The sequence below is a fragment of the Brassica napus genome, chromosome C2, assembly GCF_020379485.1.
Source record: "Brassica napus cultivar Da-Ae chromosome C2, Da-Ae, whole genome shotgun sequence".
Classification (NCBI taxonomy): Eukaryota; Viridiplantae; Streptophyta; class Magnoliopsida; order Brassicales; family Brassicaceae; genus Brassica; species Brassica napus.
The window spans coordinates 18,614,527-18,686,615 of NC_063445.1; the positions used below are offsets into that span (position 1 = coordinate 18,614,527).

The 72,089-nt window shown below is 34.2% G+C and overlaps 5 protein-coding genes, 1 long non-coding RNA gene and 1 pseudogene across 6 annotated transcripts; 3 read left to right on the top strand and 4 right to left on the bottom strand.

Moving 5' to 3' along the window:
- Positions 1-7,706: 7,706 nt before the first annotated feature.
- Positions 7,707-8,884, bottom strand: LOC106354939. The gene is made up of 2 exons (XM_013794975.2): positions 8,719-8,884; positions 7,707-8,485 (listed from the first exon to the last, which is right to left on the bottom strand). Exons 1-2 carry the CDS (start codon positions 8,882-8,884, stop codon positions 7,707-7,709), a joined length of 945 nt encoding a protein of 314 aa, XP_013650429.2.
- A 17,341-nt stretch (positions 8,885-26,225) lies between these two features.
- On the top strand, positions 26,226-27,191 carry LOC106356125 (nudix hydrolase 1). Its single transcript, XM_013795949.3, has 2 exons — positions 26,226-26,460; positions 26,532-27,191. The coding sequence occupies exons 1-2, from the start codon at positions 26,241-26,243 to the stop codon at positions 26,825-26,827; spliced, it is 516 nt and encodes a 171-aa protein (XP_013651403.1). The 5' UTR covers positions 26,226-26,240; the 3' UTR covers positions 26,828-27,191.
- A 632-nt stretch (positions 27,192-27,823) lies between these two features.
- On the bottom strand, positions 27,824-30,333 carry LOC106356124 (protein IDA). Its single transcript, XM_048746358.1, has one exon. It carries the CDS (start codon positions 28,332-28,334, stop codon positions 28,008-28,010), a length of 327 nt encoding a protein of 108 aa, XP_048602315.1. The 5' UTR covers positions 28,335-30,333; the 3' UTR covers positions 27,824-28,007.
- Positions 30,334-39,443: 9,110 nt separating this feature from the next.
- On the bottom strand, positions 39,444-43,817 carry LOC106357605 (protein CROWDED NUCLEI 3). Its single transcript, XM_013797279.2, has 8 exons — positions 43,209-43,817; positions 42,914-43,123; positions 42,587-42,840; positions 42,237-42,507; positions 42,078-42,161; positions 40,218-41,695; positions 39,956-40,142; positions 39,444-39,850 (listed from the first exon to the last, which is right to left on the bottom strand). The coding sequence occupies exons 1-8, from the start codon at positions 43,434-43,436 to the stop codon at positions 39,611-39,613; spliced, it is 2,952 nt and encodes a 983-aa protein (XP_013652733.1). The 5' UTR covers positions 43,437-43,817; the 3' UTR covers positions 39,444-39,610.
- Positions 43,818-47,719: 3,902 nt separating this feature from the next.
- On the top strand, positions 47,720-51,361 carry LOC106356123. Its single transcript, XR_002655458.2, has 5 exons — positions 47,720-49,933; positions 50,019-50,120; positions 50,212-50,287; positions 50,377-50,647; positions 50,979-51,361. It is a non-coding gene; the product is annotated as an uncharacterized LOC106356123 (long non-coding RNA).
- A 5,316-nt stretch (positions 51,362-56,677) lies between these two features.
- Positions 56,678-58,908, top strand: LOC106357604 (annotated as a pseudogene).
- An 8,940-nt stretch (positions 58,909-67,848) lies between these two features.
- Positions 67,849-68,541, bottom strand: LOC106356122 (CLAVATA3/ESR (CLE)-related protein 12-like; the record flags this gene model as incomplete). The annotated part of the gene is made up of 1 exon (XM_013795946.3): positions 67,849-68,541. A coding segment is annotated over one exon (426 nt), but the record flags the coding sequence as incomplete, so codon positions are not given.
- Positions 68,542-72,089: the final 3,548 nt, after the last annotated feature.

Genomic DNA, 72,089 nt, shown 5'->3' on the forward strand with positions numbered 1-72,089 from the left:
ATCTTTGTTGGAGACCCAGATGGCGGCTCAACAGGCGGGCTATGAGGCACAGAGGAGGCTGAACCAGCAAATGATGGAGATGATGCAGAGGATGTACCCGAACGAGGTGTTCCCGGACGTGCCAGACCCGTAGTTTTTTTTTCCCAATCTCGGAATGTTTTCTTTTTATTTGTGAAACTTTGAATATTAATTAATATGATTTCAATTTTACTTTTAATTTCATATTTTCGAATTTAAATTTCAGAAATTTTATTTTTTCAAAAAAATTAATATTTTTTACATTCCGAGGAAATTAATTATATTTTTCACTAGATCGATCGATGCGTTTTTGAACAAAAACGCATCGATCGATCCGTTTTTTTTTAAATATAGCGAGGGACATTTCCCTCGGAATTTTCCGAGGGACAACTCCCTCGGAAAATTCCGAGGAACGGATCCCTCGGAATATACCGAGGGAACAGTTCCTCGGAATAAACCGAGGAAAAAGTCTGTCGGTATACTCCTATCGATTGATGTATATATGTCCAAACACGCATCGATCGATGAACTTCCGAGGAATTATCCCGACGAAGTTCTACCTCGGTATATTCCGAGGACTTTTCCGACAAACACGGGATCCTCGGAATTTCCTCGGAAATTTATTTCCTCGGAATTCCGTCAGAAAATTCCGAGGGATTTCAGAAGAAAAAATAAATTCCGAGGAATTATTTCCGACGGCGTGTTTCGTCGGAATTTCATCGGAATAACGATATTCCGACGAAATTCCGACGATTTTTTCCCTCAGAATCCTTGATGTTTTCTTGTAGTGTTAGGGTTTATTTATTCATATGAAACCAGCCTACTTCAACCCTTCATAACATACATACGATATATGTCACATAGAATAGTAATGCGCATTATACTTGTGGACTTCACCTGCTGGGATGTGTATTAAAAATTTCTTCCTTAGTATACTACCTTTAATGCAGACCAGTCCGTCGTTATAGTTCAACTATTTTTCTTATAGGATTTGGGTTTACTTTTTTCCATCGTTAGGGTTTAGTTTTACTAACTCCTACACGATGTAGCACGCCATATACATCGTTTTGGACTACTTGTATATCATAACAGTATACTATACTATATGTGTTAAATAGTATACTGTGTTAGAAAGGACTTTTGTTACCTGGAGAGACGCGGGTTAACTATTTCCCTACTTATTATGTGGTATATGTGGGTTCACATATCCATATTAGGGATTAGTTATCCTTCATTAGGGTTTAGTTTTTCATATTAGGGTTTAGTATGGTATATGTGGGTTCACATATCCATATTAGGGTGATACTAATATATGTGGGTTCACATATCCATATTATGGTTTGGTTATCAATATTAGGGTTTAGTTTTCCCTAATAGGGTTTTATTCATATTAAAGTTTGGTGAGTGACTCTATTTTTTCTTCTATGTTGTGGGTTAACTATTTCCATAGTTATTATGTGGTTTATGTGGGTTGACATATCCATATTAGGGTTTAGTTATCCATATTCGGGTTTATTTATCCATATGACACCAGACTACTTCAACCCTTCATAACATAAGTACTATATATGTCACATAGAATAGTAATGCGCGATATACTTGTGGACTTCACCCGGTGGGATATGTATTAAAAAATTCTTCCTTAGTATACTAACTTTAATGCAGACTAGTCCGTCGTTATAGTTCAACTATTTTTCTTATTGGATTTGGGTTTACTTTTCCCATCGTTAGGGTTTAGTTTTACTAACTCCTACACGATGTAGATGTAGCACGCCATCTACATCGTTTTAGACTATTTGTATATCATAACAGTATAAAATACTATATGTGTGAAATAGTATACTGTGTTAGAAAGAACTTTTGTTTCCTGGAGAGATGCGGGTTAACTATTTCCTTACTTATTATGTGGTGTATGTGGGTTCACATATCCATATTAGGGATTAGTTATCCTTTATTAGGGTTTAGTTTTTCATATTAGGGTTTAGTATGGTATCTGTGGGTTCACATATCCATATTAGGGTGATACTAACCTATATGTGGGTTCACATATCCATATTAGGGTTTTGTTATCCATATTAGAGTCTAGTTTTCCCTATTAGGGTTTTATTCATATTAAGGTTTGGTGAAGGACTCTAGTTTTTCTTCTATGATGTGGGTTAACTATTTCCAAAGTTATTACGCCATTAATCTGGGTTGACATGTCCATAATAGGGTTTAGTTTTCCATAATATAGGGTTTATTTATCCACATGAAACCAGCCTACTTCAACCCTTCATAACATACATACTATATATGTCACATAGAATAGTAATGCACAATATACTTGTGGACTTCACCACCTGGGATGTGTATTTAAAATTACTTCCTTAGTATACTACCTTTAATGCAGACCAGTCCGTCGTTATAGTTCAACTATTTTTTTTATAGGATTTGGGTTTACTTTTATCATCATTAGGGTTTAGTTTTACTAACTCCTACACGATGTAGCACGCCATCTACATCGTTTTAAACTACTTGTATATCATAACAGTATACTATACTATGTGTGAAATAGTATACTGTGTTAGAAAAGACTTTTGTTTTTTGGAGAGACGCGGGTTAACTATTTCCCTACTTATTCTGTGGTGTATGTGGGTTCACATATCCATATTAGGGATTAGTTATCCTTCATTAGGGTTTAGTTTTTCATATTAGGGTTTAGTATGGTATATGTGGGTTCACATTTCCATATTAGGGTGATACTAACCTATATATAGGTTCACATATCCATATTAGGATTTGGTTATCCATATTAGGGTTTAGTTTTCCCTAATAGGGTTTTATTCATATAAAAGTTTGTTTAGTGACTCTAGTTTTTCTTCTATGTTGTGGGTTAACTATTTCCATAGTTATTATGTGGTTTATGTGGGTTGACATATCCATATTAGGGTTTAGTTATCCATATTAAGTTTTATTTATCCCTATGAAACCAGCCTACGTCAACCCTTCATAACATAAATACTATATATGTCACATAGAATAGTAATGCGCAATATACTTGTGGACTTCACCTGCTGGGATGTGTATTAAAAAATTCTTAATTAGTATACTGCCTTAAATGTATACCAGTCCGTCGTTATGGTTCAACTATTTTTCTTATAGGATTTGGGTTTACTTTTCCCATCGTTAGGGTTTAGTTTTACTAACTCCTACCCGATGTAGCATGCCATCTACATCGTTTTAGACTATTTGTATATCATAACAATATACTATACTATATGTGTGAAATAGTGTATTGTGTTAGAAAAGACTTTTGTTTCCTGGAGAGACGCGGGTTAACTATTTCTCTACTTGTTATGTGGTGTATGTGGGTTCACATATCCATATTAGGGATTAGTTATCCTTCATTAGGGTTTAGTTTGTCATATTAGGATTTAGTATGGTATATGTTGGTTCACATATCCATATTAGGGTGATACTAACCTATATGTGGGATCACATATCCATATTAGGGTTTGATTATCCATATTAGGGTCTAGTTTTCCCTATTAGGGTTGTATTCATATTAAGGTTTGGTGAGACACTCTAGTTTTTCTTCTATGATGTGGGTTAACTATTTCCAAAGTAATTACGCCATTAATCTGGGTTGACATGTCCATATTAGGGTTTAGTTTTCCATATTATGGTTTATTTATCCATATGAAACTAGCATATTTCAACCCTTCATAACATACATACTATATATGTCACATAGAATAGTAATGCACAATATACTTGTAGACTTCACCAGCTAGGATGTGTATTTAAAATTCTTCCTTAATATACTACTTTTAATGCAGACAAGTCCGTCGTTGTGGTTCAACTATTTTTCTTATAGGATTTGTGTTTACTTTTTTCTATCGTTAGGGTTTAGTTTTACTAACTCCTACACGATGTAACACGCCATCTACATCGTTTTAGACTATTTGTATATCATAACGGTATACTATACAACATATGTGAAATAGTATAGTGTGCTATAAATGACATTTGTTCCCTGGAGAGACGTGGGTTAACTATTTCCCTACTTATTATGTCGTGTATGTGGGTTCACATATCCATATTAGGGTTTAGTTATCCTTCATTAGGGGTTAGTATGGTATATGTGGGTTCACATATCCATATTAGGGTGGGTATATATTGGTTCACATATCCATATTAGGGTTTAGTTTTCCCTAATTGGGTTTTATTCATATTATAGTTTGGTGAGTCACTCTAGTTTTTCTTCTATGTTGTGGGTTAACTATTTCCATAGTTATTATGTGGTTTATGTAGGTTGACATATCCATATTAGGGTTTAGTTATCCATATTAGGGTTTATTTATCCATATGAAACCAGCCAACTTCAACCCTTCATAACATACATACTATATATGTCACATAGAATAGTAATGCGCAATATACTTGTAGACTTTACCTGCTGGGATGTGTATTAAAAATTTCTTCCTTAGTATACTACCTTTAATGCAAACCAGTCCGTCGTTATAGTTCAACTATTTTTCTTATAGGATTTGGGTTTACTTTTCCCATCGTTAGGGTTTAGTTTTGCTAACTCCTACACGATGTAGCACACCATCTACATCGTTTTAGACTACTTGTATATCATAACAGTATACTATACTATATGTGTGAAATAGTATATTGTGTTAGAAAGGACTTTTGTTTCCTGGAGAGACGCGGGTTAACTATTTCCCTACTTATTATGTGGTGTATGTGAGTTCACATATCCATATTAGGGATTAGTTATCCTTCATTAGGGTTTATTTTTTCATATTAGGATTTAGTTTCTCATACTAGGGTTTAGTATGGTATACGTGGGTTCACATATCCATATTAGGGTGATTATGTGGTATATGTGGGTTCACATATCCATATTAGGATTTGGTTATCCATATTAGAGTTTAGTTTTCCCTAATAGGGTTTTATTCATTTTAAATTTTGGTGAGTGACTCTAGTTTTTCTTCTATGTTGTGGGTTAACTATTTCCATAGTTATTATGTGGTTTATGTGGGTTGACATATCCATATTAGGGTTTAGTTATCCATATTAGGGTTTATTTATCCATATGAAACCAACATACTTCAACCCTTCATAACATACATACTATATATGTCACATAGAATAGTAATGCGCAATATACTTGTGGACTTCACCTGCTAGGATGTGTATTAAAAAATTCTTAATTAGTATACTGCCTTTAATGTATACCAGTCCGTCGTTATGTTTCAACTATTTTTCTTATAGGATTTGAGTTTACTTTTCCCAACGTTAGGGTTTAGTTTTACTAACTCCTACACGATGTAGCATGCCATCTACATCGTCTTATACTATTTGTATATCATAACAGTAAACTATACTATATAGGGGAGTAGTATAGGGTGTTAGAAAGGACATTGGTTTCCTGCAGAGACGTGGGTTAACTATTTCTCTACTTATTATGTGGTGTATGTGGGTTCACATATCCATATTAGAGTTTAGTTATCCATATTAGGGTTTAAGTATCCATATTAAGGTTTGATGAGGGTCTCTCGTTTTTCATCTAGGGTGTGGGTTAACTATTTCCATAGTTATTATGTGGGGTATGTGGGTTCACATATACATATTAGGGTTTAGTTATCCATATTAGGGTTTAGTTATCCATATGAAGCCCACTTATTTCAACCCTTCTTAACATACGTACTATATAAGTCACATAGAATAGTAATGTACAACATACTTGTGGACTTTACCAGCTAGGTTGTGTATTAATAAATCCTTTTGGGGTTTCTGAGTTAACTAGACTTCTAGGGTTTAATTTGTGATTTTGGAAGAGGTTGCGCCTACCTACCGTACTTCTAACATTTAAAATTACCATACTTTCTCTGGCACATGGTATAGTACAACATTATATACTTGCGGCCTTCACCCAGGTTGCCTCTACAATGTTTTCATTTCAAAATATTTAGTGGAGAAAGGCATCATTATATTCACATCAAAAGGTCTGCGGGTGTTCCGTACAACTTGCACATACTTTGTGCTTCACATAGGGTTTATATAGCATACTATTTACATACTAAATACATTGATATATGACAGCTATGCATATATTCGTGTATTTAGTTAAAATTTGCTTCACTTCCCTATCATACTTCAATTAGAGGGCCAGTCCGTAGACGGCAAAGGATTTCGATTATTCACCCAGTTCCCAAAAAGAAGCTTCGAACTGCCTTCAGATGCCTTCTCTATAGTCTTAGCTTTTTATATAGGGTTACGGCAGGACACCTTGTTGTGACCTGAACGGCCACAACGTTTGCATTTCCTAGAGGATGAGTTCCCTCCTTTCTGCAACATTAGGAAAATACTTATGTCATTGAGAAAGGAACATCATAAATACAAATTTAATATACCATGCCATATCAACCCACGTATATTCTAGTTACATGAACTATACTATATATGTCATATACCATCAACTGGTCGCTAATGTATGTTGTATACTCTATTCACTATCATCATCATCTATCCTAGTTTGTCTCCCCTGACTCTTATGTGTTCAACTACCTGTCTATAAGTCGAATTGATCAGAAGGAAAGATGTACCTTATACTCCCCGCGGGAGAGGATGCGGACTTTCCTTGGACGGCCAGGTGGGCGGCGCACCGCCGGTGGGAGAAGGTCGTTTGGAGTACCAACCCCTATTTCTACCCCTCCGACTGATGAGACCGGGTAAATTTTTCCAGCAAATCCTTGTCTCCAAGTTGTCACATAGTATGGTGGCGCAACCAACGCATCAGAAGGGAAGCCAATCTTTGTTGCAGCAGCTAGAGCATGAGTACATGGAATGCCCATCTCGTCGTATTCCATACAACTGCAGCTGCCAGGTCCTAATAAAATGGTGAAGCACTCTCCCGCATTGTCCTGCACTTGAAATTCCAACTCCCCAATATCACGTACTAACAAACCTGTTGAGAGTTCGTAGTTCTCCTCAACCAGTTTTCGGACATTTGGTGTGAGGGTTCCTTGCTCTCGGTTTGCTTTTGCTCTACGCAATGCTAGCCAGCCCATAACGGTTGTGCGTATGTATTCAAACATAATGATAAGGGGATATTATCTTGCTTCCTTAATGACACCATTCCAAGATTCGGCAATGTTCGAGTCCATCAGGTTGTACCGGCTTCATTTGAAATGAGCTCTAGTCCAGTGTTCAAATCCTGAAAATTAGATAGTATGGTATGAGGTATTCTATTTTAGAAAGTAAACTTATTTATTGACACAGTGTACATACCTATGTCAACCAAATATGCAGCGCATTGAGGGTTTATTTTCTGGATCTCAATAAATTTCTGATTAAACTCGGTCAGAGTGAATGCCCGTGCAGCAGCAGACATAAGGTTTGCGAGCCTGCTTTTCTTAAATATTTCCTTTATATTACGCCAAAGATGGACTACACATGCAACGTGCTGAGCGTGATTATAAACTTGTACGTGGAAAATATTTAATTAAAATTATTACCATCAGGTATGAAATAGCTTTGGTAGTACGTGGACTAGTAATTGCATATAGTATAGTCGCATTATAAAGAATAGTATACAATTTTACCTTTCTAAGCCCACTGTAAATGCTTGCATGTCGATCTGAGATGAAAACTAAGCCTGGGACATCGTAAACAAATGTTTGTAATTTCTGGAAAAATCATTCCCAAGCATCGTCGTTTTCACTATCGACCACCGCAAAAGCTAGAGGAAATACTTGGAAATTTCCGTCTTGTGCAGACGCTGAAAGTAGGCAGCCCCCAAACTTTCCTTTCAATGACGTCCCATCAACAACAACCACTTTCCGCATCGACGGATACCCTGAGATTGACGCCCCATATGCAACAAAACAATACTTAAATCTTCTTCCTCCATCTTCGGCATCTGTACTCTCCAAGAAGCAGGTCATTCCTTCATTTGATGACTGAAGAAGAGCTAAATATGCAGGTATAAGTGAGTAGCTTCCTACCATTGTACCCATTGCATGGTCCATTGCAAGCTCTCTAGCTCTCCACGCTTTCCAATAGGAGACGTTCACATGAAACTCATCCAACATTATTTTCCTAATTGCTGTTGCGGTTGGGCCACGCTTGATTCCAACAAACCTTGATTGCATTATCTCGCCTATAACCTGAGTGGTTGCCAGTTTGTGGTAGTTGCGGCGCTCATGAACGGTGCATGAGTGAATGAGATTTGCTTGGCGAACTTGGAATTTCCCACTAGCATCCAGTAGAACCGCATACACGCGCCATGGGCAACCATTACCAACGCATTGGGCAAGTAGCATTGCCGGACTCGAGCGGGGAGTTCTGAAATGGAACTTCCTATTCATGGCATGAATTGCTAGTTTGATTTTGCAGTCAGTTTTGGATTTGAAGACACGTCCGACGTAAATTTCGTCCTCCTCGTACTGTATGTCAGCAAGGGCAGTATCCACACCTACAAAATTAAATTATGTCAATATCAAGTAGTAACTATCTGATATAGTACAGTAGATGTTGTTGTATACTTAATTCTTTAATACTATACTATGTGTTGTCACATTGTATCTGTTATACCTTTTCCCCGGCGACTGTTAAATACCGGTGGGGTATCCTTTCCAAATAGAGCTGGAGTGTATGGATCGCTTAGCATCTCGTGGAGTGCTTCATCAAATTTTCCCTAGTGTTGACCAAATTCGTCAGCTACCTCAGGTAGAGCCTCTGTACTCGAACTAGAACTACCAGCTCCCTCCTGTGTGTTGGGAATTCCAGGTATTCCGAACACCAGCCGGCGCGCTACAGGCCTAGCTGCATTTGCTGTCTCGGGAATACTTGCATGAAGCACAGGGACGACCATTGCATCGTCGGAGTCAGTGTCTGAATCAGTTTCATACTCCAAGGGGCGTTTGTTCTTTCCCTTCTGTCTCGCTTCTGTCTCCGGCGCAGAAAGTCAAACAGTCTCGACTGGCTCTCTAATGACTATTCCACGTTGTCCATGTGGAATAGTCGTTCGAGAAGTTGTACTATTCCGGCGCTATCGTTCAGAACATTCTGGCACCTCCTGGTCTTTCCCACCTACATCCTTCTGTGTTGGTGGAAGAGTCAATGGAGTTTCTGAGAGTGCAAAAGCATGCCAGTCTTCCTCATCCATACAGTTGTCACCTCCATCCTCTCCCCCTTTACGCATATTACGTGACAGTTGGCGTGGTAGATTGTCTTCTTTCCCACCAGGTGAATGTCGGACGATAGAGACATAAAGATCAACTTCTTCAATGGCGCGTCTCATCCGGATGAATACACCCACATCGGTATCGTCTGTAATGTACTGAGGTGTATCCAACTCTCCATCACCCATTGCAACCCACTCCGTGTATTGATATGACAGTTTGACAGAGATATCTTTCGATTTTATGTCTAGACATTCTTTTACTGCAGCTACTAACTCAGTCATTGTCATCTCCATTTTGAGTTCGATGAAGTGCTCTGCTGCACACACTATGTAAGGCTCAAATATCCATCGATTATCTGCATCACGGACCCACGTCCCATGTACAAGCAACACTTTATCTAGCTCATTCATCTGCAACAATTACCACAGTAAACAGAATACTATTTCAGCGTGAGAACGGTAATATCATTCCATCTACATTATGTATATCACAGTGTATAATAAATGCACAACCGAGGTATTAAGAGCAGTTAACCGAAGGTTACCTTATCGAAAGTCAGAGCATTAACTCTGCATCTGCATTCACCTTCTTCTCTGGATTTTCTTACTTCTTACCCAAATGGACAGACGGTAAGAAAATAAAGGACTACACCATATATCAAGATGTCGTTGTCCTATTATCTTAGCCTACGTGTTCTTACCTTCTCTCTGTTACCGTCTACCTGTTTGATAGAGGGTTATAACCGGATGAAATGGAACACATTTGTTAGTCTCTTAATTATGTCAAAATCATTGACCTGCACCTAATTAATTCATCAAACTTAGATATCTCTCAAATTCTCCCTTAAAAAAAATATATAAATCCTTTGTATATTATAACGTACGAAAGTATCACGAATATGAATATATAATTTTTTGAGTTTTGGCATTGTATCTTGTTTAATTTATTTAATTTAGAAATACTAGGAGAAGGTTTTCTCAAAAAAAAAAACTAGGAGAAGGTTATGCCTTATATTTTTAGTATAATGCCGAGGATAATTCTGCTGTAAATCTTTTTGCATATTAATTTCATTCTTATATTTGTGACATCAAAAATCATGCTATCCACATACTGTGAATGCATTTGCCTCCAATCACATACATCAATATTTTTTTAAAAATTCTAATCCATTCTTTAAAAACGTTGATCTTTTTAACAAAATCTAATTTAATAAGACATCAAAATGTTTTGGTGTATACTTTATTTTTGCTTAATGTTTTGGTGTATATGATAATACTATATAATTGTATTCTTTGTAATTATAGTAAATGTAAAGTTACACACCGTTTAATTTTATTTTGCAATCCATATTACAAATTCTCATCACAAATTATTAATAAATCTATTTATTTTATTTGAATAATTATGGATATATGAATATGATTGAATAATGTGTATATGATAATATTATGTAGTTTTACTATTCTTTATTTATAGTAATATAAATTACATAGTATTTTATTTTATTTTAAAATTTATATTACACATTCTCTTCACGAATTATTAATAAATCTATGAATTTATTTGAATAATTATGTCACAAATTTGTTCAAAATGAAGGATGATAAAATTATTCGGTAAATATGTGATAAATGTAATACTCCTTCTGTTTCATACATAATGTCATTTTAGCTATATATTTTGTTTCAAAATAAGTGTCATTCTACATTTTCAATGCAAGTTTTCACATTAAATCATTTTTTACCTTTTTAAATGACCAATAGATATTTAGTTAAATTATTTTTTCTTTAAATAGTTGTATAATAAATAAGAATAGATTAGTATGTTTTGTTAGTTTTTTAATATACATGAAATGTGTCTAAGTGACACTTATTAAAATGTGTCTAAGTGACACTTATTATAAAATGAAGGGAGTATATGTTTTCATGGCCACTGACACAGGCCTTTATTTGATGCTAAATCATTTAATAAAAAAAAAAATTTGACTGAAACATTTAATAAATTTTGGTCTCGTGAAATCACAGTTTTTAACCTGCAGTGAATAACCATAATTTTATTTTTGTTTGATTATAACCTGCAATAAACAACCATAATTTATGTAATTTTGACGTGTAAGTCGAAGCTAATTGTAAAAGTTCTTCTCGTATATTTTCAAGTTTTAAATCATTTTAACAAATGACTTATTTCAAATGCAAAAACATATGACAATACATAATCGAGTAAAAGCAAAAAAAAAGTTTGGCATTTATTACAGATTTTTCACCAATAAATCGAATTTAGATAAAATATAAAGAATACAAAGAAATCAAATGTGTATCGTTAAACGGGGAAACGGATAACATACTTTAAACCTTTAGTATCCTAATTACATAAATATTACCATTTATCAAGTGATATGGTATCTTGGAAGCTGGATCAAACTAATGAAAAACTTAAAACTTGTATGTTATAAAAAAATTATATGAGGTACCAAAACATATATTTTTATTTACACCTGAACTTGCAAGATTATTCTTAACATGTCAGCATTGGCTGTGCCTTTTAAGAGTTTTCAATTTAATTTGTTACGTAATGTTGTCCTTTGTGCTTTGGGAAACCTTTCTTGATGTACAACAACAATAGGCTGTAACTTCGGGTAAGTCAGATCAGATTTTTGTCTTTTGGTTTTCGAGATTCTACCAAAATGAAATGAAAATTGGTTTTCGAAATTCTACCATAATGAAATGGAATATGATTAGATTGATCTGGTTACTAATTAATTTAGGTTTTATGTTATAAAACCAAAAATTTGTGGTTTAAAATTCTAATTAATTTATGATTAGATTAAGTTAACTTTTTGTTATTTGAGTTAAGGGATTCTTCCAAAAATGACTTAAATTTTGTGGTAGAATACAAAACTAGCATTTTTGTAATTTTTGTTTCGCTCTATTCACCGTAAAAATTAAACTTATTCACGAAAATGTTATTACTTATCTATTTTTGAAATATGTTAATTTTACCTATATCCTCATCTTCACCAATTATTTACGAAAATGCAATTGTCTTCACTATCATCTACCACCGTTAACAACAAAAATCAAGCTTTAAATGCACTAGAAATCATTTATACATCTTATATCATTTCTCACGGACACAAATCATTTATCTTGAATATCCTCTCTTATTTCATCTTTTAAGTTTCAAAATTATGGATTTCAAGATTACATTTACAGTAAAGTTACTGATTCTTGATCAGTAATGAGTCAATATCTTTCATTAAGAAGTTTTGGGTGAAACATTTAATAAATTTTGGTCTCGTGAAATCACAGTTTTTTGACTGAAACATTTAATAAATTTTGGTCTCGTGAAATCACAGTTTTTAACCTGCAGTGAATAACCATAATTTTATTTTTGTTTGATTATAACCTGCAATAAACAACCATAATTTATGTAATTTTGACGTGTAAGTCGAACTGTCATAGGATATATGGTCAAAATTTTCAGATCTCACATAAGAAAAATTCTTCATAAGTCTTTTGATCAACAGATATGTTAGTTTTTTATATAACTATTTTTTTATAAAAAAATTTCATAGAAGATTTCTAGAAAAGTCTACAAATTTTTATTTTTAATAAAAAAAGTTGAGTTGACTTATTGTGAAGTCTTTGTAAAAACGAGGTTAGTTTGTAACTGACCGAAATTTTGCAGAAATTTAATTTTTCATAAAAGACTTCTAAAAAAGTCTACCGTGAGAAAACTTTCAGAAAAATCTACCGTGAAGAGACTTCTTGATAAGATCCTGGTCAGCTCCAGAATCATAACACTTCTCGAGAAGTTTTTTCTATTTTTTTGTTTGAGATTTTGGTCGATCCCTTTATTTTGAAAGCAGACGTCTTAGAAAGTCTTCTCCAAAAGACTGTTTTTAAAAGGTTAAACATGGTCAATCCAAAAACTTCTTACGATAATAAAAAGATTTTTTTAGAAATCTATTCATATCAGAATTCTCTAGAAGTGTTCTATGTAAAAGTCAAATTTATGCATGTGTTCACGAAAGAAAGTTAGTAAAAGAATAAAATAAAGAAATATTAGTTTAATTTAGATCCATTGGATTTAATTCTATCAATGGTGCAAAATGATGATCCTTGTTTTATCCTAATGACTAATGAGCGACAATTTTACTAATTAACACTTAAAATTTAATGTTTTTAATTATTTCTGTATTTTAGTCTTATAAATGAAGTGTAAATTTAAAGAAATTAATGTTATGGTTACAAAAGTTAGAAATTTAAAATTTAGAGTTTATTTTAATGATTAATTGTAGGGCTTTTTGCAAAAGTGACTCAAAACTTGGAGTCAAACAGAAAACTAACCTTTTCTTTTGACTCCTTTTTTTTTGAGATTTTAACCCCACACCTGCATTTTATCTACGAAAATGCCATTAACATTTTTTTTTTTTTTTTTTCAAAAATGGCTTCTTTACTGTCTCAACCTCATCTTCTTCAAGTATTTACAATATTGCCACTGCAATGAATAGTGGCAACAACCTTGTACGAACTGTTTGGAGCTTTTATTGCCCTTTAATGCACGTAAATCTCTTTACACTCTCTCTGTTTCAATTGTTATGAACTAAAAACAACATTTCTTTCACTTTCTCTCTATATTCATCCAAAAAACTCAAGCTTTTGATTCAAAATATGGGCTATGGTTGACAGAGCCATATTTCTTTCGTTTTGACTTACGGTTGCTTTCGTTTGAGGTTCTGGGTGGTTGGAGAAGACCCTGTGTGCAAACGAAGTCATCTCACCTAGTTTAAGGTACGAATTTGAATTTTTTTTCAAGATCTGTTCGCGTAGAAGACTTACTAGTAAGTCATCTGTATGTAGAAGACTTACTGATGAGTCTTCTGGTCAAACGGACGACTTAAATTAAGTCGTCCAGCTTTGTTTGTTAAAAAAAAACACTCCAGACGACTTATATATACGTCGTCTACGAGAAACGGGCTAGTTTTGCATTTGACCGAATCGTGTCAGATCTTTGACTATTTCTGGACGACTTATAATTCAGTCGTCTCTGGGAAAGTTAAAATTTCAATATTTTATGAAAACTTGACGACTTACGTGTAAGTCGTCCTAGGTTAGTTTTGTAATTGAAAAATAAAACTTCATAATTTAACTTTAACCAGACGACTTAATATAAAGTCGTCCCTCCAGAAGACTTAATTTAAAGTCGTCCGGGGAAAGCAAAGTCGTCCAGAATTTTTCCCAATTTTCTGGTCAAACCTTGCTTATCCCGGACGACCTTAAATTAAGTCGTTTAGCTGGACGACTTTCATCTAAGTCGTCTGGAGAAAGTTAAATTTCAAGTTTTATTTTTCAATTACAAAACTAACCTAGGACGACTTACACGTAAGTCGTCAAGTTTTCATAAAATATTGAAATTTTAACTTTCCCAGAGACGACTGAATTATAAGTCGTCCAGAAATAGTCAAAGATCTGACACGATTCGGTCAAATGCAAAACTAGCCCGTTTCTCGTAGACGACTTATATATAAGTCGTCTGAAGTTTTTTTTTTAACAAACAAAGCCGGACGACTTAGAATTAAGTCGTCCCTTTTAATTTTCAATTGCAAAAGTGACCTCTTTAGACGACTTACCTTTAAGTCTTCTGGACGACTTAATGCTAAGTCGTCTGCGGCAATGTTTATTGAACTTCTTCATTTTCTCTATGTTTACTAATGTGTTTTATTTTGAATATTTGCAGATGATTTTTCAGTTACATGCAGTGTATGGAGAATGGTTGTTGAGAGATTTCCGTTGGGATTTTGTGGTTGATGATCTCAAAGGAGCAAGATTGTTTTTATTGAATGAAGATTCAACACATGCTGAACTTGTTGCAATGGCTCAAGAAGATTATAACCTGGACATGAGAACAGTGAGTGTGGAGATTAGCTACTCATTACCAGCAGAAATGATGATGGCTCCAGGCAGTCTTCCCATTCATGTTACAAGTGATAGACAAGTTCGAAACTTGCTGGAGATACTCAAAACCCATAGAGTATGTCTTTGTGTATCAAGCCGCAGCAAGGTCGAAACGGTTTCAGAGAAAAGGGATATTGATGAAGCTGGTGAATGGGAAAAAGATGTTGGTGATAATGATGAAGCTGGTGAATGGGAAGAAGATGTTGGTGATGATGATGAAGCTGGTGAATGGGAAGAAGATGTTGGTGATGATGATGAAGCTGATGAATGTTTTGAAGATGTTGGTGATAATGAGGTTGTTGGTGAAACGGATCAGAATGGTGGGGATTACAGTCTTTATGGAAAGGTTCCAGATGAGGACGAGGAAGATGATGATAATATTTGTTTTGAAGAAATCCAAAAGACATATGCTAAGACAAATGCTATTGAAGGAGGAAAATCGAATGGTACCAGTATCTATGTCAACCAGAGTTTTGTTAGCAAGGGTGCACTGCTTTCAGAGCTGCGGTTGGCAGCAGTGAGGGGTAAGTTTTCTTTCAGATTATACAAATCAACGAAAACTCTCGTTGTGGCAACATGTCCGGTTAGCTATTGTGGATGGAAGGTCAGAGCGAGTGTCAAACATGGGACAAACACGTTTTGGGTAACAAAGTATGTGGAAAAACATTTATGCTCAGCGGGAGACCGAATCGCTCAGCGGAGACACTGTACTCCGAAGTATGTAGGTAGTCTTTTCATTGATCGTGTTGGAATCATTGATGGGATAACTCCGCAGCATATCACTGATGCAATGAGGAACATGTTTGGCATGGCGCTTGATTACACCACTTCATACAGAGCACTGTTATATGCACAAAGATTGGTGAGAGGATCAGCAGAAGAAGGGTATTCGCGTCTGGCATCATATCTCGAGCAAATCTCCATTGCAAATCCTGATTCTATCACGGCGATAGAACTTGATTCTATGAAAAGATTTAAGTATCTATTTCTCTCTTTTGGAGCTTCTATCAAAGGTTTTAAGTATCAGAGAAGGGTCATTGTGGTGGATGGAACTCACCTAAGTGGAAAGTATGGAGGAACTATGTTAGTTGCAGCCGCACAAGATGGCAATTTTCAGATATTCCCATTGGCTTTTGGGATCGTGGATGAGGAAGATATACCTTCTTGGGAATGGTTTTTCACAAAATTGGCTAGTTGTATATCTCATGACAAGCCTCTGGTGATAGTCTCCGACCGGCACAAGGCCATTAAAAGTGCGTGTGATAAGGTGTTTCCTTGGGCAACCCGAGGAATATGTTATTATCACCTTCAAGATAACATTGTCAAAAAGTTTAAAGGGAAACATCTCATGTACTTGGTGAAAGGGGCTGCTTATGCTCACACGGTTTACGATTTTGACCGGTACATGGCTGAGATACGGAGTGCAAACCCGGAACTTGCAACGTATTTGGAGAAAGCCGACGTCAGGCTATGGTCAAGGGTTTATTGTAAGGGGAACAGGTTCAACATAAAAACAAGCAACATTGCTGAATCTATTAATTCCGCACTGAAGCGAGCAAGAGGATTTCCGATTACGTTCCTGCTGGAGTTCATAAGGCAGAAGTTAGGAAAATGGTATTGGAAAAGGAGACAAGATGCTTTGAGTCTCACAACTGAACATAGCGGGGGTGTTGAATACTTGCTTGCTGTTCGAGAAGAGATAGCGGGTACGATGACGGTCGAACCAATTGATGGATGGCATTTCTTTGTCAAAGGTGGCAAAATGGACTGTGTGGTTGATTTGGAACATGCAAAGTGTGATTGTGGTGTCTATGGAGTGGAGAAAATACCTTGCTCTCATGCTATAGCTGCTGGAATACATGCTGGTTTGCATATCTCCACACTTGTATGTCCACTGTACTCAAAGAATTATCTGTATGCAGGATACTCAGAGAATATATATCCTATCGTGTCACAACATATTGAGGAACGAGAATGCTTTCCTCCAGAACTAAAGCGTGGTCGGGGGAGACCGAAGAAATCAAGATGGCAATCTTGGTTGGAGCTATCTAGGATGAGAGGACACAAACCCAGGAAGAAACACAGGGCACGGAGATGCTCAAACTGCAAGGAAACTGGCCATACGAAACCACAATGTACACAACCAGTTGACTAGTTGTCCAGACGACCTAAATTTAAGTCGTCCAGTCTTGATTACCCGTCCAGACGACTAAATTTTTAGTCGTCCAGTGTATTTTATTTTTAGACGACCTTCTACTAAGTCGTCTAGTGTATTTTATTTTTAGACGACCTTCTACTAAGTCGTCCAGTGTATTTTATTTTTAGACTACCTTCAAGTGTATTTTATTTTTAGACTACCTTCTACTATCCCTTCAAGTCGTCCAAACCTTCTAGACGACTTATTTGTAAGTCGTCCAGTTGGAAAACCTTCCAGACGACTTATAATAAGTCGTCCAAACCTTCTAGACGACTTATTTGTAAGTCGTCCAGTTGGAAAACCTTCCAGACGACTTATTTGTAAGTCGTCCAGTTGGAAAACCTTCCAGACGACTTATTTCTTCCAGACAACTTATATCATGTTCAAATACAAAAATCATGTTCAAATACAAAAATCATGTTAAAAAATCATGTTCAAATACAAAAATCATGTTAAAAAATCATGTTCAAATACAAATCTAATCATACATGCCTACGAACTTATCACCATCCACATTTTCTTTCAGATGCTGATCAACAAGCTCCTTCCATATATCCACCGCCATATTATCCCTCATTTTCTTCGCGTTGCACCTAGCAAAGTCTTTAGGGTCAAAGGAGCCCCCGAGCGCATGACATTCAATGTACTTTACAGTGTACACGCCACAATCACCATTGTTGGCCGTGGGTACACCTTTCAGCGGTCTCTCATATGTGTATGGCTCCAACCCGTATTTGACCCGCATTTCGTCGGTGGCTGCGCACTCAACAAGCAGATAAGGGACCATCTGGAGAAAAGGCTCCATTATCGCATCCCATGCGTCTGGTACACTAGATGAAGGTATGCTGTCCCAGACGACTATGTGCCTCTTAGGGATCGATATCCAAATAGCAACCCAATGCTTGTCGTCCAAGTTCACTGGCGCATAGATATCATCAATGTCCTCCCCCCACTTCTTGTTTGATTGGCAAAATGAAGGTATTGATCCGTCATAAAAATACGACGCCCCACCAGGTAGAACTCTTCCTAAACCTTTGTGATCAGGTTCCGATGTTTTGAAGAGCTGATACTGCTCTCTCCAAGACTGAGAAAAGTTGTGATCCAGGAAGCACATTCGCTCGCTCCTGAAAGCTTGTGGGTTCTCCTGATACCTCTGCCTTAGCACATTAATCCAAGCATCTATATGCTGCATATTAAATATAACAAGTTAGAAGTTACCAGACGAAGACGACTTATATTTAAGTCGTCTACGTGGTCGTCCAAGTAGACGACTTTCCAGACGATTTATCTTTAAGTCGTCTGGAAAGTAGTCTACTTGGACGACTTTGTAGACGACTTAAATCGTGTGCAGAAGACTTACGCAGTCTTCCAGCCATCCTCTGGCTGTCCGGAGGAAGTGGTACCACCTTGTTGGTGATGTACGTGGTTTGTCCTCGATCTTAGTTAAATAATGACTGCAAACAAAAAAGCAATCAGTTTTGGACGACTAAATCAAGCTATTATGGGTAAAGCAATCACTTACGGATCAGTTTTCAACCAATCAGCGAGTTCCTTCAACTTTTCTTTGTTTACTGGCGGAAATGGATTATAGGCTGCCACTTTATCTTTTTTTTTCTCTGCCATATAAGGAGATCTCACAGTAGGAGCAGGTTTCTTCGCTCGTTTACTCTTTGCACGCTTGTCCAATACAACCAGGCTCGGTTGTGAAACTGGATCGCTTGGCTCGGTGGAAGCGAGGCTCGGTTGTTGATCTGTGGAAGCGAGGCTCGGTTGGTGATCGGTGGAAGTGACAGCAACAATCTCTTTGGAGGTGACACCATCTGCTTTATTTACCGAGTTCGCCTCGGTTGCTGTATCCTCCGGCAACCATCTCTGCAATAAAAGTTGCACACAAGTTAACCCTGGACGACTTAAATAAAAGTTGTCTGGACGACTAGTTGACCCTGGACGACTTAAATAAAAGTTGTCTGGACGACTAGTTGACCCTGGACGACTTAAAATTAAGTCTTCCGTGGTCAACTAGTCGTCCAGACAACTTACGTTTAAGTCGTCCAGGGTCAACTAGTCGTCCAGACAACTTTTACAGTCGTCTGGACAACTAGTTAACCCTGGATTTGATACTAACATATTTGATTTGAGGAGGCTGTTTCTTTTGAGGAGGAGGCTGTTTCTTTTGAAGAGGAGGAGGCTGCTGCTGTTTCTTTTGAGGAGGAGGAGGCTGCTGTTTGGTTTGATGAGGAGGAGGCTGGTTACTAACCACGGTTTCCTTGGCATGAGGGGTAGCCTGTTTGTTTCTACCCCCGGTTTCTTTGGCAAGAGGGGTAGGCTGTTTATCTTGAGGGGTAGCCTGATTGGTTAGAGGTGGAGGGGTAGCCTGATTGGTGACACCAACCTTCTTCTCCACAGCTTCCAATCTATCAGACAACTTCCTAAACTCCCTCATGCACTTATTAAACCCTTTTTTCATAGCCTCAGCTACGCCCTTGAACATAATTTCCAACTCCTCTCTGGTCACCCCTCTAGCCTCTTCTCTAGCCTCTTCTCTAGCCTCTTCAGGAGCCTCTTTACGAGCTTTCTTCCGAGGTCTTGGATTGTCTTCCTCCTCCTCCTCCTCCTCCAACACAACCATCTCTTTGGCCTTCTTCGATGGAGTCACAACCTTAGGTTTTGTATTGACCTTAGTACCAGTGACTTCCCAGCAATCCATGGTCCACTTCCACGGTCTCCGCTCATACATGACTTTAATGATGTTCTCCGCGGGCAGGTCCTCAACCTCAGAGTCCCATTTTGGCCACATTTCACTAATGTCCTTCTCAACAAAGTTGATCACGCGGGTCTGCAGTAAATAGAAGAATCGAGTTAGATATTTGAAAAAAAATACTAAATAGACGACTTAATTATAAGTCGTCTACTAAGTCGTCCAGCTGGAAGACCTTCCAGACGACTTATAATAAGTCGTCTAATAAGTCGTCCAGATGGAAGACTTTCCAGACGACTTAATTAAGTCGTCCGATAAGTCGTCCAGCTGGGAAGACTTTCCAGACGCCTTATTATAAGTCGTCTAATAAGTCGTCCAGATGGAAGACCTTCCAGACGACTTATAATAAGTCGTCTAATAAGTCGTCCAGATGGAAGACTTTCCAGACGACTTAATTAAGTCGTCCGATAAGTCGTCCAGCTGGGAAGACTTTCCAGACGCCTTATTATAAGTCGTCTAATAAGTCGTCCAGATGGAAGACTTTCCAGACGACTAAATTAAGTCGTCCGATAAGTCGTCCAGCTGGGAAGACTTTCCAGACGACTTATTATAAGTCGTCCGATAAGTCGTCAAGCTGGACGACCTTCCAGACGACTTCCAGTCGTCTGCGCAGTCTTTTGGATTGAAGTAAATACCTGACTCAAGATAGCAGCTTTCATTGATCTGCGGCCTCTGCTGCCCTCGTAAGCCAGTATCGGTGGAGACGGACTGTCTGCTCTGGGACCACCAATACTAGCACCCAATTCCGGCATAGCTGTGTACGTCCAGACTTGAAGAACTTGTATAAACCCATCCACAGTGTAACAGCCAGCAATTTCTTTGTTCCACAAAGAGTCCATCAGCACCTTAAACGCGACTCTCCCCCATGGATAATTCTCAAACCGTTCTAAATCCATCACTAGCCTTGCCAGAGTAGATCGTGTAGCGGTTGAAAACTTTCTCCCTTCAATGAATCCAGTGAAGATGGAGAGGTACGCGAGCCGCTTGCGATCTTCCCTGGACCAATCCCCGCATCTCTTCAGTGCTGCTATTATCTGATCAGTAGTTGGCCCAGCTTCCAGATGAACTCCCAGCATCCCCCAGAAAGAAACCATCTCTGGGGTAACGTCACATTTTGGTGTCTCAAGGTCCTCGATGTACTCGCAGTTTAGACCAGTGAGGTTTTCAAACTCTAACAGTGAAAACCTCAAAGGTTCTGGACCAACGAGAGACCACATCTCATACTTCTTCTTAATGTCCAGCTTGAAACTGAGCATGTAGTGAACCAGCCTTGAAGCCCAACCAAATCCCTGCTCCTTGAACTTGATGAAAACTCCCAAACTCGACTCCTTGAGCTCTTCAAATTCGTCATCAGTAAGAGCTTTCCTAAGAGCAGTATGCAACTTGCTGTTATCCGTATGATACGAAATGCTATTGTGGGCTTCTGGCTCTTCCCCTGATGTGTATAACCTACGGGGGAGTTCTGGAATATCCATCCTTTTTGTCTGCAAAATAATCAAAGACAACAATATAAGTCCAGACGACTTAGTAGACGACTTATAATTAAGTCGTCTGGAAAGTCTTCCAAATGGACGACTTATATTTAAGTCATCTACTAAGTCGTCCAGTTGGAAGACAAAGCCGGACGACTTAAATTACTTACAAGTCTTCCAGTCGCAGAAGGAGTTGGAGTACTCGTCATTGCGGTTATAGATCTGAAAAAATAAACGTGAAACGGTGAGAATGAGTAAATTGATAGAGACAACGTTTTATGTTCATCTTTTCCTCGAGATTGATGACTTAGCGGCGTTAGGGTTTACAGAGAAACGGCGCTAAGGTTTACAGAGAAGAAGCGGCGGCGCTAGGGTTTAGAAGAAGCGGCGGCGCTAGTGTTTAGAGGAAGCGGCGGTGAGAACGTTGGTGACCACGGTGGCGAGGGCGACGGTTTGTTCGGAAATAGTGGAAGCGGCGGCGCTAGGGTTTAGAGGAATCGGCGGCGCTAGGGTTTAGAGGAATCGGCGGCGCTAGGGTTAGAAGAAGCTGCGGCGACAACGGTGAGAATGAAGTGAGATAGATAGCCGACGTTGAGAACGATGGTTTGTTCGGAAATCGTGGGAATTCGAAATCGCCTTTGAGAGAGAACTGTTAGGGTTTTGAGAGAGAACTGTTAGGGTTTCTGAATTTCGCGAAAAATGAAACAAAAAAAAAAAATCACCTTATATATTGGGTAAATAATCCGGTTAGCTTTAAAAGTACATTGGTAAACTTTAAGGTTTGGTCCGGTTTAGACGACTTATTCTGGCTGATAATGTACAACAGACGACTTAATATTTAGTCGTCTGTTTTCAGACGACAAAATATTAAGTCGTCCTAGACCCTAAAATGAACCCCTAAACTAAAATGACTAGATTAACTAACTAACCACGTTATAAAATCAAATTATACTTAAATAGTGTTTACTATACACAGAAATGAACACGGATAAGTAATTTTAAAAATTTTCAAAAACGGTTTTAATGCTTTCCAAAATCTAACCCTAAGAACACATACAATACTACAACATATGTTGATGAAACATAAACTAAAGAATATCATGACTCACTACTTTCACTCATCTATGCTGAAAACAATTGAAATTTGTTATATCTTAATTTATACCTCCTAAGACATATGTTAATTACATAATTCCCATTTTTCACTTATCAAAATATTTTTTACAAAATTTTTAAATTATGTTTAAGACTAACTGTCCAGACGACTTTCAGTTAAGTCGTCTGGACGACTTATTTTCAAGTCGTCTAAACAGACGACTTGCGAGGGGTAGAAACGTAAAAAAAATTCCGTTTTTTTGTTTGGTCACAAGGGGATAGTTGTAATTTCAATAGCCTTTTAAGTTACTTTTGCGTTTGACCCAAGTTGGGGTATTGTTTTGGGTTTGACTCCAAGTTTTGAGTCACACTTGGCAATTCTCCCTTAATTGTAATGTTTAGTTTTGTGATTTAATAGGAGGTTGGAATATGAGATTTAGTGTTTAGATTTAAGATTTTGGGTTAAAGTTAAAATATTAGTTTTGAACACTAAGTTTAAGATTTGTGGTTAAATTTTTAAAAATTTATATTTAAATTTTATTTAGAGTTTGGATGCATGGTTTATGTATTAAGTTTAAGGTTTATGGTATAAATCTTGATTGAAGATTTCAATTTTGTATTTAAGAGTTACCGTAAGATTAATAAAATGATTAAATTTTGAGTTTCATTTTCAGATTTAAAGTTAAAGTATAAAAAAAATTAGATTCTTGAGGTTTTTCTTTAGAGTTTGGGGTTTAACAGTTTGTTTAAGATTTTAGGGTTCCAAATAGTTACGAAAAATTCAAGGCAAAACCGTGAATGTTTTATAAATAGCTACCAAAACAATTTGTAACTAAGGGGTTGACTGATTTCCTCGTTACCACCCGCAAACGCAGTTTTTGCGGTTGGTAGCTGTTGACAGCGTTTCAAAACAATCACATAAACCGCTTTGTACCGTTTCAAACCACTTTGTACCGCTCAAAATCAAAAGCTCCTTCCCGCAAGAGTTTACAGTTGCGGACTGTTGCGGTTGGATAAAAAAAATTAAATTAGATTTAGATTTCATATATCCCAACTAATCACAATCACGTATAACTACTTTATTTTATTTTTTAGGCAACATTATATACATATATTAAACAATCACGTTAGCCCTAATTTGTTGCAATCCATTGAAATCATGCAACCCTAAACAGTTTTATTGTTTTATGATTTATTTTTTGTTTTTTTTAATTCTCTAAATCACCAGTATATGATTAATATATATGTTTTTAATTATTAATTATTATTTTGTCGTTGTATTTTAAATTTATCAGTTTAATAGTAGTTTTTGTGTTTTAAATATATTTTATTAATTAATTGTTGTATCTGTGGGTGGGTAAACCAATCAAAATGATCCACAAACGCAATAATTTTCAAACGTTGTACCAGTCATACAAAACGCTTAATAACGTCAGAAACCGCAACCACCCGCATCCGCAAACTTTTGCACCCACAACCGCAACCGCTGCGTTTTAAACCTGCAGTGAGGCCCTAAATCATGGTTTTTTTGTAGTATTTCCTTAGCTTTATAAATTTGCCACGTTTTTAATTTTTTGGTATTTTGTAGTATTTTTTGGTTTTGCCACGAATTTTCGTGGTTATTTCGTGGCTATGGCCGATATTTCTACCGGTGAAATAAAATTATATAAAATTAATGATTTTTCAGTGAATATTAACTATAAAATAAATAAAACTATATTAAATTTCCACAGTGATATTTTATATAGAAAATATGTCAAAATTACATTTATTATTTATTATGAATCAGTTGCAGTTATCTTTTATAAAATGAAAACAAAAACAATAAAACATATCTTTTGTCGGCCAACTTCCATCAAGGAAAAGCCCAATGGACCATTACAGATATAAACATCAGGTTTATAAAGCAAGACCCAATATGTGTTCTTCATGCAAGAATAGAGCTTCTGATCACTGTGACACTTCATCTCCTTTGATTCATCCACCATACGCTTCATGTATTTATCTTCTCTGTCAAAATGAAGCTTGGTTCCTCGCCATATTCTGATGCAAACCGAGCAGCTCACTACGGTCACCTTCCTCACTCATCTTCAATTTTCATCAGGGCCGGTCCTGAAAATTCAGGGGCTTAAAACAAAATGAAAAATGGGGGCCTATATCTTACATCACAAAAATATTCCAAAAACAAACTCATAAACATAGTTCATATATAAAGTACTAAACCAATGATAAAACATAAGTTTCTATACAAAAAAAATGAACAAATGAATCGATAGTTTATGCCAAGATTTTTCTTCTGATATAAACACAAGCAATTGACAAGGAGTAATGAAATTCTGTTTTGAAATTGTGTTTTTGGCTTGCAGGTTACGGACAGGGAAAGGAAGTGCAAGAGTCGAAGACAAAAAAAAATGAAATACGTTAGTCCAAATTTTTTTTTAACTTTGTGGATTTTTAATCTTTTTGATTTATTGGGCTATTACATTATTGTGTTCTTTGGCCCATTCAAATGGACTTTGGTTGTTAAACCAACGTGATATAGCCAAGTTCGTGTGATCTCATTAAAAATATTTTTTGTTCTATAACTATAATGTATATTGGATTTTTTAGAAATGGAGGCCTATAAAAAATGGGGGCATAAGAAAAATGTTTCAATGGGCTTGGCCCAGGACCGGCCCTGATTTTCATCAACGATCTGACAGTTCACCCATGTTTCCTATAAATCACATCTCGAAAATATCCATGCTCCACTATAAATTTACATTTGAACAGGCGCGCTATTAGGGCAGGATTATCGGGGGAGGGGGGTGTTTGGTGGGTTTCTTAAGGAGGGATCCACAAAAAACAAAAACCGGTTACAAAATAGTCCGAATAAGAACTGCTATTCGATGGCGGGCTCCATTGACACGTGGCGGCTCGCGATTGGTTGGTTTTTAAAACTTTTTTTTAATTCAGACAAAATAAAATAAAATAAAATAAAATAAAATAAAATAAAAAATAAAATAAAAAAATAATAAACTTATTTGGGTTTCACCGTTAATCATAGTGTTAGTCGGTTAAGATAACTACTTTGGACTGGAGAGAGATGATATTGTAGTGAAAGCATAGAGAGTTTGAGGATCTAATCAATGATCAGAAGTTTTACTAATCCAAACTCAATCAACAAAAAGACTAACAATAAACTCAGCTTTTATTGAGGATGAGCCCACAATAAAAGATTCGCCTAAAACGAAAATATAAACCGACAAACGAAAACCATAATCAATAAAAAGATCGAAACATATAGATAAATTTGATTTTTTTTCCTTTTGAATGATCGTGAGTTTGTTAAGAGGAAAAAAAAAGAGAGAGAATAATACGAAAATAATAGAAACAAATTTAAAAAAAAAGGGCGGCTTACAAGAGTAGTGGAGTTTCAGAAAAAAGTATGAAAATATTTGTTGGGCTCTAGCCTTCGGCGTCACTGGCAAAAGAGAAAGCAGTGATACTTGTGTAAGCCTATCATAACTACACATTTGGGCCCATAAACTGATTGAAAACCTCATACGACCTCGTTTCAGCTGAATGTTTCAGTCAATAAAAAACAAAACGCCATTATTAAAAAGCAAATCGCGACAAGAAGCGTTTCCACTAAGACCGAAGAAAATGGAGACAGTAGGAGAAGCGACGCCGAGAGTCGCCGTGGTAGTTTTCGTCGTCAAAGGAAACTCGGTGTTGTTAGGGAAGCGCCGCTCATCAATTGGCGACTCCACCTTCGCTCTCCCCGGCGGTCACCTCGAATTCGGTCCCACTCTCTCTCTCTCCCGTCGCGTTTCTGTAAAAATCTCAGCTAATCTTTGTTTCGTTTTTGAGCAGGAGAGAGCTTCGAAGGATGCGCAGCGAGGGAAGTGATGGAAGAAACGGGACTAGAGATAGAGAAGATGAAGCTCTTGACTGTCACAAACAACGTCTTCAAGGAAGCTCCGAAGCCATCTCACTACGTCACTGTGTTCATGCGTGCGACGCTTGTGGATCCGAATCAGGACCCGGAGAATATGGAGCCCGAGAAGTGTGAAGGTTGGGACTGGTACGACTGGTTGAATCTCCCGACGCCTTTGTTTTGGCCGCTTGAGAAAATGGTCAACAGCGGTTTCAATCCTTTTTCTGATTAAATGCTGCTAGATGTGCATTTAGTCTAGTGGTATGATTAGTTGAACAAAAAAAAAAAAAAAGTCTAGTGGTATGATTCTAGCTTAGGGTGCGAGAGGTCCCCAGTTCACTTCTCTGAATGCCCCTCTCTTTTTTCTCTTTTTAGGACTTATTTCTAATCATCCAGAGGAGATTAAAGACTGTATTGAATAACATGTTTTTTTTTTTCTGTGCAATGGATTTTATTTAACTTTTTTTTTGTGTAATGGATTTTATTTAACCATGTTTTGATTCCGCTACTAAAGATTGTATTGCAAAACATGTGTGTTTATTTAACTATGCTTGATTCAACTACTAAAGATTGTATTGCACAACATGTTTGTTCTATTTGTTGTGGATTTTATTTATCTGTCTGATTCCACTACTAAAGATTGTATTGCATAACATGTTTGTTCTGTGTTGTAGATTTTCTTTATTTTGATTCCACTACTAAAACTTTTATTGGACAACATGTTTGTTCTCTGTGTTGTGTATTTGATTTATTTATGTTTCATTCCACAACTAATTTTTTTTTTATTGCATAACTTGTTTGTTCTACGTGTTGTGGTTTTTATTTATCTATGTTTGATTCCACTACTTTGACAAATTTTTGTCAATGCTTGGTGAGTTTGGTATGGTAATAATTGCTGTGCATTTATCAAGCATGTCTTCTTAATAGAAAGACAAATGGTACAAGACAAAGTGTATTTGGTATGTAATTATTATGTATATCTTGAAAACTTTAGTAGATTGACTTCTCTTCTCAAAGACTAAAGTCACTAAACCATCATTTGTTTTTCAATCTGTAGATATTTTTTCAATTTGTACGGTCAATAATTGAAGACTGAAAGTTGAAAACTTCAATAATCAACTTATTAGACATAATTAAAGAACATGGCAAATATTGATACTAACATGTTTTGATTAAGCGGCTGATGGGTGATGCATATAATTTAGAACAAAGGCTTACACAAGCTTAGTTAATTGAATTTCTTGATCTTTATATGGCCATCATGATTCATGAGTTTAATACATAGACTAGTCCACAAAACATCTGAAAAAAAAAATCAATAGTATGCAAGTATATACAAAGAGTGTAATCCTGTATGTCTCTAATCTACAAAATAAACATACAAAAAATACATAGAAGCATACAAAATGAAATCAATGAGGAAGGGAGTCAACAAGAGAATTATGTCTATTAGAAGGAGCAGAAGGAGGAATGGGAACTCCTTTGGGCAAGTAACCAAAAATATAGCTGCGTTTAAACCCTAAGCTCTTCTTATTCTTCATCTCCACGGTGGTGACTCCAATTCTTGTTGAGGTACTACTCGCCGCCAGAAACAGAACAAGACAGAGCAAAACCATCGTACGACACGGAGCCATCTGGTAATGAATGTTTTCCTCTCTTTTTGTTTTCTTGAATTTCACTAGCCATCTAAGTAATGAATGAAATGAATAATGTGGAAGTGTATGTCTATATATAAACATGTGTGTGTATTTGATGGGAAATAAGTGTGGCGAAAATGTGGGGAAAAGAGTGGAATGGTAAAATTCAACAACATACGCTAATGAGACTTTGAATTTTCCTTTAGTAATTTATTATCGAAATTTTCAAAGGTTGAGTTTTTCTTCTTTTGTGTGTGTTTCTGAAGCTTTTTAGTCGCTGCCGTCGACTTTTATTTATTTTATATATTATTGGAATAAAAATAAGTCCATTTTATACTTGAGAAAATGGCAATCTGGTTTGAACGGACCGTCTTTTTTTCAAGATTTTATACTTTATTACATACAACTTCGTTGACAAGAATAATTAATGGTTTAATGAACATCGTTACTGTTGTTTTGTTTGTTTGTTGTTGTAATATTCAACTTTCAACAGTAATCATCCTAAGTTGTGTAGGAATACTGGAATTGTATAAGATTAGCTTTTGATATCGGTTTCGAAAACTCATGATATCCAGGGCTAATGATATTAATACTGACTCGAGCTCTCTTGAATACTTTCGTGTACAATTGAAAAAGGTTATGTTATATCCTTAGAAAATAAGATATACGACAGTCAGCAAGTTGGAAATAGAACTAAGGGAAATTGAGTTGTACGACCTTCGAACAATTATGATTAAATGTCCTAATACACCTATATATTTTTTCTTTTTGATACAATATTGTCATATTGCCCTTAGTAATAACCGGAAAAACCTGCAAAAGAAAAAGAAAACAATGATTAATACTCATTGTGGAAAAGCAACTCGTGTCCCTACGTTATTCACACATTCTTATGTTATTCACACCCTCTCATTTTTACCTTACCTTCTTTTGGTTTTTGAAGGTGAATAATAGTCTTCATCAACGATTTGGCCACCACATATACACCGCCAACGTTTATGATGTTTCTCTCCGATCAAAATCACTTATTCCATGATAACGGTGACTCAGCTTCTCGGAATTGGGAATCAGGGGAAATATGACACAGACTGTAAGTTCTGATTGTGGCTTAAGTTTTTTTTGTCTTGGAATCTGAGTAAATCGGTGAAATCAAGTATGATGGTTGATTAAGTGTTCGTGTTTGTTGTACCTGCTGAAATATATTGTTGTTTTTCGCCGAATCGGCTGTTCCTCTGGTTTGATCTACTTCGCTTTTGTTGCATGTCTGGTAAAATAGGGAAAAACAAATGATGATGGTTGATTGAGTGTTTATGTTTGCTCGCTTTTGTAAGTATTTTTTAACTGCTTCTGATTAGTCAATTTGTCGGGGTAAAACATTTTGCGGTGAAACATCCACTTGTTCCCTAGTTTTTTTGTTCTCGTGTTACTTGTCATCTATTTTTCGAAGCCACTGGCTCTTTATTTTCCGTTCCATTTTGTGTAATCTGCTGATTTCTATTCTAGTATATTTGTATGCTATACCATACGTATATAGACTGATGTTTTCCATTCCATTGACCGCAACCTGTAATTTCTTTGTTTGTTCACACTGCCTAGGTTTGTTTTAAAGTATTCTACTCATATGGAATAGCCGTCAGTTGGTAACTGAGAAGGAATTTGAGATCTAGTGGCTGTTTGCGGGGAAGCCAATCCGTTATGTTCTTCAAGACTTTGCCATTGTGGCTGGTTTTAACAGTGGCGAAAGTGGGGGCTTCCATGGTGAGGCGCAAGAGAAAGCTATTGGACGAGGGCAGGGAACCATTTAAAAACTCGAGCTTACATGCTTTTTTCTATTTTATTTGGAAAACATATAATAGAAATGATATTCTACAGTACATAAGCATGAGTTATGTTTTGGTGTTGTAATTGATATGAATCTTGGTTTATGTATATTGATCAAAATTAAATATTTAGCTTACATTTAGTTAACCATACTCATACAAGTGTAAACTTCACACAAATTTCTATTATCTTTTTTTGTAATGATTCTATTTTACATTTAAAAGTAAAAGATTGCAATGAATGATCTATATTGTATAGTTTAATATTACATAATATAGTTTAATATTACATAATATTATGTACTATTTTAAGATTTTGATATTTGGGGGTAGGGTTTAAGGTTTAGTGATTAGGGTTTAGGGTTTAAATTTGGGTTTTTGGTTTACTGATTAGGGTTTAGGGTTTAAATTTGGGTTTAGGGTTTAGTGGTTAGGGTTTAGCATTTGGAAGGTGGGTGTTGAGGTTGGGGTCCATATAACTTCTTACATTCAAGCATAGACGTTTCATAATTTCACCAATATGTACTATACTATTTATTTTGTTCCATTCTATTTGAGTTTAGGGTTTTTATTTGTATTTAAATTTGGGTTTAGGGTTTGGTGATTAGGGTTTAGGGTTTAAATTTGGGTTTAGGGTTTAGTGATTAGGGTTTACGGTTTAATGATTAGGGTTTAGGGTTTAAATTTGGGTTTAGAGTTTAGTGGTTAGGGTTTAGCATTTGGAAGGTGGGGGTTGAGGTTGGGGTCCATATAACTTCTTACATTCAAGCATAGACGTTTCATAATTTCACCAATATGTACTATACTATTTATTTTGTTCCATTCTATTTGGGTTTAGGGTTTTTATTTGTATTTAAATTTGGGTTTAGGGTTTAGTGATTAGTGTTTAGGGTTTAAATTTGGGTTTAAGGTTTAGTGATTAGGGTTTAGGGTTTATGGTTTAAATTTGGGTTTATGGTTTACTGATTAGGGTTTAGGGTTTAAATTTGGGTTTAGGGTTTAGTGGTTAGGGTTTACCATTTGGAAGGTGGGGGTTGAGGTTGGGGTCCATATAACTTCTTACATTCAAGCATAGACGTTTCATAATTTCACCAATATCTACTAAACTATTTATTTTGTTCCATTCTATTTGGGTTTAGGGTTTTTATTTGTATTTAAATTTGGGTTCAGGGTTTAGTGATTAGGGTTTAGGGTTTAAATTTGGGTTTAGGGTTTAGTGATTAGGGTTTACGGTTTAAATTTGGGTTTACGGTTTAAATTTGGGTTTGCGGTTTAATGATTAGGGTTTAGGGTTTAAATTTGGTTTTAGGGTTTAGCATTTGGAAGGTGGGGGTTGAGGTTGGGGTCCATATAACTTCTTACATTCAAGCATAGACGTTTCATAATTTCACCAATATGTACTATACAATTTATTTTGTTCCATTATATTTGGGTTTAGGGTTTTTATTTGTATTTAAATTTGGGTTTAGGGTTTAGTGATTAGGATTTAGGGTTTAAATTTGGGTTTAGGGTTTAGTGATTAGGGTTTACGGTTTAAATTTGGGTTTATGGTTTAATGATTAGGGTTTAGGGTTTAAATTTGGGTTTAAGGTTTAGTGGTTAGGGTTTAGCATTTGGAAGGTGGGGGTTGAGGTTGGGGTCCATATAACTTCTTACATTCATGCATAGACGTTTCATAATTTCACCAATATGTACTATACTATTTATTTTGTTCCATTCTATTTGGGTTTAGGGTTTTTATTTGTATTTAAATTTGGGTTTAGGTTTTAGTGATTAGGGTTTAGGGTTTAAATTTGGGTTTAAGGTTTAGTGATTAGGGTTTAGGGTTTAAATTTGGGTTTATGGTTTACTGGTTAGGGTTTAGGGTTTAAATTTGGGTTTAGGGTTTAGTGGTTGGGGTTTAGCATTTGGAAGGTGGGGGTTGAGGTTGGGGTCCATATAACTTCTTACATTCAAGCATAGACGTTTCATAATTTCACCAATATGTACTATACTATTTATTTTGTTCCATTCTATTTGGGTTTAGGGTTTTTATTTGTATTTAAATTTGGGTTTAGGGTTTAGTGATTAGGGGTTAGGGTTTAAATTTGGGTTTAGGGTTTAGTGATTAGGGTTTACGGTTTAAATTTGGGTTTACGGTTTAATGATTAGTGTTTAGGGTTTAAATTTGGGTTTAGGGTTTAGTGGTTAGGGTTTAGCATTTGAAAGGTGGGGGTTGAGGTTGGGGTCCATATAACTTCTTACATTCAAGCATAGACGTTTCATAATTTCACCAATATGTACTATACTATTTATTTTGTTCCATTCTATTTGGGTTTAGGGTTTTTATTTGTATTTAAATTTGGGTTTAGGGTTTAGTGATTAGGGTTTAGGGTTTAAATTTGGGTTTAGGGTTTAGTGATTAGGGTTTAAATTTGGGTTTATGGTTTACTGATTAGGGTTTAGGGTTTAAATTTGGGTTTAGGGTTTAGTGGTTAGGGTTTAGCATTTGGAAGGTGGGGGTTGAGGTTGGGGTCCATATAACTTCTTACATTCAAGCATAGACGTTTCATAATTTCACCAATATGTACTATATTATTTATTTTGTTCCATTCTATTCGGGTTTAGGGTTTTTATTTGTATTTAAATTTGGGTTTAGGGTTTAGTGATTAGGGTTTAGGGTTTAAATTTGGGTTTAGGGTTTAGTGATTAGGGTTTAGGGTTCAAATTTGGGTTTAGGGTTTAGTAGTTAGGGATTAGTGGTTAGGGTTTAGCATTTGGAAGGTGTGGGTTGAGGTTGGGGTCCATATAACTTCTTACATGCAAGCATAGACGTTTCATAATTTCACCAATATGTATTATACTATTTATTTTGTTTTATTCTATTTGGGTTTAAGGTTTATATTTGGATTTAAGATTTATATTTTGGTTTTGAATCTAGAGAATAAGGTTTAGGGTTTAATATTTAGGGGTTGTGGATGGGATTGTGATATGCTTTATTATTTTGGATTGATATGGGATTTGTGTTTTATATTATTTTATTGATATGAAATATAACACTATGGTTTGAGTGTCGAAGTAGATGGAATACACCATTTATTGTAAAAATGTTTTTACTTTGTCTACATAATTACTAAACACAATGAAACGTATGCGGTTATCAAATATGTCACGTGGAAGATATATCTTCCCTTATAAAGTTAAAGCATGTGGTAAATAATAGCCATACATGAAGTTGTCAACGTCATCACACTACATCTTCTTCACCGGTTACTTGTACGTTCAAGGGGTAAAACCGGATCAGATCAAGCTTAATTATTAGATACTTAATTCTGTCAAAATCAATGTTCTGCACCTAATTTTCATTCAAAACTTAGTCATTTCACAAATTCACCTTAGAACTAAACTCATAGCAAAAAAAATATTTCTTTATATGCCTTATTCCGTTCGATTCGAGAGAAAACACTTAGTGCTATATATAATAGATTGGTCACACTGTGTAACTCAAATTTGGAATGTCTTCCGACTAATTCCAAAAAATAAATGGCTTTCACACTTTGTTTTATGGGAGGCTCGAATCTTGAGCGGAGTATATTGTAGGACATTCTGATCTCACCTACCACGTCATAATCATGTAGACACAAAAGAGAATGTTTTTATATTACGGTAAGAACTCCAATTCAAGAACTTCTCAATTAAGTTACCAAAAGGTAAGCATGAATAGCTCTAAAAATGAGGTTGAAAAGAATTATGGATTGAAAGATCATTTATACGCATTTTAAATTAGTTGTTTCATTGTGTTATGTTATTATGCTAAGAGCCGGCCGTCAACGTAAAGTATAAGATTTCAACTTAGACACGAACTGGGTGGATGAAAGCGGGTACGTATACCTACCTTATCTTAGAAGGATTGGAACTAATAATTAACATTTAGTAGGATAACCATGATACGAAAAAGATTGTGTTCTATTAAACGAATGTGACAAAAATTAATCAATTATACGCGCTTTTGAACAAAGAGATATGTATTCATGATATATATGGAATATACATATCTAGTGTGAAAGATACTGAAAATTCTAACCAGATCGGGTTAGTCTGGTGGTAAACTGCTTTCGGCTGCAACTACGGCCCCGGGTTCGACTCGCACTGGCCACCAGAAAATTTACATGCGGACTTGCTCTGGCGCCCGAGACCGAAGACCGTTGCCTGGCTATGACCCACCCTCGGGTGTGCGTCCGTGCCGCTAAAGGGTTCGGTCTCTAGTCTGGACCACCACGGTGGGACCAAGACACTCGGTTATCAAAAAAAAAAAAAAATACTGAAAATTCATGCAGAAACACGTAAAAACAATGTATACGTACCAACTAGATCTTTTGCGTGTAAAGGTATTTTGAGAAATTAAGAGAACTAAAATAGTTTTGAGGATTGACTCTATAAATCACATTTTACAACTTGACAAGTGTCTTCATGAGTCACATATTTAATTCATTTACTCTATTTTGATTTGTATATCCACCTAATTTCCTCATCTAGACATTTTCTATGTATTTTACAAAATGCCAAAATAAAATATTCAAAACATACATCCCACTTTTAAACATGTCGCAAAAAGTCATACACTCCTACGTTTATGAAATATCATCTTTTTAATTTTTTTACAGAATCCGCTAAAAACTAAATGATAACAAAACCATTTTTATTTAAAATACATAAGTCTGGTCACTTTTTGGTTATTTTACTACATATATCTAGTCGTCTTCTCGTTTGTGGTGGCTGCATAAAAAAAGAAGAGAAATTAGCTCTCTAACCAAAGAACTATCCCATAATTAACAATATACCAAAACCCTCTATTTTGATACTATTCATAATTAATCGTGACTCGGCTGCCCCTATATACCTCCTATGAACACTACTATTTGACATAGACAAAAGATTTTGGAAGATTTGGTTCTTGTACTCATATCTTGCTTTAATGTTAGATCAAGCATAGTTCTATCCCCTACCTCTTCGGATACAAATAATTTGAAATCGGAAATCATTTTCCCTCTCTCCATTAATCCACAACATTTTTGTAATTAATTACCCTGCATATTTTCGTCTTTCTCCCTTATGATTTCTGTTTACACTCTATTTTGAAGATGTTGAGGGTATTGTTAGCCAAATATAGTTCTTTGGTCTGAGCTTAAAACATGTCTTTTCTCAGTAGGAAGCTCGTGCTTTTGATATTGTTATTTCTAGATGATGAAAAGTTCAAAGAGAAACAAAATTACTTCTAGATGAAGAAAAGTTCACTGGAGTTACGTTTTCTGGTGATAAATCTCCCTGCATTGTACCAGAAAAACTGCTGAATCTCAAGATCTTGGTCTCTTGTTTTCGGTTAGTGATGATTCTTCCAGTTCTAAAGTCTCTTCCTTTTGTCATTTTCTATATTGGGCTTGTAAATGAAATGACACACACACACACACACACTCGTGTTCTGTGTCTTTGTCTTCAGATTATTACAAAATAACATGTCATAGTTAAATGGCTTAGAGATTTTGTTTGATTGATTTAGTTGACATTTTTTGGCTTTTTATAAGGTATAAAGAGATTTGTTTGGAGTTAAAGAATCGTATGAATGCTGGATATGGAAAGAATTGCTGAGCTTAAGAGACTTCATAGTTCCTACTGACGTCTTGTCTCAACAAGACAATACTTAGACTTGGATACTAGAGAAACGAGTATGCATTTGAGGGAACGAGCTACTCGATACAACAAACCAGTGAGTCCCCACTACGACGTTAGAGAGAGAGCTAAGCCAAGTTCTGAATGTGCATATAGAAGAGATGATGACGATGATGAGGGGTCACTTTGGCGGTGATATGAATGATTTTCAAGAGTTTGAGCCCGTGGTAAGGCCCACGATGGAATCAAAGTATCCTTTACTGGAGATTGAAGAGGTCGTGGCTGGTGATGATGAAGGTGGTTGTAGCTCATTTTGTGGTGTTAGTCATCCTCCAGGTTCTGACGACATGGATCTTATAACAACTGTATGTGCCTACTATCAGTGAAAAAAGCAAACATGATTTAGTTTGTTTGATGAAGAGCATGTCTACTCCTAAAGAACCTTTCCTTGAGGATCTCTAGCGAAAGCCAAGATAAGCCGAGGAACCTGCAACATCTCTATTTAAATTTATTACCAGCTCGCAAAATTGTTAGCCGTAATTTTTTTTAAATAGATAGTCAGAAAAATTATTGTACCATAACAGTGAATTCCAGATAATTGAAAGTTAGATTTCTCATTATCGTTAACATGCTATCAAACAAGTTACACATCCAACTACAAGGAGTTTCGATATATTGTTAAAACTATAGTGTAGGGGTATCATAATTTATAGTTAATATTATTATTAACATGTTCATTATTGTGTTAGCCATCCAAAAAATGTGGTAACTATCCACGAGGAAAACTGGACATCTGATAATTGACTTATATTTCTTCTCCATCTACCAGACTTAGGCTTAAGGAAATTGTATATAAGGTTTAGTGTATCGTAATATAGTGTCAAGGGTTTATGATCAATGGTTAAGGGTCTTAGGTGTTGATGTTGGGTTTAAGGCTTATGGTATTGATTTAGGGTTCAGGGTATTTTGTTGAGGGTTTATTGTGTTTTTTTAGGGCTTAGGGTTTATGATTTGGTTAGGGTTTATGATTTCTATGTACGATTTACTGTATTGTATTATAGTGGTAAGAGGTTATAATCAATTGTTTAGGGTCTAAGGTGTTGCTATTGGGTTTAAGGCTAATGGTATTGATTTAGGGTTTAGGCTTCAAGATTTAGGGTTTAGGGTTTAGATTTTACGGTTTATGGTTTATATTTTGGCAGAGTTTAGGGTTTATGATTTTTTTTTAGTATATATGGCTTTTTAAGGATTTTGTGATTGTAAAACAGCCAAACTTGTACATATTAAGTTAATTTGTTACATACACAGTTACAAGGAAGCTTAACCATGCAAAACAATCCTTAACCACACTAAAATTTCAGATAACAATCTTCTCGAACCCAAAAAAACAATGGCGTTCAAACACCATCAACCGTTACAAAAAGTTTAGCCTCCCAAAACCAACTGAACCCGAGTTAAATTTTACAATAACCATCTTCCACGATCTAAAAACATAGGTGATAAAGTGTATTGGCATTAGTAGATGGCTGTAGTTTGGATAGTTATGCAGTCCAATCCCTACAAAGAATAAGAAATAGAAATGTAATGAACATAACTTACAATATCTAGGCTTATTTAGGAAAAGAATGCATAGCAGTATTTTCCTTCTAAATTTATATTTACATGGATATTTTTTTTTTATTAACTGTCCAATTGTATTACTTAAATAATATGTACATACCAATCCACCTATCTCCTGAGATCAAAAAATTTAATGCAAATATAAGTAATGAATATCTTATAGTGTCGCCATATTTCTCAAATTTTGAACAGATTGAAAGGCTATATACATCTCTTTCAAACTACTATGTGAAAGAACATATATTTCATAGGAAAAAATTAAGAGAACTCATTCTTTGTAAATGCAACCATATACACTATTAAGTATCATTCGCCATGTATGTAATGCAACCCCAGCCACCAATAGATATACATAGGTAAATTGATGTCCAACTAATATATATCGTAGATGGTCTAACAAAATTGTTATCTGGCCACTATTATATTTATCCATCCTACTAAATATTTAACACTAGCGAAAAGGATTACCTTCTTAGCTTTGTTCTTAACTGCCCCCCTCCCCATCGTTTCCCTTTCCAAGGTTTTGATTGATAGGTCAAGCTCGGTGATTTGATATTTGTATGGTTTCAATTTCTCGATTAAGTTTGTTAGGACAAGATTATGATGGTGAAACATATCTTCTTAGGTTTGTATATTCATTAAAAGGATGAAAAAAATTTTGACGATGAAGATTGAGGTAAAAGAAGAAGAAGACGGTGATAGAGAGAAGTAGGAGGAAAAGAATTGTTTTTGAAAAATAATTGTTTACTTTTGTTGTATGTTTAAATTTTAAAAAAAAAATCTTTTAAAGATTATCAAATCTCGTACAATCTTAAGCAAATCCTATAAGATATATTGTGTCAGATGTGTCAGCTACTAAGCCTACCTCTCTTCTATCCCGAGTCGCCAAGCTTCAAGGTTAAATTTTCATTTTTCTCAAGCTGTTTACTGTGACATAAATTTTCATCTTTCTCAAGCTGTTTACTGTGACACGTATGCATAATTTTTCCTGTGTTGGTACTCAGCTAATTTTTTTTTTTTTGTACTTAGCTAATTTAGTCATCTTCCTTTGTTTTTTACCTAACTAGCCCTAAAAAAAAGATTTTCTCCAAATATAAAATTTCTTCTTTTTATTTATAGGTACCCATTAATCAATGGACAAAAGTTAGGTTCACCTTCTAAAGTGAATCTTTAAATTCATCACCCCTCTTATAACCAATCAAAGTGTCAGCTACATTATTAATAAAAATATTAATTTTTTAAAAAAATGAAAAATAATTGAAAAAAAAAATGATGCCACTAACGAAACCCTAAATCTTAAATTCTAAACCCTAAATCCTAAACCCAAACTCTAGATCATAAATCCAAACCTTATACCATAAACCCAAATCCTAAACCATAAACCATAAACCCAAACCTATATCATAAACCTGAATCCTAGACCCTAAACCCAAACCGTAAACCTTAAATGCAAAAGGTTTGAATTTGAGTTTAAGGTTTACTGTTTGGTTTGGTTTAGGGTCTAAGATTTTTGTTTGGGTTTAGAGATTACGGTTTGGGTTTAGGATCTAGGATTTAGGTTTACAAGGGTTTAGGATTTGAGTTTATAGTATAGGGTTTTGGTTTAGGGTATAGGGTATGGGTTTAGTATTTAGGGGTTAGATTTAGATTTAGGGTTTTGTTAGGCCAAATTCTCTGGTATGATAATGGACCTGTTCACATTTTCTAACACTACTAAAGATTGGAGGTCGGTGAGATTACTGATGAAAAAGGGAGTTCACCTATTAGTACCGGGTTGGATCTGTTCTCAAGGGTCTCCAAGTTCTTTGAGAGATCCAACCACATTTCACCTGAGATTGGAGCTAGATATTGGTTTGGTGATGTGAAGCAACTGAAAAGAGAAAGAATCTTAGGGTGGTTGAGATCAAAGAATTGTGGTCTGAAAATCTAAGAAACAAATGTAATCATGGTAAGACCCTACAGATAAGCCGTAGTCCTCGTCTCCTTTTAACAATTTTGTGTTTGGGCTTTTTTTTTTTTTGTTGGGAGACTTTCAGTTAAACATAATAAAAAAAAAGGATGACAGGTCCATGGCAATGACTTATGTAATATTGGAATCTGGTTTGGTTTCCTTGAACACCAGCACTATTTCAATCAAAGCCCTTAGTTTCCAAGAGTACACAATTTCTTTTGTTTCACTTGCTTGAAAAAGAAAGTAAAGTTCAAAAATCAACAACAACATAACAAGATGTTTTTTCCTCTCTGAAAAATCCTACTTGTGGGATAGTTTCGTCTCAGAGGGAGAAAATGAGATTAGGTTGTGAAAAAGACCCAAATCTTCTTTCCTATGGAAGCCTCCCCTGGGTGTTCTGTTTCTGCATCTTCTTCTTCAATTTCTTCTTCGTTCTCCTCTTGGATGATGCTGAAAGTCCCATCATCCTCTTCGCCACCATGCTCTTTTCCTTCACCGCTGCCTCCTGCCTCTAACTGTGGATCCTCTTGGACTGGTCTCTTTCCAGTATTTTTATCCTTGAACTCAGCCTCTGCTTCAACCTTTATAAAAACCATTTCTCAGAATTAAGTAAAATTAACATACCCACATGTTCCCCTTCAGACAGAAAGAAAGATGATCTAGTCTGATGTTTCAGAGGTTCATACCTTAACAATCTCCTTCTGTGTTACAGCCTCCACTAATGTTTCAGCTTTTCCGTTTTCCCTATTCTCACCTTGCGGTGGAGTAAGATTATCCTTGGGACTTGGCAGTGTTCTGATATCACCATTGACATTCTCTTGTTTCTCCACGGCAGCTGTTGATTCTTGTGCTTTATCCTCTTCTGTTCCTACACTGAAAACGACATTCCACACGTATATAAGTTTCATAAGTACTAAGTTTCCAATTAGAAAAAAAGCAGGAGCTTACTTTCTATGTCTCCTGAGATGATATCGGCTTTGCGCAGGTGCCAGAGAGACAGGAACAGCCGTCTGTCTTTTCTTCTTCTTACGTCCACCAGTTGCGACGCTGTCTACATCTTCATCGCTATCACCATCCGCTTGTTCACTTTCTGTGATTCTAGAACCCTGTTCTCGTTGTCGCTTCCTTGGAACTTTCAAATCAGATGGTTTTGAATCACTAGTTGCTTGCGATCCTCCTCTGACAGACATGCCCCTACCTCTACCACGTCTAGGTTTATAGCTCTTTATCTCTGATTGCAGCGAAACTTCAGCACCTTTACTTTCTGAGAAACTAGCAGATGGTTCATGATCATTGCCTGCCGCTGTATCCACAGAATCATCAGGTAGCGACGATTCTGGAGCCATAGCCGAAGCGAGTTTCCCAATAAAAGATGTACTCTTTCTATCATTGCCATCTTCAACATCAGGTACTCGTTCAGAGTTTATAAACTTGTGGAATGGTATTCTACAGGTACTGCAGAGGTCAACTTTCTTCAGCAATACTGCGAAGCGATCCTTTGAACGATACAGATCATCTCGTTGCTCCTTCAAAGAGATTCTAAGTGCATCTACATCAGCCACGTCCTTGTATAACTCATCATGAAGTTTCTTCAACTGCTTCTTTTCCACAGATATTTCGTCTCTTTCCTTCTTTAGAGCAAACTTCTCGTATTCCAGTTCTTCCATTTCTTTCAGAGCCAGCTTCTTTGCGCAACTGATGTTTTCATTAATCGTCACTTTGCCTTCAAGTGATTCTTTCTTCATTTTGACATCATCCAACACCCTTGATATTTGCAAACTTCTTAACTTCTCCTTTTCTTCAGCAACTTCCTTTTGCTCTCTAGCTATATCAGCCTTCTTCTCATCCAAAGCTTCCCACTCTTTCTCGAATCTTCCCTTGTCTTGTTTCAATTCTTCGCGTTCTTTCAAGAGCAACTCACCCTCTTGCTTAACTCTATCTATCTGCTGCTTTAGTTCAGACTGCTGCCTTATAAACTCGAGTCTCTCTTCTTTTGTAATCCTGAGGCTTTCATTCTCTTCACGAATCCTTGACTCCTGCTTTGTTGTCTCGGCTCCGATCTCTTCAATCTCATCTTTGAGTTTACGCAGACTTTCCTTATCTTCTAGCAATCGCTCGTTTTCCACGTGCAGCTTTTTCTCTTCGGTTTTTAGAACTTCTTCTTTTTCCTTCACAGCTTTCAGTCTTGCTTCGAGATCCTTCTCTTTCTCCTTCACTCTCTCTTCCATTTTTTCTAAAGCTCTCTCTGTCTTCCCCAACTGCTCTTCCTTGTGGCTGATCTCAACTTGCAGCTTCTCGATTTCACCTCTCTTTTTCTCAAGTTCTTCATCAAGGGATATCCTCCTCTGTTCGAGCTCCATTTCAAACTCCTGCATTCTGGAATCTAGAACACCCTTCTGATCATCAAGGAGCTTCCCTATCTCCATCTGTTCAAAATTTAATCAACGTGTCACTTCTCTATGGATCATACTATACATTTTAGCACTTAGCAGATATAAATCTAAGAACAATGTAACCTGTAACTCCCTCCGTATACAAACTCTAATTTTACTTAAGCATGTAAGTTGTTCCAATGAGTTATTAGTTTCAGTAGCATCAACATGGTATCTCCAATAAACCTCACCACAATTTAATAAAAGTTTCTAAACCCAAACTCCGTATACATACTCTAATTTTACAGGTTACATTGTTCTTCTATAGTGAAGAAGTCTATGCACTAGGTGTGTGTAACATAAGCTTAAAACACTTTATTATGGCTACTACTCTAAGAAAGCTTCACGAAAGTTTCAGGCAAGTTGAGAGGCTGACCTGCTCCCTCACAACAAGCTTCTCCTCAATCTCACGGAGCTCCTTCTCCTTCATATCAACCTTAGTCTTCATGGCCTCAAAGTCCTTAAACAAAAACAAGTTCATACATATATAGACCAAATGCAGGAAGAGAAAAATAAGTGCAACGAGAAAACTCACCTTTTCCTTCATAGAAAGGTCATTTAGCATCATCTTTATAGATTCTTCTCTTTCTTTTAGTTCTGACTTAGCAGTATCAATCTTTCGCTGCATCTCTTCGAGGCTCTTCTCTTTCTTCTTGATAGCTCTTTCACTTTCAATACTTCTTTCCTCTGTATGGTTAATGCTTTTTTTAACTTCGGACAGCCTATCTTCTTCTACCGTTAGCTTCTTTTCCCATTCCTGTAGGTCTTCTCTCTGCTTGTAGAACACTGCCTCATGTGCTTCTCGTCTAAGACACATAAGCAAAAGAGATAGCGTGAGGCCAAAACTACCAACACCAACTAACGAGTAAATACAATATTTCATACTCTGTCGCAAGAGAAAGACGCTCCCTTTGGAGCACCTTTTCGCGAGTCTCTACATCTTTAAGCTTCCTCTCCAACTCAGAACTCTTTCTATTAATCACCGAAAGCTTCTCTTCCGCAATTGCCCTCTCCTTATCCACCTCTAAAGCTTTCTCCTTAATACCCATAACCAAAGCGTTTGCTTCAGCTAGCTTCGCCTCAGAAGTAGACTTCACCTCAGTATGTTCTTGTTGCAAGTATTTCAAATCCCTTTCAAGCTGAAAAAAAAAACAAGAAACATCTTATAAAACATCAAAACACAAAGAAAGCCATAAACACACACAAAGATACCTCAGCTACAAACTGCTTCTCGGAGATCAAAGCTTTCCTAAGACTATCTTCTCTCTTCTCAGACTCACTCAAAGCGATTAAACTAGAGGTCCTTTCACGTTTAAGAATCTCGTTGGCTTCATCAAACGCTTGCTGAAGCTCTTCGTTTCCAGAAGTCCACTTCTTCTTCTCAATAAGCAGTAGCCCCATGTTATGTTGGTAATCAAACAGCTTACAACAAAAAAGATTCATCATTAATCAGTAATAACAACCATAAGTTCTTTCCTTAATTAGTAGTTTCTAAATAAAAAGGTACCTCCTTTTCGAGCTTGAGGTTCTTCTCAATAAGGGCATCAAGGTCTTTCCTTTCTAAGGAGGCCTCGTCGAGCATGCCCACCTCTTTGAACCTCCTCCAATCATCCACCGCGGAGAGGGATCCGAATCGGCCCAATGGCGGAGAAGGAGTCGTGATTTCGTCGGCGAAAGCTACGGCCTTTCCCTTCCGGTCGGTCGCCGGGAACTGATTCCTCTGGGGAGTGAACATTTCTGCGGAAACCCTAGAGACCCAGATGAAATCAAGAATTTCAAAATTCGCGAGTGGTGAACATTTACGCGCGAATCGAAGCAAAGCGTACAACCCAACAAGTGATAGATTTGAGTAGGTACACGCGCCGCCGTGGTAGCAGTTTAAGTGAAGAACTGTTTGAGGAGAGTAGTAGGATTACTTCTCTTCCGATCCAACGCGAACTCTTTCGGTGCCTTCCTTCCACTTGCAGCTTAGCAAAACGACGATTTCTCGTTGATATTTTTACTGGGCCTATATGGGCTTTTATTTCCTTTTTCTATCTCAACTGGCCCAAGTTTGCTTTTACGGCTCCCCAAATTTCGAGCCTAATATTACTTACTTTCCCCCATATTAATTTTACCGACTAAAATATACATGTGTATATGAAAGTTCGTTTAAAAATGGCATCTTCAATCTGGTTTCGGTTCGGTTTATAAAATAACTATCATAATAATTGGAGTCATATTAATTTGGTTTGTTCGGTTTACATACTATTGATTTTTAGTTTATTTTTTATATTTGAAACCATAACTATGTTTATCTTTGAAAAAAAAAATTAGATTATATGATTAGAAATCAGGTTTATTAAAACATAAATATATATTCCTTATTCTAATCTTAAATATAATATTTTCTGTTTTATTTAACTATTAAAATAAAAATAAAAAAACTAGTATTATTATATAACTACATTTTAGCACAAATATTTACCAATAAAATAAAAAAAAACTATGTTTTATTTAATTTGATGAAAATGAGCAAAATAAATAATATTTTAACTAAAAAAGTTATTTTTGATCATAATAATAATATATACATAATTAAAATAAATGATTTATATATTATTAATTTTATTAAGTAACTTTTATATAAGTATACTGATATTTTTAATTAATCGATCTCTTCAGTTTAGTCGGTTTATATACCGAAGCATATCCATATATTGCGGTTTCTTAAAAATAACATCCATTCAGTTTATTCAATACTACCAAATCTAAACTATTTTCTCTATTTTGGTTCGGTGTTACCGAACTGAACACTTAAATTTTAAAACTGTGTAGATATATCTATACTATTATTTATGAAGTGATTTGGCTTATTTGTCATCTTCTCCATGATTTTAGTTAATTTGCTTACTTGTCATATTTCCATGATTTTAGGATAAATCATTAGTTTAATTAATATTATTATTAATTTTTTTTATTTTGATATCTATATATTTATCATGATATTTAAAATCATGATAAAAATGAACCTATTTTACCGATATATATACTATATTTTTTAAAAATATATTTTAATATATAATAAACATGATATTTAGGACATTTAATTAATAAATAGATATTAATAATATATACCGATAATATCATCATTACTTTTCTCTCATTTATAATTTTAATGACTAATATTTTAGCTAATAACTAATTTCTCTAATTTTTACTGAAAATATTGATCAAATACAGATTATTATAAAATTTACATATAAGTATACTAATATATCTGAATTAATCAGTTTATTTAGTTAATTTACTTATTTTTCATCTTTTTCATAGTTATAGGATAAATCATTAGTTTAATTAATATTATTATTTAATTTGTTTATTTTGATATTTATATATTTATCATGATATTTAAAATTATTAATAAACATTAACATATTTTACCAATATATATATACTAATATTTTTAAAAAAATATTTTAATATATAATTATCATGATATTTAGGAATTAATAAATATATATTAACAATATCTATCGATAATATCATCATTACTTTTCTATCGTTTTATAATTTTAATGACTAATATTATAGCCAATTTCTTTGATTTTTACTGTAAATATTGATCAAATACATATTATTATAAAATTTATATATATTCATACTAATATATCTGTATTAATCGATTTCTTTTGTTTATTCGGTTTAATCCCTTAATATATTGAATCATATTCATATTTTGATGTTTTCTAAACATAACATCCTCGATACTTCCAAATCCAAACTATTTTCTCTATTTCGGTTTGGTTCGGTTTTGAATGGTTTGGTTTTACCAGATTGAACACTCCTAAAATATTGTTATTTGTTAATGTTTTATATTTGTTATTTTTTTATAATCCTTATAGTACTATATGATTTCTTTTCAGTCCAAATACAATATATGTTAGTTTCACATACAAAATTTCTTAATTTAGTTATTACTATAAAAAATATTTTGATCCAAAATCTTCATCACATAAATAAAAATATGAAACAAAATAATACAATTTAATAAATTGATTACCAATATGAATATTGAAATTTTATAATTTAAAATAATTTAAAATTTGTATCTAATTTAATTATTATTATTTTATTAAAAAAAATAGAATTAAAAATTGGAAAGGAAGGAGTAGTAAAGTTTTTAGTAATTTGGATATGGATCCTCGAGATACGCTCAAAATGGCAGAAACAGAATCAACACTCTGGGCTGAGGCACAGGTACCCAAGGAAAACAGGAGAGTCTTACCGATCGAGCCTACAACCCTTCCTTCGATCCCAGGAAGATGGTGCTTCACAGATGGCTCTTAGAAGGAGAATGATGTTTTCTCAGGACAAGGTTGGCTTAGTACTTTAGAAGGTTTTGCTAGTTTGTTGGGAGCGAGGAATGTACGGCATTGTCTAACTCATTTGCATGCGGAGATGGAAGCTTTATTATGGGCAATGGAATGCATGAAAAATTTACGTCAATTTCAGGTTACGTTTGCAACGGATTGTTCTCAATTGGTAAAGATGGTTTCAGAACCAGAAGAATGACCAGCATTTGCAAATTATTTGGAAGATATCAAGAACCTGAGAGAGAGTTTCATTAGATCAGAGATCATCTATGTACCAAGGACGCAAAATTCAATGGCGGATAGCCTAGCACGCAGTGTCAGGAAACAATCGTCTTTCGTCGTTCACATGGATCATGATCTCTCGGTGTGGTTCACAGAGTCAGTATGAATCTGTTTTTGATGACAAAAAAAAAAAAATAGAATTAAAAATTATTAGATGTATAGATATATTAATTCACACGAGGTACGAGACATCAACTAGTTTTAATATGTTTATTATGTTAATCATGTAAGATACACAAGTAGATTATCTATCTGCTTAAAGATATTGTAACTCGGCATGTACCTAGCTCTGGAAAGATAAACTCTTAAGTATCTCATCAAAGTCAACTAAGCAGACTAGATAAAGGATCATGTATAAATGACTCTTATGAAACTTATAGAAAAAGGAGTAAATGACTTGATAAAATATTTTCATCAGGTTCGAATAGATAGTTTCTTATGCAAGGTTTGGAGGATATACGGTACCACAACCACAAGTGACTTTGACTATCTCTCGTAATCTATCTCCTATATATTATTTGAGAAGCATTACAACTTTTTTTTATAGCCACATGTCATCACTAGAATGATTCTTAGAATCATTAGAGAAATATGTTGGTCCATCTAATTATATAATAAACTTTTTATTAAACTAACAATAAATTCATCATTAATGTACTTTATTATTTCCTTAAATAAAATTTACGGAATTGCCTAATGTGGCTAAAGTATATATGATAATTAATGATTTTGAATAATAAAGATTTGATAAAAAAAATAGTGTAGCTTCTATCATATTTGTTTAATTTTAAACTATTAAATAAATTAAACAACCACAATAAACATATAATAAAATTTTAGATTTTTATGTATATGTTATATTTTGAATTTTTACAAACGGCTATAAATTACTAAAACTGTTAAAAGTCTCACATTCAAATTTTATGATCTATGGTTTAAAATTTTTGTTATGACAAAATACAAATGATTACAAAAATTATATAAGTAAAAAGTCTAATTTAATTAATTATTAAGATTAATATATATATCATTTTAAATTAAACTATAAACCATATAAAATACAATATTTTAGTTTCAAATTTTACTTTGAACAATTTTTTTGATAAAAGTTTTGAACGATCATTGACAACTTATTTTTTTAAAAAAAATATAAATTAGTAAAACTATTAATCCCACAATGAAAATTTTGTTATCAGTAATTTAAAGTTTTTCCTAATAAAAGATACAAATGATCAAAAAACTATATGAGTAGAAATCATCATTTAATAGACATTAATATTAAAAATATACTAAAATATATTATCTATACCAGTATCATTTAAATTTAATAACATATCCTATCAAATATAAAAAAAATATTTTTTGGATTAATAAAATTGATTTATATATTCGCACCAATTTAGTTATATATTTAATAGTTACTGCCTTTTAATTATTTAATATATATTTATTATTTCATAATATGTAAAAATATTTAATACATAAAATAATTTATATGTATAATGTTGATCCCGCGCTCTTAATCTAGTAGTATGTATTTGTTTTTAAACAGATGAACCTTGACCATTTTTTTTTTTAAAAAAATACGTAATATAAGCCCTGTTCGGGAACGCGCTAGGCGCTAGTCGGGTGGTCAGGTTGGGCCTAGCGTCTAAAAAGAAAATCGGGAATTAATTGAAAATTATGCGGGGCGAAATTTTTAGATTGTCTAATATGTTATAAAACATGTTAATCTTTAATTGTGTATAACATTAATACATTTTCCTGTTTAAGATTGTATAAAACACACAAATAGAATATATAAACTTAATATAGTGTAATTTTCATCAAAATTATGAATATAAATGATATTTATAAAATTTTAGATCAAATAAATAAATAAAAATATTATTAAAAATAAAATAAATAATTAAAAAATAATTAAAAAAATAGATTAGGCGGCCGCCTCGGCGGCTAGGCAGTCATTTAGGCGGTCTAGGCGGAGAAAATCGGATATCCGATTTTTTAAACCGATTTGGCATAAATCGGGGTGGAAAAGTGACGCGTAGCGTCCACGCGGCCGCCCAGACGGCTAGGCTGCCGATTTTTACATCAAGGAATATAAGTATACCATTGATCAACGCGAACATTAACTTTTAGTTTAAAGCTTGATCCATTTAATTAAATTCCTTTTCAGTTAAGATCTACTTCGATAGAAGAGGCTAACGGCCTCTCTTCTTGGTTCACATTACGGAGAGGTGACCGTCGGGTATGATCTCTGTAACTCAGGTCGGCTGATGTACGAAAGACAAGGTAAGAATATGACAAACCTATTATGATTGGGCCTCAAATGTCTGTAAAGCCTAAACGAATTTCACAAACGGGTTAAGGCCGTAAGCTATTCTAAGGCTGGCCCTTTAATTTTTCTAGAAGCCCAAAACCATTTTGTTTTAAAATCAACAAATGGTAGGGTGAAAAGTGTCCTAAAATACCCTATGGAAACAGAAGAGTATTTTATAGTGTTAGATTACACGGACAAATGTTCTCTTGTTCTGGACAAATGTGACGATAAGCTTGTCCGATTTCTTTTAAGATATGTTTTTTTTTATCAGCTGACTAAGATATGTTTTCTAAATGACTGTTTACTCCAACTGGCAAGGAGAGAAATGGGCGACGTCACGGACAGACTCCTCGATCACCAACTATACTGCAAGGCCATATTGATAAACTCGCAAGGAATTGAATTTCCACACTCCAAATGATGGGAATAAAGCGTTATGAGAATGGGTTGGGAAGACATCTTGCTTATCGATGACATATAGATTTTCTTAAAATTTATTTTTTTCTACAACCAAAATTGCAGTCGTTGTAAAACATCTTTTGATACGGAAAAAATTAACATTTATTTTTAAAATATTATGCTTCTCACATTGAATTACTTTACATTTTTAATGTATTTTCAGTTCACTTGTATGATCTGATGGATTTGGAAGACACTAAGGTTTTATCATACATACAATAAATAAAAAAGGAATATGAGCATCAGATAGAGGGTCATGTCGGATGTAAAAATCATTCAATCAAGTTTTTACGTTTTGCCACGTAATCAAGTGATTTCAGATGTTGGGCTTAAATTTCTTTACGAGCTCGCATGTTAATCTGAATGGCCCAGGAAGCCCATTTTATTGAAAGCATCGTGACCTTATTCTTCACCGACGCGAGATCTCTTTTTCTCATTTTGTCCAAACCCTAATTTTTCTACAACGATTCGTGAACCCTTTGCTCTTCCTCTTCTTCGTTTCCGTTTCACGAATCTGATCTATGATCAATCAATACACTCTCCACTTCTTTATCCCTTTAATCTCATAAACTTACCAGGCGGGATCTATGAACAAGATGAGTGTATCTCCGAAAGGGGTATGATTTTTTAAAAGCATAAACAATGTGGAGAGAAGCCTCAAGGAGTATACTGTAGGCAACTGGATCGATTATACGAGGTTTTCGGATCTGAAACTGGGGGCAGTGTAAAAAGCTTCTTTGAAGAGCATAATATTGGATTCAGTCACTCAGAAATAATCAGTTACATAAGGCTTTCCATTCTCTTATTGAAACGAAGGTAGATAAATAATCTCTAAGCAAATGATTTTTGATGTGTTTCATTTGGTGAGACTAATTCATTAAACTTTTAATATACGAGGCAGCTGTGGATGAAGGTATTGTTGTCTGAGGTGGACGCAATCAGCTAAGACTTGCTTCGAAAGTGGATGCCACTAAAGAGATTCTTAGGAAACAATGAATAAAAGGTTAGTCTACAAAAGTTATAACAGCAGAAAAGAAAACATACGAATCAGTAATCAGGTCATAATACATGTTTCCAATCATGGTATCCGTCAGATTGGAGCTGACATTGTTAAGTAAGACAGAGCTACCCGTTGAAGTAGGTGTTAAAGGAAGCGTTGTCAGCAAAGAGGTTAACAATATAAAGATCATATTATACAAATTGGAAGTTAGTTTCTTTGATATAGAAACTAAGTCAGAAACTGTTTTTTGGGTTCACAGGTACTCTCTATCGACCACCCAAAACACGGTTGCAACGTTGCAACTGGCACATACAAAGATCTTTTGTCAGCAGGAGCCATTGATCCAACCAAAATGAAAATGATCATTACTTAATTACAGATTGAAGTACTCTGTTCTGCATGCTAACCGAGTGTTTTTCTTAGGGTTGTGAGATGTTTCTTACAGTATGCTTCAACCATAGCTAAAGCATCTTTGATGTCCAAGTGTGTTGTTGTCGACATCAAGGAGCCTGACTCAGCAGCTTCTGCTGGTAACCTTTCTTAGTTCTTTTTTATTTGAATCTTCAGAATTACCGGTAGATCTGCAACCTTTTCCCTGATATCTCTGTTGGCCTGCATGTTATGGCTTTTAAGTTAGCAATGAGAACAGAGTAATGTTTGAGGAAGCAAAAGCCACGACCAAGTTATTTATTTCCTGATGTGGAACATATTTTATCATAACCAAATATATGTTTCTCCGATGACCTGATCATATAAATTTGTTTGTGTAGTGTGAATCAAGAGCAAACAAATCTTTGAATATGAACTCTCTTTTTTTTAGAACTGAGTATGAACCTATCTTATTCTTTCTCTTTTTTGCAGATTTTAGAGCACGTGATGGTGGACAAAAAGATTTACATGATTTGCAATGTGTAATGATCAACAGATTTTAGTGACACAGAAATTGGTGTTGCACAAAAAAGAAAGAGAGAGTTACATATTTAGACACATTTGTCTTTCTTCTTACTCAATTAGACACTTTATGTTTGTAGGACACAATTGCCGGTTTTGATGCAATATTGAGACCATAATACCCTTCTGCTGAGGAAACAAGATTGGCTGCCGTAAGAGAAAACATAAAGGTAGTTTATTAGTTTAGTTGACATATTAATTGGTTTTGTATTCCTCCAACATATTTTATTGGTCACTATTGTAAATTATAATGTATAAAATTTTATATTTATGCGTAAAAACAAATTATGATTTTTTTTCTTGTACATTTTGATATCCATAATGTATATATTTCTTGAAAAAGTTATAATATATATATATATATTTATGGATGGTACAGTCGTGGATGGAAAATATGTGAACGTGTGGACGAAGCTACGTGGACGAATTTTCGTGGACGAGGTTTTTAATCTTACAAGAGTTTCGTAGACGAGATTTCGTGGACGAAGTCTTGTGGATAGTTTTAGTGGATTGTAAGTTAATCATTTTCATAAAAAGATGATCAAACTTTTCTTTCATATATAGTAAATTTATCATCAAAAGGACAATAACTAATTTCAAATAGACCGAAAAATTCTAGCTAAAGTTTTTTTAACAAAGTTCCATGAATAAGATTGTGTGAATGAGGTTTGTGAACGAAGTTTCATCAACAAAGTTTCCAAACGTATCAACCTCCGTATCCACTACCACCTTCATATCCATAACCACCACAACCTCCATTCCGGTATCCACATCCACCTCCACCGTAACACCACCAAATCCACCTTTCGAATAACCACATCCACCACCATTATATCCACGAGTCTCTTGTATCTATCCTCACGTTTTCCATCTCTGTAACCACCTCCTCCATAACCACCACAGTCTCCACTGGATCTATCTTCTTCATCATCAAAGAGATTGAAGTGACTAACAACTCAGAAATCTTAGGAACTACTTGCTGCGGTGGCTTCTACGGTGGCAGAAGCAGCAGCGATGGCATCCTCCATGTTCTCACAAAACTTGATTGAACCGGTTCTTTTTTTTTTGCGTGCTTGATTCTTCAGCATATGTTAAACTTGATTAGATAATCTGGAAACAAAAAAAAGGAGAAATTTACGACGACACAAGTAACCACTAACACTTTGGATTAATATGAACAAAGATTTTACAATGGAATATGAATTGGGAAATGAAAAAATTAAAGTTCTGGAAAAAGATAAACAATTAGTTCGCAACGAGATAGATATGCTTTAGATGAATAAGAAAGAGAAAAAATAATAAATGAAACAAATTGTTTTCTTACGTAAAAAGAGATCAACTTGGTTAAAGGGTATGGTCGTAAAAGCATCTTCAGAAAGTGCTCTTCAAGCACTATGTGCTTTAGAGTATAATTGCAAAGTGAAATTGTGTCTCTGAGTGTAATTTTTGAGACTTACATGTGAAGACACATTTTGTCTTTTCTTTACTCACAAAGACACATTGCGTCTTTAACACACTTTATGTGTAGGGCCTTCCCATTTTGAGACAAAAATGCCCCTTCTTGAAGCTAACGAGAAATTTGTTTGTTTTAAAAAAATAAACCAAACATAACTTGGACATTTCTTGTTGTTTGCAATAAATGAACATTAATTTCACGGATAATCTATTGGTGGATATATGTTTTGGTAGACAAAAATCATGTGGATGTGTTTATGGTGGACAAATTGTGGTGGATAGGAAAATCATGTTAGAGTTCAGATTTAATGTGGATACGTTATCGTGGACATCGTATATTGGATTTACGAGCCTAAGTATCATGTACAAAATATTGAACAAATTGATATGGAAAAATGTTCTCCCAACACAATGTGCCTCTAAAGGTAATTGGTAACGTAGACAGTGTCTTAGGGGGTAAAATTTTCTATGATTTTGATTATTTTGTTTCTTAAGTGCAGATGGCTGAGATGTGTTTGGTGATATGTAGAGAATGAGTCTGTAGTTCCTGAGGTAAATGGAAGTTCATTGTGGACAAAAAAAACGATGCGTGGATGGGAGATGTGTGGATGAGAGATGCGTGGACGGGAGATGCGTGGAACATATTTTATCATAACCAAATATATGTTTCTCCGATGACCTGATCATATAAATTTGTTTGTGTAGTGTGAATCAAGAGCAAACAAATCTTTGAATATGAACTCTCTTTTTTTTAGAACTGAGTATGAACCTATCTTATTCTTTCTCTTTTTTGCAGATTTTAGAGCACGTGATGGTGGACAAAAAGATTTACATGATTTGCAATGTGTAATGATCAACAGATTTTAGTGACACAGAAATTGGTGTTGCACAAAAAAGAAAGAGAGAGTTACATATTTAGACACATTTGTCTTTCTTCTTACTCAATTAGACACTTTATGTTTGTAGGACACAATTGCCGGTTTTGATGCAATATTGAGACCATAATACCCTTCTGCTGAGGAAACAAGATTGGCTGCCGTAAGAGAAAACATAAAGGTAGTTTATTAGTTTAGTTGACATATTAATTGGTTTTGTATTCCTCCAACATATTTTATTGGTCACTATTGTAAATTATAATGTATAAAATTTTATATTTATGCGTAAAAACAAATTATGATTTTTTTTCTTGTACATTTTGATATCCATAATGTATATATTTCTTGAAAAAGTTATAATATATATATATATATATTTATGGATGGTACAGTCGTGGATGGAAAATATGTGAACGTGTGGACGAAGCTACGTGGACGAATTTTCGTGGACGAGGTTTTTAATCTTACAAGAGTTTCGTAGACGAGATTTCGTGGACGAAGTCTTGTGGATAGTTTTAGTGGATTGTAAGTTAATCATTTTCATAAAAAGATGATCAAACTTTTCTTTCATATATAGTAAATTTATCATCAAAAGGACAATAACTAATTTCAAATAGACCGAAAAATTCTAGCTAAAGTTTTTTTAACAAAGTTCCATGAATAAGATTGTGTGAATGAGGTTTGTGAACGAAGTTTCATCAACAAAGTTTCCAAACGTATCAACCTCCGTATCCACTACCACCTTCATATCCATAACCACCACAACCTCCATTCCGGTATCCACATCCACCTCCACCGTAACACCACCAAATCCACCTTTCGAATAACCACATCCACCACCATTATATCCACGAGTCTCTTGTATCTATCCTCACGTTTTCCATCTCTGTAACCACCTCCTCCATAACCACCACAGTCTCCACTGGATCTATCTTCTTCATCATCAAAGAGATTGAAGTGACTAACAACTCAGAAATCTTAGGAACTACTTGCTGCGGTGGCTTCTACGGTGGCAGAAGCAGCAGCGATGGCATCCTCCATGTTCTCACAAAACTTGATTGAACCGGTTCTTTTTTTTTTGCGTGCTTGATTCTTCAGCATATGTTAAACTTGATTAGATAATCTGGAAACAAAAAAAAGGAGAAATTTACGACGACACAAGTAACCACTAACACTTTGGATTAATATGAACAAAGATTTTACAATGGAATATGAATTGGGAAATGAAAAAATTAAAGTTCTGGAAAAAGATAAACAATTAGTTCGCAACGAGATAGATATGCTTTAGATGAATAAGAAAGAGAAAAAATAATAAATGAAACAAATTGTTTTCTTACGTAAAAAGAGATCAACTTGGTTAAAGGGTATGGTCGTAAAAGCATCTTCAGAAAGTGCTCTTCAAGCACTATGTGCTTTAGAGTATAATTGCAAAGTGAAATTGTGTCTCTGAGTGTAATTTTCTCAAAAAGAAAGCAATTTATGATGCGGTAAGTATATTTGTGTTTACTTTTTTACAGCAATAGCTACTTTGCTTATGACTGATTTTCTAAAACCAGTTGAGCAAATATGAACAAGTGTCTACGTTCTCACGAGTTCAATCCATTTTTGGTATGATTTGCAGGAAGATGAACCAAGGCCTGCTCTCAACCCCCATATCCAAGATATTCAACTCGTGCACTTAAAGATAGGAGATCACATGGTAGTCTTTCAAGCTAGAGAAGGGAATAGAGTGGCAGACAAAATTGCAAAGGAAGATCTCTTTTTTTTTAGAATAATGCCCCTATATTGTATTCGGTTGCCAAAAGCTATATTTTATAAGCAAAAGGCGAAAACGTGTCATTAATTATCATCTAAACTTCTTTCCTTCCTCCTTTTTTTTCTAAGCAAAGATAACGAAAACGTTGACAACAGGAACAAAAAGCATATGCACGGATGTAAAGAACATTACCATAGATTATTTCTGGTTTGTGATTAGAAATTTGGTGGCTCATATAAATTAGTAAATCTAACACATATATACATATGCATGTTATGTGATTAAAGGGTTCGGACATTACTAATATTAATAAGGTTTACCAATTATAGTGTGAGTTCTTATAGTATATAGCGTAATCAGTCTAAGTATAGATATATATATATATAAATTACAAAGTAATTTAAATTTAACTAAAATATATGGAAAACAAGCCGGGGTAGCCCGGGCAAAGCTCTAGTATTAATAGAAGCTCCACTAGTTGAACTGGAATGCGATAAACATTCACAACAAAATAAGAGCTTACATTTTAGCAAGAAAACTAGTATTACCTCATGTGCTTCGCACATATCAATTATTTTTACTGTATTCCAAAAATTTTGATCATAAAACTATAATGATTATCAACATATCAAAATAAATTACTATTTTAATCACATATTTTATTTTCAAATCAAAGTCATTTAGGCTCTGAATGGTAACATCGGATTGAGCGGTGCGGGATAAGCGGTACAACTGCGGTGTGATTCTAACAGTTATAAAAATATATAGATATATGGTATATGTAAAGATTTTTGTTACTGTTAATTGCAGTGCAGTGCGTAGCGGATTAAAACATTCGAAGCTTTAAACTTGCACATTGTATAAAAATATAGATTTCACACTGGCACATAAACTTAGCATATTGTATAAAAGTATAGATTTCATAGAACATGTTTAATATCATATGTATGTTAACTGTAATTAAAATCTCTTAAATGAATATATCTGCACACACGTTTTCATATCCAAATTATAAATCTGCAAAAAATTTCATAGGTAGATTAGTAGAGTTAACAAACTTTAAAATAGTATATACATAAAGAATAGTATTTAAATGGGAATATGTTCTCCCTACCGAGCTTCACATATATGACACAATAGAAATTAACATAACTCTCATTTTTCTAATTTCCTTTTAAATTTTCTCTTGTGGCTTGAATAATATTTCCTTGTTATATAAAAATCTATACAAAACTGAGTTTCATTGATTTGAACAGTTTTAGATGTCATAATTCAAAAGAAAAATTGGAAAAAAGAGACACTTTCAAGTTTGATTTGTCTCAGTAAGATTTTTTGAAGATTTTTTTGGAAACTAGGATTTTATTTTCTGTTAATACCATAATACCCTTATAATTAACCAAATAATATGAATTTTAAATATAAATTATAACTTTAGTAATTGATTTAATATTAATTAAAAAAATAAAATAAAAGGTATAAACAAAAGGAAAAAAAAAAGAAACACGGTTAAAGGGTATCTTGTTAATCTAATAACATTTTTTTTATCTCTTCTTCTCAGCCGTTGCTCTTCACTCCATCCATGACGATCTAGGGTTCCAAGTTCTTCATTTGTGTCCTGTCAATCCTTTCCTCTCTTTGTAGCTGAATCCATGTTTCTCCTGTGTGATGATAGGAAGATTATGTTGTTATTCTGCTTTATGATATGTAGAAAATCAGACGACCCCGTGTCAGACAGGCTGATTCGGGTGATGCATCATGTCTATTCGAAGCATATCAAACCGAAGAATGGAGGAGTGTTTCGTGACGGCGGTACGTCGGTCCATTGCCGGCGGAGGAGGGGAAGCGATAACGATCCTTCCTATGGATCCAACTTCTTCTTCTTCTTCACCTCTTAGATGGAGAATCCTTCGCCAAGCTCTTATCAATAGATCTGGTGAATGATTCTTATTCTCTCCTCATCTATTTCACGGTCTCATAGCTAACGAATCAATTATCTCTGAAAATTTTTCACTCAGATTCTCAATCTGAAGCTGAGATCAAGCGGGTTTCAAGGAAAGCAACTCAAGGATTCAACTTGATTCTTTGTCAGGTGGTTGTTTCTTCTTCGGAAGATTCTCGGGAAGCATGAGTTTGCTACACAATTCCCATTCCTCCTTCTCCCAAACTCTATCTAACGTTAGTAAAGTTTCGATCCAATGAAACAATCTTCTTTAGATTTTCCATTCTTATAGATTTTTCAATGAATTTATAGCAGACAAAGAGTGGATAATCGCAGTGATCTCAATGACTGAGATATCTAATCGACACAACATCGATAATACTGGACTTGTCTGTAATCTTTTTGATCCCCACTTGTGTTATTATGTTCACAAAAACATTATTAATTGTGAGTTTTGCATTTTAATCTTAGTTTGATTAGGTAGAAACTTTATGTGAATAATTTCTCTGCTCTGTTCTGTTTAATATGTTAGATTTTAATAACGATTTGGCATCATCATCATATCAACACACATTCAGTTGCTTTGATGTCTCAAATGCTATATGACATCATTGACTTAAGTTACTGTCACTCTTCTAGGTCAGTGGCCTTCGGAAGAAGTTCTAGCTTACCTCTGCATGTCTCAGCCAGATTGCTTCAGGTTTCTTACTTCAGTTTTAAGATGGTGTTCCCATAACTTCTTCTTATGACATTTTTATTGGGATGATGCAGAGGTAAAAGAGTCATTGAGTTGGATCCGGGTATGGTTTAGCCGGTTTAGTTATTGCTGCTGCCACCGAAGCATCAGAAGTGGTGGTCTCAGATGAAAACCCCCAAGTAGTCAATTGTTTGTGGACTGTTCCTTGTCTTCTTGGATTCATAGTTGTGGCTGCGGAGCTTTGGCATGTCCTCGTTGCCTACAGTTCCAAACAAGTAAGCCTTTTGTTTCTCAGTATAAAGATCTTTGGGAAATGTTCTAACTCTCAAATTCTTTCTTTTGTAAGTTATACTTACATGATGTTGGTGGCTTAAATTGACTAGAAGCAAATGCCCTTAGTACCCGCCATTAGAGCTGCAATTTTCAGAACACAAAGCGTATCTTCTCACATGATAGCTGTGTTTTTTCATCCAACCACCATCTTAGAATTTCATTTGGTTTTGGTTCTTAGCTTTTGTTTGATAGATCGAAAGTCTGGGACTTTGAGATGTTTATTTGTCTAGATTCCAACCATTTTTTAGTGGTGTTAATGTTTGAACAGGTGGGATCTAGTTATGTTCTGTTTTTTGCAGACTAATCTGTCTGCGTCATCATCTTGTGTTGTTCGGTTGTTGGTCTTGAGTTTGGATTACTAATCCTTTTAAATATGCAGGTTTTTAGTGCACTATTCAACATGTGCAAGATAAACAAGAGGAGGCAAGAACAAGCGGCTGATGATTTTTATTATGTCAAACTCTCCTCTATAACAATATGCATTGCCACTCCTATGTGAGTCTGTCATGTTGCAGAGTGGTTGAAGCTCAAAAGCTTAGACATCAAGCCTTAAAGACCAGCAAGCAAAGAGTAGAATAAGAGTATGGTTCTAGGTTTGTAAAATCAGAAACAATCCTTGAAATCAAATCAGAAACAATCCTTGAAATCAAAACTTTTAGAATTGAAGCTCAATGTACTGTGTGATTTACTTTAGTAGCTAATCTATAAAATCTCAATATATTGTGTGATTTCGTTTTCATCAATGTATTGACATGATTCAGTTTATTGAAAGGTATTTGCTTGAAGGTTTTGATACAACATACCAAGAAACATTTTAACCATTCGACCACGACTTTCTTTGTCTACCACGAAACTTTACTCGTCACTGCAACTAGACATACATTCACCAGATTTAACATAAATTAGAACCATGTTGCATTGATAAAGAGAATAAATGATTATGTCGATGAAGAAGAGAGAAACACAAAGAACGAAAGAGAAAAAGATCAGGGAAATATCGTGGGAGGAGCCAAAAAACGTGGGAGAAAATATTCTATAAGAGATTTAGGGTAGATTTACTTTAGATTTAGGAAACATCTTTAACCGAATACGGAAGTTTCCATATTTTTCGGATTTGCCTAGAATATGTATCCTACCTTACGCAGAATACAGTAGAGTAGGTGAGAAACATATTCTTCCTTAAACGCCACATAAGCTAAGAGACAGAACATGTTATGACAAATAATATAGATAAGGTATATCATTTCGTTGTGGCTATATGTCGTTATCAAGCTGTAGGTACACTGAAAACAACTTTCTTGGTTATAACGTAACGGATTATAGCTTCATTAGAATATATAAGAAATGTTAGTTTACGCTATATACCCTGGATATATCTATTTATAAAACTTAGTATCCGATTTCTATAAGATAAAATAAAATATGATTCCACTTTTAAAAAATAATAATTTCAACATATATATTGTCATGCTTATGTTTCCAATAGTTTTCATATTTTTTAACATTTTAAATTTTCAGTTTACTATTTTCCCTATAAAAAAAGGGTAAAATATGTCCAGAATTGCCTAAAATATTAAAAGTCCTATTGTGACAAATAAAAGTTTAAAGTGTCTCATTTTTCCAATTTTCCCTAATTCAAATGTGTTTACATTTCTCCATAAGAATATAGATTTCCACATGGAGAATAACTTAATGTGTGTGACAGTAGTACTTTGTGAAACAAAACTGTGACTTTCCATTCTTTTGTGAAAAATCAAGTTACAAAATATAAGTATAATTTGATAGAATCTTCAACTTATACTTTTGAAGAAAGAATCATAGAAAATTATTTCCAAAAAAAGAAAAGAAGATGAATCAATAGAGAAGAAGAGGAGAGAAAAAATACTGATAAAATTTTGATTGAATGTTATATAAGAGAGTTGCTGAGTTTTTGAACGTGTCCTGATAACAGTTAGAGAAAAAATAGAAAATTGTTTTTTTTTTGCGGTTACATAAAACTAAACGAACGTGAGAAAATTTTGATTTTTTTTTGTAATATGTTAAATTTTAACTTTTTGAAAACAGTTTAATTTTTATGATTTTAAGGCTTAGTAAAGAAATTACACAAGAGAAATTTTGATTGGTCAAGTGACTTAAGCATCTCCAGCCCACTCCAATTTTTACTCTAAAATGGAGTGAAATGAAGTATGAAATAAGAAATGTTCCAACTCAACTCCATATCTCACGCCATAATGGAGTTTACTCTATAAATAGAGTAATCTATTTTTTGTTTGTTCATTACTCCATTACAAAGTGAGATATAGAGTTGGTTTGAAGCAATTTTATTCTATTTCTGTTTTTACTTTATTTTAGAAAAAAAAAATTTTACATTAGAAATGCTCTTATACTTTAATATATAAAGGATAAAATAAGAGGATATATTCAACCAAATGTTTTGAATGATAAAAAAAACTGTTTGTGTTACTGACTCCTATTTTATTTTGTCTTTTTATAAATCCCTTATATATTAATTGAGAAGCATTTGAAAAATTAGAACTTTTATTTTGTATTAATTAAAAAAAACTCAAATCTTAGGTAGCACTCTAAATGCCTTCTAAATTCTATTTCAAAGAATTCTAGAGCATCTAATATAAAGTATAGTTCAATCTAATGGTGTCACATTATTCCATAATTATACAACACTAGGGAACATTATATTAACCTAAAATATAGGAAGTGTGTATTCTTTCCTTAAATAAAAGCTACGGAATTATCTAATATGATTTACATATATATGGCAATTAATGATTATGAATAATAAAGATTTGATAACAATTTTTGCATCCTTCTTCATTTTTGTTTAAATTTATATTATTAAAAAAACTTAAACAATCACATTAACCATATAATAAAAAAAATTAGATTTTTTCTTATATGTTATATTTTGAATTTTTTAAAATGACTTTAAATTACAAAAAATAGGAAACCTTATATGTTATATTTTTTTTAAAATGACTTTAAAATACAAAAATGAGGACAACTTATATGTTATATTTTTCTTATATGTTAGAATTTTCGTGCATATTATATTTTGAATTTTTTTAAAACGACTTTGAATTATAAAAATGTAAGTTTTCCTTAAGTATACGACTAAAAACATTAAAATGACATGTATCAATTCGATGGTTGATTTGAAAGCTTTCAAAACCATATGGAAGATAAAAGTCAAAATAATTTAATTGTGGAAACAATATTGTTCACTTTTTCAAGAATGTGTTCGATAGAAAAAATAAGGTTTTTATGTCATAATTTGTTTAATGTACACTAGAGAACATTATATTAACCTAAAATATAAGAAGTGTGTATTATTTCCTTAAATAAAAGCTACAAAATTACCTAATATGATTTACATATATATGACAATTAATGATTGTGAATAATAAAGATTTGATAACAATTTTTGCATCCTTCTTCATTTTTTTAATTTTATATTATTAAAATATAAACAATCACATTAACCTGATAATAAAAAAATTAGATTTTTTCTTATATATTATATTTTGAATTTTTTTAAATGACTTTAAATTACAAAAATGAGGAAACCTTATATGTTATATTTTTTTTAAACAACTTTAAAATACAGAAATGAGGACACCTTATATGTTATATTTTCCTTATATGTTAGATTTTTTTCTTATATGTTATATTTTGAATTTTTTAAAACGACTTTAAATTACAAAAATGTAAGTTTTCCTTAAGTATACGAATTAAAACATTAAAATGACATGTATCAGTTGGATGGTTGATTTGAAAGCTTTCAAAACCATATGTAAGATAAAAGTAAAAATAATTCAACTGTGAAAACAATACTGCTCACTTTTTCAAGAATGTGTTCAAGGAAAAAAATAAGGTTTTTATGTCATAATTTGTTTAATGTCCACTAGAGAACATTATATTAACCTAAAATATAAGAAGTGTGTATTCTTTCCCTAAATAAAAGCTACGAAATTACCTAATATGATTTACATATATATGGCAATTAATGATTATGAATAATAAAGATTTGATAACAATTTTTGCATCCGTCTTCATTTTTGTTTAAATTTATATTATTAAAAAAAATAAACAATCACATTAACCATATAATAAAAAAATTAGATTTTTTCTTATATGTTATATTTTGAATTTTTAAAATGAATTTAAATTACAAAAATGTGGAAACCTTATATGTTATATATTTTTTTAAAACGACTTTAAAATACAAAAATAAGGACACCTTATATTTTATATTTTTCCTATATGTTAGAATTTTCTAATATATTATATTTTGAATTTTTTTACAACGACTTTAAATTACAAAAATGTAAGTTTTCCTTAAGTATACGACTAAAAACATTAAAATGACATGTATCAATTCAATGGTTGATTTGAAAGCTTTCAAAACTATATGGAAGATAAAATCAAAATAATTTAACCGTGAAAACAATACTGTTCATTTTTTTCAAGAATGTGTTCGATGGAAAAAATAAGATTTTTATGTCATAATTTGTTTAATGTCCACTAGAGAACATTATATTAACCTAAAATATAAGAAGTGTGTATTTTTTTCTTAAATAAAAACTACAGAATTACCTAATATTTACATATATATGACAATTAATGATTATGAATAATAAAGATTTGATAACAATTTTTGCATTCTTTTTTTTTGTTTAATTTTAAATTATTAAAAAAATAAACAATCACATTAACCATATAATAAAAAAAAATTGATTTTTTCTTATATATTATATTTTGAATTTTTTAAAATGACTTTAAATTACAAAAATGAAGAAACCTTATATGTTATATTTTTTTTTAAAACGACTTTAAAATACAAAAAAGAGGACACCTTATATGTTTTATTTTTCTTATATGTTAGATTTTTTCTTATATGTTATATTTTGAATTTTTTAAAACGACTTTAAATTACAATAATGTAAGTTTTTCTTAAGTATACGAATAAAAACATTAAAATGACATGTATCAGTTCGATGGTTGATTTGAAAGCTTTCAAAACCATATGTAAGATAAAAGTCAAAATAATTCAATTGTGAAAACAATACTGTTCACTTTTTAAAGAATGTGTTCGAGGGAAAAAATTAGGTTTTTATGTCATAATTTGTTTAATGTCCACTAGAGAACATTATATTAACCTAAAATATAAGAAGTGTGTATTCTTTCCCTAAATAAAAGCTACGACATTACCTAATATGATTTACATATATACGGTAATTGATGATTATGAATAATAAAGATTTGATAACAATTTTTGCATCCTTCTTCATTTTTGTTTAAATTTATATCATTAAAAAAACTTAAACAATCACATTAACCATATAATAAAAAAATTAGATTTTTTCTTATATGTTATATTTTGAATTTTTTTAAATGACTTTAAATTACAAAAATGTAAGTTTTTCTTAAGTAAACGACTAAAAACATTAAAATGACATGTATCCTTCTTGCATTAAAATCATTAAAATCATTAAAATAAAGATTTGATAACAATTTTTGCATCCTTCTTCATTTTTGTTTAATTTTATATTATTAAAAAAATTAAACAATCACATTAACCATATAATAAAAAAATTAGATTTTTCTAATATATTATATTTTGATTTTTTTTAAATAACTTTAAATTAAAAAATGAGGAAACCTTATATGTTATATATATTTTTTAAATGACTTTAAAATACAAAAATGATGACACCTTATATGTTATATTTTTCTTATATTTTAGATTTTTTTTATATGTTATATTTTGAATTTTTTAAAACGACTTTAAATTACAAAAATATAAGTTTTCCTTAAGTATACGACTAAAAACATTAAAATGACAGGTACCAGTTCGATGGTTGATTTGAAAGCTTTCAAAACCATATGTAAGATAAAAGTCAAAATAATTCAACTTTGAAAACAATAATGTTCACTTTTTCAAGAATGTGTTCGAGGAAAAAAATAAGCTTTTTATGTCATAATTTGTTTAATGTACACTAGAGAACATTATATTAACCTAAAATATAAGAAGTGTGTATTCTTTCCCTAAATAAAAGCTACGAAATTACCTAATATGATTTACATATATATGGCAATTAATGATTATGAATAATAAAGATTTGATAACAATTTTTGCATCCTTCTTCATTTTGTTTAATTTTATATTATTAAAAAAAAATAAACAATCACATTAACCATGTAATAAAAAAATAGATTTTTTCTTATATGTTATATTTTGAATTTCTTAAAATGATTTTAAATTACAAAAATGAGGAAATCTTTTATGTTATATTTTTTTTCTTAAAACGATTTTAAATTACAAAAATGAGGACACTTTATATATTATATTTTTCTTATATGTTATATTTTTTCTTATATGTTATATTTTGAATTTTTTAAAACGACTTTAAATTACAAAAATGTAATTTTTCCTTAAGTATACGACTAAAAACATTAAAATGACATGTATTAATTCGATGGTTGATTTGAAAGCTTTCAAAACCTTATTGAAGAAAAAAGTCAAAATAATTTAACTGTGAAAACAATACTGTTCACTTTTTTCAAGAATGTGTTCGATGGAAAAAATAAAGTTTTTATGTCATAATTTGTTTAATGTCCAATCCGATCAACCCATGATGTATTAATTATAGTTTTGTTCCATTATTTTTAATAAAAATTAATCCGATCCATCATAAAGAAATTATATAATAACAACAAAAAATATTTTATATATACAAATAAAATGATCAAATATATAAAAAAACTATCGATAATATATATAAATAAACTCACAATGAGCAAGGGGTATGTCTTATCCTAGTTCATATTAAACAGATAACTAATCATCAACGCCACACAAACATAATCATTGAAAATAGGTCCCAGAAAATAAAATGACGGGCACACAACGCTAGACTAAAATGAAGGGCAACAACATTAATGGGAAAAAACATACTAATAAATCGATGGTTTTAATTTGCTAGAAGACGATATTGTTTACTCAAGATTATAAAGTCAGTCGTTTACCATTTGCACTGGATTCTTTTTTTTTTTTTTAACTTAAAAGGGTTAAACACGGGTCTATTAAAGACACAGACCTAACTTCCGGGTGGGAGGTACAACCCACGGATGGATCCTCTCCCGGGTATTCAAATGGACCGTAAGCATGGGCCCATATCCGCGTGGCCACATGTAGAGCTAATAATTTCGCATTAGAAGAGAGTCGATCCCTGGCCTGGACCAATAAGACAACTCCTCCTAGTGTAAACCACTAGGCCACCACGATGTGGTTTGCACTGGATTCTTGGTCCATCTTCAACTACACTTAATGCAAAATATCTTTTTTAACTGAACAAAATAGTTGTGTAGTGAAGTCGGCACATCCTGAGATTTTCTTTTAGGTGCAACCTAAAGTGAGGCTTTATGTAAAATGGAATGTTCCTTATTTCTATCGAAAAGACAGCAAAACGTTTATACGCGGCAAAGTCATGTCCAGTCTTACCAAAAAAAATGTCTTATTATTTTTGCGTTCTAAAGGTTTTTTTTTTTGAAACACATGTTCTAAAGTTTAAATCTACTCTCTTCACGATATAGCTTAACAAAACTACATAGCTTAACAAAACTACATATTTTTTTTCTTCAGACGTTCGGGTAAGTTTCTTCGGATGGCTTATTAACAAACTCATTTTACTCTTTTTTTTTTTTATATATCCGTGGAGGATCCAGGCGGTTAAGTCCAGACTAATCCCTACGAGGCTTTCCATCCGAGCACGCACGGTTATAGGCGGAAAGGTGGCCAAGACGACTCGAACTCAGGACGGACACTCCAGTTAAAGTTTCATTACCACCAGGCCAAGAGTATTGGTTTACTCTTACTGCATGCATAATTTATCATTTAATGAAATCGTTTACTACATGTATATTGTTTTAAGAAATAAGAAACTGTTGATTCTCATAATAAACAGGCATGTATCATAAAAGGATCCACGATCTCTTTCCTCACAAAAAATATCGTGTAGAATCAGACGTGGCCCAAATTAAGATTCCATGCTAAATTTCTCTTTAAAAGGTTTGAAATTTATTTCTCTCCAAATTAAAATTTCACAACTTCGAAACACAAATACTCATCATACTTCTAAATTTCAAAACACATAAATCAGAATAGATTTGGTTTACTATATTTCTGTTAACCATTAACTATTTAAATCTAATATTAAACTAACATTAAAACCAGTCTAATTTTTTTTTAACCATACCCTACAATAGTGACCCCACCTTTTTTTTCTTCCTCGTGTAAATCTTTCTCTGGTTTCACTTTTTCGTTGAAAATTTCGTTCCATAAAATTTTAAATGAATGTATTCCGTAATATCTCTTTGTGTTGTATCATAATCTTTCAAAAGGGAGAAGAATCTAAGTTTTTTAATTTGATCTTGTGATGCTTATGTAAACGATCATGAAAAAAATAGTTGGTAAAAATCTGGAAAATAAAGGGGTTGAAGAAGAAGACAGGTGGTTGGGTTAGTTTTTTTTTTTTGGGCTCTGAATGTTAATATCATAAATGAAGAGGGTTAAGGTTACATTGTTGCATCCTATACAAAAGATTTCTTGGCAAAAAAAGTAAAAACAAGAAATCAATAAAGTTAAGCAGCTAGCCTAAGTTTCAAAATAATAATAATAATAATAAAGTTAAGCAGCTTGTTGGAGGCTAATCCAAAACTAGATTAGCCAACATTCCATAAGTTTGCGGAACCTTCGCCTATTCTTCCTGGCGTGGATCATGTTTCAGGAACTGTTGTTTGGTTATGAAGCACATTATTTCTCTGTCTCTGTCTCCATATGCACGTTGGGTTAGTTTTTGATTTGGGCTTAGTTGGATTATGGTTTTGTTCGTTTTAGATTAGATAATTTAGTCGGTTTATCTTTAGTTTGCAAATTATCACAAATTAATTTGGTGCGTTTCAAAGTTGTGAAGTTTTATTTCGAGAAGAAATAAGTTTTGAATTTTTTTCAGATAAATTTAGCATACAATCCTAGTTTGATCCGCATTTGATGATATACGATATTTCTTTTGGCCAAATAGATTGTCAACCCTGTTATAAACAAGTTTTGCCAGATAAAAGCAACGAAAATCATAATAGAAAAAAACTTGCTGTCGACAGTTTTCGATCGTGTGAAACAAAAATTAGTACTTGCTTAACATATGTTTTAATTATACCACTAAGTTTTAGTTAATATTATACCATTAATAATTTTATATGCGGTACAGTAACGCATCTAGAATTTCTTTTGAGTTGTGAATTTTTGACGTGCCGTCGCAGCTACTGGTTGGCTAATCCCAAAGTCAAATTATTTAAAAATCCATCATTGTAGTGAACGACCATTTTGTTCATTTTAATTTTAAGTAATAGTAATCATTATACATGACAGTTAACATCATAATAAATCTTCAGTTTATAACATATTTTCACTAATAACTCTAGGAGTTGAATTTTGTTTCAACCCTTCTTAAACCTTCTTCACTTTAAAATGAAAATAGAATAAGAACAAAAAAAATAAAATCATTACTTCATTTGGACAATAATTCCATTTTTTCCTTCATCATAAAATAGAAAATAAAGTAAAGTTAAAACATTTTTATTCAAAATTCTATTTTAGAGTAAAAATGAAGTGGGGTAGAAGATATTCTAAAGTAACGAAACAAACCACGTAATAAAGATGTAAATTTCTTGAGTAAGTAAATATATTTACATATATAATCATCAAAATAAAAGCTAAACTAAAATACCCTTTGTGTACTATGATTTAAAGAAAAAACGTATCAAACCCAAGTTGTAAATCGTATTCGTATCTAAGAAAATGAAAAACTCTAATCTTTAAGTTTCCCCTTTCAGACAAAAAAAAGAGCTAGGTAAAGGTGTATCTTTGGCTTATATGTTACCACTCAAACCAAGCCCGTGCCATCGTCATTCATCAATTAATGGTGCAACGGATTAGGTCCGGAGGGAACACGGCGTTTCTCCACTCCGTAACGAGGATCTATCTCATCGCCGCCGTGTGCCTCGCCGGAACGAGGATGATGGTGGTTGTTCTTCCGGTGCTGGAAAGGTGAGAAGTCGTATGTGTGGGAGAGAGCTTTTCTGCTGACTAATCTATTAATGGTGTAGAGAGGGTGATCATGGTGCTTCGAAACCGACGGCTCCACCACATTTAGAAAGTAGAGACGGTGGAGGTTGAAGGAGTACAAGTGGTGGAGGAGGAGGAAGAAGAGAGAGGGACAAATAACAATAAAGAGAATCTGAGAGAATTTCAACGCCATGGAAGATGAGAGGAAGTAGAAGATGCTGGAGGAAATTTTGGCATAAGAAGAGGCTATTTTTTTTTTTTTTTTATAACCTGCCAAAAGAAATATTAATCAATATGAAAATGCCAAAGATAAGTTTTAATGTTTGTGTATGTATCTGAAAACAAAAGAAAGTGTCTTACGCATTTCTCAACAACAAAAACTGGACATTGGTTCATGATAGGAGATTTTAATGAAATCACGGGTCATAATGAGAAAGAATGGAGCATACAACGTACTGATAGTTCTTTCCTGCCTTTCAAGCAAATGCTTAGTGATTGTGGGATGCTAGAGTTTCTTTTCACAGGAGACATGCTCTCATGGGTAGGAAAGAGAGCCGGAAGAACAACCGTTCGATGTCGCTTAGACATAGCATTAGGAAATGCGGATTGAAGTTTCCTCACTCGAATGTGAAGTATATGAGGCTATGGGGATCAGATCATCGTCCGATTCTCGCGGATATACTGACAAAGTCAGTGCGGAGATAAAAAAAATTCAAGTTTGATAAAAGATGGCTGGATAATGAGGAGGTAAGGCAAGTCATTCTTGAGGGATGGAAATCACCTGATCTCCCTCCCTATGCAACTATTATGGAACATATTTCGCCGGAAAGCCTTAAGTGAATGGAGGAGACAAAATAATGGGAACTCAGCAAAATTAGTGGAGGAGCTCAAAGAAAAAGTGGAAGGTCTGTACGCAGATGATAATGCCACAACTGAGGAGATTGCAGCAGCGTTGAAGGAACTATCTGATGCTCTTAAGGCAGAGGAAATGTTTTGGAAACAGAAGAGTCGTATGTTTTGGCTAAGAGAAGGGGACATGAATACGATTTTTTTTCATGCCTTAACTAAGCAAAGAAGAGCAAGGAATAAAATCACGCAGCTGATCGATGCAAATGAAAATGTAGTTGAGGATGAAGAAGGACTAGTAGCCATTGCTACTAGCTATTTTCGGCATATCTTTGAATCATCTAACCCAGAGGACATCGAAGAGGCACTAGCTCAGGTCCCTACAACGATAACTGGGGCAATGAATGATAATCTTACAGCCCCGGTCTCTGAATGGGTGGTCAAACTAGCACTCTTTGCTATGCATCCAGAGAAGGCTCCAATGCCAGATGGGATGACTGCGCTTTTTTACCAGAAATTTTGGGATATTGTAAAGGAGGATTTAACTCTTATGGTTAATAAATTCCTTTTTGAGGGGTCTGTGGTGGCTAGCCTGAATGATACAAATATATGCCTCATCCCAAAGACAACAAAGCCAAATGAAATGGCTCAGTTCAGACCCATTAGCTTGTGTAATGTCAGCTACAAGATAATCTCTATGGTCTTATGCCAGAGATTAAAGAAATTCCTTCCAGGCTTGATATCGGAAACTCAGTCAGCTTTCGTTGCTAGAAGAAAGATCTCAGACAACGTAATGATCGCTCAAGAGATGTTCCACACTCTGAGAACTAAGCCGAGCGAAAGAAATAAAAGGATGGCCATCAAAACAGACATGAGTTAAACATATGATAGGATGGAATGGTCGTTTATTGAAGCTGTTATGCGCAAAATGGGGTTCTCAGAAATTTGGATCACCTGGATAATGCGATGTATTACGTCTGTGTCATATAAGGTACTCATGAATGGACAGCCACGAGGAAACATTGTTCCAGGAAGAGGCTTACGCCAAGGAGATCCTTTGTCTCCTTTTATTTTTATTCTATGCACGGAAGCGCTCGTTAGCCTTCTCAATCATGCAGAGAATCAAGGGAAGATAACGGGGATGCGCGTCACCCGCACGTGTCCTTCGGTATCTCACCTTCTCTTTGTTGATGATAGCCTTTTCTTCTGTAAGGCGGAGCCCTGTGAATGTGAAGAAGTAATGAAAGTAGTCAGGAAATATGGTAAAGCATCAGGTCAATGCATCAACTTTCATAAATCATCCTTGCTCTTTGGTAAGCGGATCAATGCAGCCACTAGACAAGAGATTAAAGATGCACTGGGAATACAAAATGAAGGCGGAATGGAAACCTACTTAGGTATCCTAGAGGACATAAGTGGCTCCAAGTGTAAGCTGTTTGCATTTCTAAAGGATAAATTGATGCATAAAGTGAATGGATGGACAAGCAGATGGCTCTTAAAAGGAGGAAAGGAAGTGCTAATTAAATTCATCCAGCTCGTTCTCCCGACATACGTTATGTCTACTTTCCTGCTCCCATTGGAGATATCTAAAAATCTAGCAAGTGCCATTGCTCAATTCTTGTGGAGTTCGAATCCACCAAAAAGAGGATTACACTGGGCAAAATGGGAGAAAGTCTGTTTACCGAGAGAGGAGGGTGGGATAGGTTTCCTTATGATTCATGAGTTCAATCTGGCACTTTTGGCAAAACAACTATGGAGGCTAGTTCAATTTCCTGATTCTTTGGTGGCCAGGATCTTGAGAGGAAGATATTACCGATTGAGCTCTCCACTGAGAGTAAACTCGACCAGTAGCCCATCATATGTGTGAACTAGTATTTCTGCTGCAAGGAAACTGCTACTACTGGGTATCAGGTAGAAGATCCATTCAGGCTATGAAGTCAAGGTATGGGAGGATCTGTGGATCCCAACGACCCCTGCGAGACCAGCCATTCCTATAGGTCCTGTTATGCATCCTAATATGAGAGTCAACGATCTTATTAATCAGGTATCGGTGGATTGGGATGTTAATCTCTTGGGACAATATGTCAATCCTGATGATATACTACTTATAAGAAGTTTGGCCGTAAGCTCAACTCATCGTCGTGATACATTCTGCTGGAACTACACAAAGAATGGACAATACACAGTTAAATCTGGTTACTGGGTGGCTCAGAATTTATTAACGACATAGGATGAAAAGGAAGTTTTGGAGCCAAGTATCACTAAGCTTCAAGCCTTTGCTTGGAAATTAAAGGCGCCTAAGAAGATATGTCATCTTATATGGCAATTGTTAACTGGTCATGTGGCAGTAACAAAGAACTTAGCAAGACGCAATATGAGGTGTGATAACTACTGCCCAAGATGCGGAGAACCTGAAGAATCAGTAACCCATGCCGTCTTTGAATGTCCACCAGCTCTGCAGGCCTGGTCATTATCATCAACTCCAACAAGTCCAAATTTGTTCCCAATATCAAGCGTCTACACAAACATGGATTACCTATTCTGGACGAAAAACGGCATCATTGAGCCAGAACAAGACATGGATCGTTATCCCTGGATAATCTGGTATATCTGGAAGGCTAGGAATGACAAACTTTTCAGGGGGATAGACAGAGACCCATTAGAGCTGGTTAGATATGCATTAGGTGAATGCCAAGCCTAGTTTGATGCGAATGAAGTGCCACAACCAGTGATACAGGAAAACAATACTGAGGAACCCCAAGTCTTAAGCATGGGTAATATTTGCTTGTTAGATGGATCTTGGACATCTGCTGCTGGATGTGGATGGGTTTGGATGGACAGTGGGGGAACATACAGCTTATGGGGACCAGAAATATCACTCGACACGAATCAGCCCTGCATTCGGAACTAGAAGCACTGCGATGGGCAATAGAGAATATGCTTCAACACTCGACATGTCAGAGCTTTGGGACAGACTAT

Excerpts from the sequence above, each read along its gene's own strand:
- LOC106356125 (XM_013795949.3), top strand. The coding sequence starts at position 26,241 with ATGTTTCAGTCAATAAAAAACAAAACGCCATTATTAAAAAGCAAATCG. Across the intron at positions 26,461-26,531 it reads CGGCGGTCACCTCGAATTCG|GAGAGAGCTTCGAAGGATGC; the intron begins GTCCCACTCTCT and ends GTTTTTGAGCAG.
- LOC106356124 (XM_048746358.1), bottom strand. The coding sequence starts at position 28,334 with ATGTTTATATATAGACATACACTTCCACATTATTCATTTCATTCATTA.
- LOC106354939 (XM_013794975.2), bottom strand. The coding sequence starts at position 8,884 with ATGGTCGTCCCTGTGCTTCATGCAAGTATTCCCGAGACAGCAAATGCA. Across the intron at positions 8,486-8,718 it reads TGAGGTAGCTGACGAATTTG|GTGTGGATACTGCCCTTGCT; the intron begins GTCAACACTAGG and ends TTAATTTTGTAG.
- LOC106357605 (XM_013797279.2), bottom strand. The coding sequence starts at position 43,436 with ATGTTCACTCCCCAGAGGAATCAGTTCCCGGCGACCGACCGGAAGGGA. Across the intron at positions 42,508-42,586 it reads CGTCTTTCTCTTGCGACAGA|ACGAGAAGCACATGAGGCAG; the intron begins GTATGAAATATT and ends TATGTGTCTTAG. Across the intron at positions 40,143-40,217 it reads CATCTCAGGAGACATAGAAA|TGTAGGAACAGAAGAGGATA; the intron begins GTAAGCTCCTGC and ends TGTCGTTTTCAG.